This window comes from Lactuca serriola, chromosome 9 (genome assembly GCF_051521515.1).
Source record: "Lactuca serriola cultivar US96UC23 chromosome 9, Lser_US96UC23_V15, whole genome shotgun sequence".
NCBI lineage: Eukaryota > Viridiplantae > Streptophyta > Magnoliopsida > Asterales > Asteraceae > Lactuca > Lactuca serriola.
The window spans coordinates 66,348,900-66,420,988 of record NC_136416.1 but is presented as its reverse complement, the minus strand read 5'-3'; the positions used below and the strand labels follow the sequence as shown (position 1 = coordinate 66,420,988).

Sequence of the window (72,089 nt, the reverse complement as noted above, 5' to 3'; positions counted from 1 at the left end):
AATACACTACAATTCATAAATACATACAACAATTCACACATGAATACACTGCTATTCATAAATGAATACACTGCTATTCATAAATAAATACACATTCTATCATAAACAAGTATAATACCCTTATTTAACAGAACATGCAAAAACCTTCATAAATCTGAATTTGAAACCTTTCATCCAACAATCCCTGCACATCTTTAGAAAAACATTTCTCTATTTCTTCCTTATGAACCTCCCCGTCTTTTGAAATTAAAGGAAGCCTCAGTCTCAGAGCAACTTGAAATGTATTCTGATCGAAGGAAAAACAATTTCATATTCCTGTGTCATTTAAGATGGATGTCCGATTGCAATCTTAAGAGAAAGGTGGAAAAGAAAGGCAGAATGATTTCATCTTCAGAAATGATGAATCTGAGTTCTGGAAACAATAATATGTGTTTGAGATTATAACTTAAGAACTTTAGATTATTTTACAATAAATAAGTGAACAAAAGGTTAATAAAATCTTTATTTAATTGTCTTACAGAAGTACAGGATGTCCAAATTCATCCCTAAATCATCCAAAGGCAAGTTTCATTGGTTAAACCATCAAGCTAAACCAAACGACCAACAATTGATGCTACAATTGAAATGACATAAGTGAACAAAAGAAGGAAGGATTTCACATGTCTTCGACAATGATGAATCTGAGTCCCAAATCTGGAAACAATAGCTAGTTTGAAAGAGAAAGGCAGAATGATTTCATCTTCTTTTGTCTTTCAAGACGGATATCCGATTGTGATCTGAACCAGGTACACACCTCCCTCTTGGTTTTCCATGAATCGGGTTGTAAGAGACCGATTGAGATCGAGTTGCAGGAGGCTGATTGGAAATCTACTTGCATGTCCAATTAAGGCTATGAAAATTGAAGGTACAATGAAGGTAGGCTAAGAGATGAAGATATCATGGTGTGTAAATGATGGAGGTAGCCACCTGATTCAACCCTAGGTATAGAGAGAGAGAGAGAGGGGGGGGAGAGAAGGATACGACAATTGAAATAAGAGTGGGAATGAGAAATTATAGGATTAACCTAAAGTTTCAATTACTGTTATACTCTTATGCCATTTTTAAAGTTACACTTTACTACCAATAGTTTTAGAAATAACATAAATGACCCGTTTGATAATAGCCTTAGATTTGAATATTTAGATGTGCCAGATGTGTTCTCGCGTTCTCAACCTTTTACGTGTTCTCATTTGATCCTACTCATATATATATATATATATATATATATATATATATATATATAAAATTATATTGATGAAAGGCGTATGGATTATCATAGGTGTCCTCAACTAGCTAGTTTTGGCAAACCACATGGACCAATCGTGTACTTTTGCCTTGTTTTAATACACGGGAAGCCAAAAATACATCACGGTTTTAACCCTATGGAATACATAATAAAACTGTTGGGAAAAACATGCAATACTTGTCAAGACTTAGAACAAATCTAATGTCACTTGCTAAGATCTGATGACCCTTGTTAGGAAGTAATGCGAATAACAAACAAAACTAAAAGCACACAAAGACACAATATTTATGTGGTTTGGTCAAGGAGACCTACATCCACGGGCAGGAGGGGAGTATTCTTTATTTCATAGTTCTCAAACAGAGGTTACAAGTACAATTCACCAGAGATTCGTCATACTCACTAAGGATACAAGATACAAGACACTTCAAATTACTCTGCATGCATCTCTATTTATACTTGAGAGATCATACCTAAAACCTAGTGGGCCAAGCCCATTGGCCCATAGGCCCATGAATGGTGACAACCAATCATATTTTGCCTTGAAACATCTTCTAGAACATTCTTCCATGTCATACACCCCATGTGTAACGTCCGTAGATTCGGGCTAGTCAATTTAGAGACAATAAGCATTAAAATGACTTCTTGATAGAAAATTATTTAGAATAAATAATATTAACCAAAGTTATAGTATATGTCACAAGGATTACATACATATAAGGAACGCTGAAATCTGACTTATAACGAAGAAGTTATGGCACGTTGAACTTTTGCGATTAAACCGACAAGACACCGTGTATTGTAAAAAGTGGATTTTGACAAAATACTTTTTAGCCTTAGCGATCTAAACGAAATTCATAGTATACGTTCAACCGAGAGTGTGCATATAGCGAACGTCCAAATTTGACTTCGTTTGAGGAAGTTATGATTTTTCTAAGATTTAGCGTAGCAATACACAACTCGGAAATCGAATTTTAGATTGGTCGATTTTTAGTTGAAACAAACTAAACGAGAATTGAAGATCTCGTTAATAAGAGCTCAACGATGTAAAGACAGTTAAAAACGGACGTCGGATGACAAAATTATGAATTTTTAACGGACTTTAACTATCTAAGTGTGTTAAAATATAACTTTAAAAATTAAATTCAAAATTAGCCGGCATAGTTTAAACGAAAGTTGTAGATCACGTCGCAACCTACACTTAGATATAAAGAACGTCAAAAACGAAGCTCGTATGCGAAAGTTATGGAATTTAGAAGATAATTACTTTTTGGGTTAAGCTTTGGAAGTGACACGTGGCAAGATCTGTGCCACTACTTCCTCCCTACGGCTTTGCACGAGATCGCGGCATGTGGCATGAGTACGCCCAACATACCCTTGCGTACGCCCTGCATACGAAGGTGCTGGCACCCTATAAATAGGAGGCGTTTTTCACTCTTTTTCTCACATCTTCTCATCCATTTCTCTCTCAAACAACCCAAACCCTCTGAGCATTTCCCTAGCACCTCCTAGGTGTTAGTAGCAAGTCCCGAAGCGCCAGAAGGCCCCAATAAGAATAAATTTCGGCTCAGAAGTTCTGTCTGCGCAGAGCCAGGTTCCTCGCAAACCCCCCCTGTAAGTTGAGTTATGCTTACCATATTTTAGTTATAACTTATGTTTAAGTTCACTATCGTTATTATGAACCTATAAACAAGATTTATCAGTGATTCCAAGTCGTTATATCGATTGATCTACTTACGGGGATGATGTCTAGGCTGTGATTTAGTAAGGTGTTTAAAGTGGGATTTCCAAACAATATACTTCGTATACTAAACGGACCCTACCTCCGATATGATCCTACATGGTCGTTCCTTACTTGATAGATCATGAAAGTATACTTTGAGTTAATGATGAATCTAGACTAATAATTAGTCGCAATAAATATTAGACTAAAACTTAGCGATAATAATGCTAGGTTACATCAAAGGAAAAGACAGTTGCTAGAAGCGAAGCATTGTCCAAATTTCAAGTCATCACTTTAACAAGTGAGTGCATAGTCTTTTTCATGAACATGATTTTAATACAAGTATTAATCAAAGTATTAAATATATTTATGTGTGAAATATTTGATATTGCCTAAAATACGTGTTAAGAGCATCTCTGATAATATATTATGGTTTAGGACACAAAATAAATCTAAATTAATTAAGATGAATATCGGGTAGTGTCTTCTTATGAGTACGGGTGAGATATACACGTAAGGTAGAACTTTAAAATTCATCATTGATCCAAGAGTATGGATTAGACATAGTCATTTGTCCCTTGTCCGAGAGTATGGAGGGGGCATAGTCATTTTTCATTGATCCGAGAGCATGGATTAGACATAGTCATTCGTCCCTAGTCCGAGAGTATGGAGTGGGCATAGTCATTTGTCATTGATCCGAGAGCATGGATTAGACATAGTCATTCATCCCTAGTCTGAGAGTATGGAGCAGTCATAGTCATTTGTCATTGATACGAGAGCATGGATTAGACATACATGATCCGGGAGTATGGATTAGGTAAAGCTGTTAACTTTAGATCTGAGAGTATGGATCGTGTCGTTGTGAGGATCGAAGGGGTGGGGTAAAATTGCTTATATGAGGTGAAATTGTATATATTGTGAGTTTTAAAAAATATATATATATGTCATAACATTGTGGAATTGAAATCCATATGTACTCACCAGGTTTCCCAACCTGACCCACTTAGTTTATTGTATCACAGGTGGCTATAGGAAAGATACATTCTGCTGAGAGATTCAATGAGTATTGGGCCACTAGTTTAATTACTTTAAGGTTTGTAATATTTCGTTATGCTTATGTTTCTGTATTGACGATGACATCCTAATGTTTTAAATAAAAAAAATATATTTCTTCGGAAATGCTTTGATAACATCTTTATCATGTTTTCTGGGAACAAATTCCGCAATACTATTTTTCGAAAAGGGTACTCTAATTTTAAAATAAGCATAAATAAAATTTTTAAAATGACCGTGAATTTAGGGATGTCACACCATGAGCATCAGCAACACACATATGGATCACCTTGACCATAATGGAGCAACATGATGCACAAGTGGAGCATCATGATCACTTATGGTCCAACATCCATCATGGTGGCACAACATGGTGTATTTCTTGAGCACGATCATCTTCAAAGCAAATGTGGACCAATATGGCACAACAAAGGAATCAAGATGGTGCATCATGTACCAAGATGGTCCATGATGGCGCAACATCTCCTTCATGGTGCAACTTCCCTTCTTGATGGAACAACAACATCTTCTTGGAACAACTTCCCTTCTTGATGGAGCAACATCATCTTCATGGCTCAACATCTCCTTGGCTTAACATCTTCACTTGGCTCAACATCACCTTCGTGCAACTTCCTTCTGCATGACGCAACATGATATTCCATGTTGCTCTAAGTGCTCAAGGTTACTCTAAGTGCTCCAAGTTCTCCATGTTGCTCCAAGTGCTCAAAGTGCTCCATGTTACTCTAAGCCACTCCCAGTTGCTCCAAACCTCCTTTTGGAAGATCCGTTCCTTTGCCACCGTGTCTTCCGGATTCTCCTTGGCACCATACTTTTGAATGCATAACCTATCATAGAACATGATAGGTTTCTCCACCTTCAAAAGAAGACTTTGAACAAGACCAACCGCCAATGATTTTCTTATCTTCATACCACTTTCATGGTCCAAATCTATCAATCCAACCAAGTCCAGATGTCGTGCATTTGCACCATATACCATACAAACATCAAGCGATCCCTTCAAGTGTCGCATGGAGCCCTTCGACGACCTGCAACTTCGGCAAACCATTGCATGGAGCTGTCGTTGTGGTTACAAATCGACACAAGCCTCCACAACCTCCATTTCATCGTTCATCATTGTTCTCACCATTTTCATCACCTCCACAGCTTCCACCTGCATCGGAATGTCGATATGGGTTTCACACCCTCTGAAATGGCATCGTCTTCTCAAGTACATGGTGGTGGTGGCGGGATGCGCACCCTCTGAAATTGCAATGATGATAATGGTGGCGGCTAGGGTTTCTCCGATGGTGTGTAGTGATGAAGACGATGGTGAAGGTGGTCGGTGCATGTTAGGTTATATATACACATTTTTGACGAATTAAACATAATTAGTTCCTCAGTTGAGTTGGTTAGAGTGTTTGAATTGTGTGGGCGAGACCCAGGCTCGAGTCATAGCCTATCTTTTTTGGGTTCTTATTTTTTTGAGCAAACCAAACACACTCTAATCCTAGAACCAAACATCCCTTAATGCCATAGAAGGGTAAAATCGGAAAAGAGGGCAATTGTAACAATTTTTACCTGAATGTGCGTTTTTTTGTATATAAAAATGGACTTAGGATATAACCGAACATTTCTTGAAAATTTGAGGGTTTTTATGGCATTAGTGTTGGGTTTTGAGCACTATAACACTCCTATGGTGCACATGCAACCCTAAATGCTTTGGATCTATGTTTTTCTCTAATTATACATGCATTTTTGTTTTTCCAAGGCATTCATCCTAGCTAGCATACAATTGAAGCTATATAATAAAGAAACTCAGTTTGGATGCTTATCTCTTGAGTAGGGTAGAGTTCTTGACCTTTGAAAGCTTGAGCACCTCCAGTGTGATGCCTCTATTGGTTCACAAACACCAATATACAAGAGGAGGCTTAAGAGAATAAGTTACTTATCTCAAAAAATGGTGTAACCGATTTTGGCTCATGAGGGTTCTATTTATAGTGTGGAAAATGCTAGGGTTACACTTTGTAAACCCTAATGACCCATGACTTTCCACATTCTTATGCTCCATGGATTTAGCCTCCATGGACTATCCATGGAATAGTTTAGCCCTTCTTCATAATCATGGATCATTGGCCCACAGTACAAGAAATATTGATATACATAATCAACCCCTATATATTTAATTAGTCTCTTTTGACCACAAAATTAATTCCAAATTAACTCTTGATCAATACTAATTAAATAATATGATTTCATATTAATATATTTTACTTGTAATATATTAATAAACCATAAATAACCTTATTCTTAAAATCCATCCTATCAAATTGCACTGGTGAAGGCAACCCAAAAAGGTTCATGCTACAATCGGGTCAAGTACATCCCAATTATAGTTATGGGCTTAGACACCAAATCCAACAATTAGCCCTATTTTTTATTTTCCCAAATTATTTTTCCATTTTCATTTAAAAAAATGGCAACTATCAACTGGTAAAGAGGAATTTTCAAATGCTTTTTTGCAAATTTGTAAGACTTTAAGTACTTGTTATGCAGCTTCTTCATCTTGTTTAAGGTTGTAAAGAGTTACTGCCAGCTATAGTATCAAAAAGGTGATGGAGGGGTCATCGGAGCCCATGACTTTTTCATGATTCTTAATGAAACATCTGATTTTCATGAATGCTTTTAAGTATTAAATTGGAACTATTAAACTTTTAGGGGTTTTCCCTAGGTAGCGACACGAAGGATGGAGGGGCGTGGGGCAACCTATGTCGTGACGCGACCTGCCAACCTTTAATGAGGCTCTCGGTGCAACGAGCCTGATGTTCCAAACCCTAGAAGCCTCGAATTTTGGGCTTATTTAAGGGCATAATTCTCTAGGGTTTCGTCATTTGGCAACCTCCATCTCTAGAGAATCCATCTCAAACAAACCCTAGCCTCCAAAGTTAGTTTGAGCCTTATTTCCTTGATTTTATGAAAATAGGAGAAAAAGATGGTTATTCTTGGTGTATGGAAGCTTATTAAAAACTTAGAAGCAATAATCTCACCTTTTTTGTAGACCATTGTAAGTATAAATTTCCAAGCTTGTTACTTTATCTTTTAGATATAGATTTGTGAGACTTTTGGTGTAAATTGGTCCCTTTATAGTGTTCTTGGAGTTGGGAGAACTCCAAAACCTTAGGGATGTCGTGTTTGCTCCTGGACTTGTTAAGGGGTTAGAAAATGGGAATGCATGCACTTTCTTTTTGTCCCATGCATGAGCTATGGTCCTTATAGAGTTAGGTTTAGAGTTTTGAAGTGTTTGAGCCTTGGAAATAGATAAAGTTGCATTAAGACCTTTATAAGAATCAAATATGAAGTTTTGAGCTTATGGAATCAAGAGATCAAGTCATTAGTATAAACGTTGTTAAGCCAGATTAGCGACGTGACTAGGTTTAAGGCTCGCGGCACGAGCTTGAGGCAGATCGCGACTAGTTTGCCGTCTAATGGTCACAGCGCACCCAAGTGTTGGTCATGATCATAACCGTTGACCGTTGACTTTTGACCAGTTTGACTTTTGGTCAAACTTGTTGGGAGTTAACGTTTAGTACAAGGTTGGACCTCTTTTTGGTTATAGGCGGTTCATGATTGTTGTATATTATAGTGAGACTGTGAAACTGATAATTTTACCTTCACGTGAGTTTTTTTCACTATATTACTTATATGATATGTCATGATTGAATCTTTTGTGGATGCATGTGTAATAATGTTCATGTTAGTATGCTTAGCTAGACCAGTAGGGTGTTGATTATGGATTGTTGTTTGATGTTTGTTTATTATTATGTTATGTGCTTGTTGAGCTGATGAGAAGATTGGGATAGGTCGTGAGTCAAACAATGTTGGGTGGGTTGATGACAAGATCGGGACAGGTCGTGAGTCAAAGAAATACCTAATTGGGATGATAGCGAGATCAGAACAGGTTATGAGCTAAAGAGGCTCAATACTTGCATGTTTAGTTATTACTGTGATGTTTGCGATATTTTAGGGAACTCACTAAGTTTTGTGCTTACAATTGTGGATTAAATATTTTTCGGGTTGTGCTTCTGGCAGTGGGAAAGCTCCAGCTTGACCATGACACATGCACATTTCTATCTATTATGTTATTTGGTTTTCACATTTTCTAGTTACATTTTACTGGTTTACCATAATTCAAACTTTTTGGTACTCGTGATTTTTATGAAACATCTTTTTAGAATGTTAAATTTATATTTTAAAATTTGAAATTTTGGTTTGAAATTTGGGACGTTACACTTAAGGTTGATCTTAGAAGGCGCTTGGATTCTATGTAGTTTTTAGAACATGAATATGATGTTTCTAGATTTGTAAGGTGAGTGGCGTAACTTGAATCTTCTTCTCATTTGTACTTTTTGGCGATGGATATGCGTTCTTCTTGAAGTTTTCGGTCTTTCCTTGCTCTGATAACAAAGATAATATTTTTGGTCATTTATTATAAATTGTAGATTTTTCATATAAAAATGTTTTATTAGAAATACATATACAAAATAGATTATATTGCAATTATTTACATTAGACAAGTTGCCTAGGTTATTTTTTATGACGAAGATGAAAATGATCTTTATGTCTTTTACATTTACAAGAGATGCACATGGATTGTCCTTGTAAGACAAAATATTGCAACTTTTGTACCATTGACATCTTGTTCCATCGTTTATGAAATGGGACAGATATTTACAAATTTTGTCTGATTTTTTACATCAGTTTCATTCCAATATAGGTCAAAAGCAATATAAATCATCGTACCTTCCTACATCATGAAGCAACTTTTGTGTGTTTTCGTTTTTATATGTACAGATTATTTACATACAAAGTAAGTACAAGAGTTTAGATACATGCAAGTAGCTCCGTCTAACACTGAATATGTTACAAAAATCATATAATGATCAAATAGTAGTAGCACATAAACGTGTACAAAGAAATGAAACAATTTATTTTTCTGTCAACCATACTTGAGAAAACCCAAAACTAAGCAAAATACAATGCGACTTTTTATAATCCACCCTGTAAAAATCGTCTGAATTTAATTTTGTATATAAAAAATCAGTATATTAACATTTTACAACTCGTTTATAAAATAAAATGAGTTAAGTCACAAACAAGAAAACTAAAATAACAATGATGGAAACAAGATCATAAACCTTCGTCCATAACTGCATATACAAATATTAATATATCCATAGAACCATGTCGTGACTAGATTTCCTAACTTGGCAATTGTACAAAATTTTCGAATATATAACATGTATAAAAAACAACAAAATCCATTAATATTGAAGTTGTTGCTTAAATTTATTTCTAAGCAAAGATAATCTCCTTTGAAAAGGATACTTTTGATCCTTAATCTCCAATTTCTCCATATAAAACACAATCTTCTTCAAGGTTTCAACCACTTGTTCACTTTCATCACCAAATTCTCTCTCTTGTATCCTTAAATTCCTCTTCAACATCTCTAATATCTCACCATCATCTCTTCCAACTCTCTTTTGAATGCTTATCAAACACTCCAACGCTTCCCCTGAGTTTTTAAAAATTAATAATATTCAAATACATTATAAATTCAATAACTATTCAGAAAATCACAGAAATAGTTAAAAAAAAAAAAAAAAGAATTACCAACTGGTAAAGAGGAATTTCCAAATGCTTTTTCACGAATGTGCAAGACTTTAAGTGCAAGTCGTTCAGCTTCTTCATCTTGTTTAAGGTTGTAAAGAGTTACTGCCAGCTGTAACATAGGAAAGGTGGTGGAGGGGTCATTGGGGCCCACAGTTTTTTTCATGATGTTTAAGGTTGATCTAAGGAGGCGCTCTGATTCCACATAGTTTTTGGAACGTGAATATGATGTTGCTAGATTTGTAAGGTGAGTTATGTAACTTGGATCCTCTTCTCCTTTGTATTTTTTGGTGACGGATAAGCATTCTTCTAGAAGTTTCCTCCCTTCCTTTGCTCTAATAATAAAAATGTTAATAAATAATTACAACTTTTATTTTATTCACATCAGTTATAATACCTTCCTACAACATGAAGCAACTCTGCCAATTCTACCCTTGTCTTCTCCAATACAATATCATCTAAATTCATATTTTCTGAAAGCTCCATCACCCGAAGAGCATTTGTGTATAAGTCAATGGCTCCTTCTGCATCTCCTGTTATCAACACAATTTTTGAGGAAATTACATTTTTGGTCCCTGAGTTTTAATGAATCTACAAAAAACAAAATAACTTGCCTTTTGCACACTTTGCATTGGCTAAAGAACACATAGCCATTGCAACTCTATCATCGTCTTTTCCATATAAATTGGTATATATGCCTACAATTCTATGCTTTTAAGAGTAGAAATGAGTGATTTGAAAAGTTAAATTAAGGTACAAATTGAGTTTTATTATATAAGAAATAAAAAAATTACCTCATAAAAGTATTTTCGGCATCTTTGACTTTTCCTTCTTCGATTAAAAGATTGCCAAGGGCATTCAAGGGTACAACTAATTCCTTGCTTTCTGCTCCCATGTTAGACTCCAATATGGAAATTGTGCGATGATAAATGTCAATTGCCTTTATTGCCCTTCCAGCAGAACCAAGAGCCTTGCCCATTCCCAATAATGGCATAACAAGCGATTTACTATTAATTCCTGAAAAAAGTTAATACAAAACCCAAATTACAATATTAACCCCGGAAAAGGAAAACAAAAGAAAAACTTTGATCTACAAAGTTGTGGCAAGAGCAAAAGAATGAAGTCAATAAGCAGCAAGCCATCATGGGGTTTGATTATAAGATGAATATTATCAAGTACTTTATGCCAAAGGACAAAACGGTCATTGTCTACATGGACAATATTTGTGCCATTTGTCTTTCTCATGGATTAGCAGGTTTCAATTGTTAGTTACCTTAAATGGCAAAAAAATGGAATTATAATGATGCATACATAAAAAAAATTACATGACTATCAAAAGAACAAATTTGACTTTTTGAGACTTACCATGATTTTTCTCCAAAATTGTAAGGGCTCTCTTGTATAAAAGCATGGAATTCTCAAACCTTCCTAAAGCTGAGTTCATACTCCCCATGTGTGTCAGTATTGAATCAAGAAGAGGCTCATCATCACTCAAATCATGTACAATCTCATTTAACTAAAGTTTTAGAAGAAAAATATATAGTTAGATAGATAGATAGATAAAAGAAATGTTTTTTTGTTATAAAAAATAGTGTAGTACCTACCATATTCATGATAATGTCAACCATCTTGAAATCTTCAATAGCCATGTAACCCAAGGCTATGACATCCAGAATAGCAGCTTCTTCTATACTTTTCCTTCCTGCAACCATTTGTTCCTTCACAGCTTCATAATTTGCTTCAAGTAGATCAAGAGCATCACTTTTGTTCCCCAAACTTATCATGCTTTTGATTTCAGAGAACAGTTCTTCTAACATCATTTCAAAATCATCTCCCAAATGTTTGCTTCAGCCATTAAAGAACATATTAGCTGTGCTAGCATCTATGAATAGTAACCTAAAGGCTAAAACTAGAACCCTAATTGTGCAAAAGTATAAATGTCGAGTCTTTCAGCAAACTCATATATAAAATGAGCAAAAACAATGAAATGTAACATGGTTTGTCAAAATAAAAAGATGATGAGCTTGTACCTTTGAGATTTATCTGGATCAGTAACAATGGGAGAAACTTGATTTTCATTTGAGGTGATGCCTACATGCAATGATTCAGTAGTAGCATAACATCTAAACATCTTACTAGGAACCACATACAGCCTCATTCTCGTGTTACATTTTGCTTTTGGGGGATGAAGATAGAAACTAGGAATGTGTATCTGTAACAAGTCTGAGAAAATGCTTGGACAAAATCCACTCATCCTGAAAATTTCAAGAGTGCAATTCTCATATGTATCAAACACAACAGGACAACATATGATTCAGTAGTAGCATAACATCTAAATAACTCTTAACATGTTAAGAAGTATAACCTATAACTTCCAACTTAAAAATTGACATGGGATTCAGAACCGAAACAGCTCATTATCATTTTTGACGTTGAAAATCAGCACGTCTGGACTCAATGTTCCAAAGTATCTCTAGATTTCCATAGATATTTATTGCACTAAAATTTACACACGTTTTTCAAGTTCTATTTCTAAAATGAACACAAGTGTTGGTAATTGAGCTGTGAATTGATGAAGATAGTCGAAATCACAAAATCATCAAAATCAACAACACATTAACAAAAATGAATATCCTCAATTAGATAACTCCAATTCGAATAAAAATTACATACACTGATATGCCTAAATTACTTACCTTCGAAAAATTCAGGACAAAATTGGCAATAACTCCGACCACCGAGAAGACTAATGCAGATAAGTAGCAAAAGAAACAGAGTGTGAGCGCGCATATGAGCGTGGGAGACACGCCTACACTTATCTGTAACAGGTTCGACGAGAATACGAGAAGGAAAAGTGGTTTCGTGCTTTTAGACGGTGGCGTATGGCGGTTCTGTGGCGAACTGTTATCTCGTCCGGTGTCTCATGTCGTATAATGCTTCATTGGGCTTCATGGGCTTTTTGATATTTAATAAACTTCAATGTCGGCCAAACTATATCCAATGGGCTCATCAGATACATATCCAGTGGGCTGGTGCTTGGTCAACCGAAACATAGGTTCGGTCATTTGGATCCGATATTAAATTTTTATTTTTATTAATCTTGAAAATATTTTTGAGACATATCATATTCTCATTGATTTGGCCACATGTTAGTTGTGGTTATTTTCAATTAAATTTTTTTCACATGGCATTTTGTGGTTCTTTTTTTTATTTTATCATATTTCACATAATATTTAAATGTAATAATAAATTTATATTAATTTCATTAATTGATTTTCCTTTTAATTTTAAAATTTCTAAATTAAAACCTTATTAGTTTCCTTTGTTTATTTATCTAAATTATTTGTTTAAATTCAAAAAAAAAACAAACACGATAATTTTAATAATTCAATATTTTTCTTTCAAACTTTTAAAAGTTTAGAATTTCATATTTAAATTTTCTTTTAAATGAACTCATGTAATACATGAGTTTTACACCTAGTATTAAATATAACATCAAAAATTTCTAATCACCAAATTGTATTCCACTTACATGAGATTTCAGAATTACGCCCGATAAAGGTATTATCGAATTGCAAATTTTTCTAATGGATATTTTATTTTATTTATATTGTAATGTATTAAAATTATTGTTGGAAATTTGTTTTGCAGATAAAAACCAAGATGTCGAGTTAAAATAATAATAATAATAAACCACTGAAAGCACCTATAAAATTAAGAAAGAAATCAGAAAGATGTTAAAACTTAAACTAAAAGTAGATAGAACTTCGAAAAATGAGACTGGAACAAGTTTAAACAAACTTGTTATTATAGACTAGTTGCAGATTAATAATTTTTGTTATGCATACGTTCTAACAAGTTAGTTTTAATTTTGGATACGTTTATGCAAGTTGGTTTTTAATGCGTATTTTAATATATTTTATTTTCAGTCTCTAACATCTAGTAACTCGATCGATGATGATGAGTTGTCAATAGAATATGAAATACTACATCTTAAAGTCGAGCAATGACGTTTTGTTGATACGACTACGTTAAAAATGATTGGTGATTATAAACGTGCGAAACAACGAATGTTAATACTGGAAATCTCATTATCGCCTTCTACAACCGAGGAGCGGAGAAAACTAACATTGTGTAATATACAAATGTTCCTCATTACGATATCTGAAGATATACTGATATACGACAGTTTATGAATACAACGGACATCATCGAAGAAGCACATAGGACAACTACAACAATATAAGATCGAGTCCAAATGAAGGATAATGGGTTCAACCTAATTGAGACCTACATAAAATTGTTTAGTGATGAGCAACGGGCAAGACCCGGACCAAATCATCCTTAAGACCGAAACCCGAAGACCGGAAATCGTGATTTACCTTACCCGAAAACTGGATCGGTTTAGGTGTATTGGGTTCGGTTTCGGTCCCGTCCGATTTTAGGTACCAAACGGGGTTTCGGGTTTTGAACCAAATTAGACTTTGGCAATGTTGTTTACACAGTCAGATTCAATGTAGAGCCTAGGATGTCCCTCAAAAATTTTCTAGTAGTGTAAAACCTACGTGATGGTTTAGATCGAGTGTTACAACAATCTTCTTCTCAAGTCCTAGCTATGGAGGCTAAGAGAGGGAATCTCGACTGATCTCGGGATTTACAACAAAAAAGAAGGAAGTAATTGATATAATAGTCAAAGAGGAGGAAATTTGAGATATTAGGATAAATTACTTTCAGATATTTCACTATAGCAGGTGCTAAAACGGGAAAGAAACTAAGGACTACGTCGTTGCTTGCTGTTTAGAGAATAAAGAGAAAAAGCAGTTGTAGCAACTGGTTCCTGGTACGTAGGACCTATCTAAGTAATTTACATTTTTAGCCTTGGAATCGGCGAGTTGTAGGCCCGACTCGCCGAGTAGAGCCGGGATATTGAGCACGCTTAAGTTGGCGACTCGGTGAGTGCCCGCTGTCTGGATGAAACCCTAATTTCAAGGGTTTGCACCCTATTTAAAGCAACCTTATGCGCCCCAAGCCCGACTCCTTCACCCTCAGAGCTCCTTATATCGACCTAACCCCTCTTCTTGTGGGATTGAAGTGTTTTGGTGTGATTTCTTGAAGATTTTGAGAGAAGAAGGAGAGTAGATCAAGAGGAGAAGAAGTATGCCGAATATCTTGGTGATATTTCAGAGATTCATTGAGGTATAACTCAGTTTCCTTCTGTTTTTATGCTTAAAGTCCCTTAGGGCACCATTAAAGTCCTTCTTGAACCATTTCCAAGCTTGATTAGGGATTGGAGATTATAATAAGTTGATTAACCTTTAGATCTAGGCATGTTTGAGCTCCAGAAGCTCAGATCCATGGCCTTTATGGAAGTAAATTTCTTGAATGACCTAGATCTACCATTTTAGCCTTTATTAAGCCTTAAATCCCTATCCTATGCATGTGTACACGTTAAGTTGTGTAACATCCAGATTCCTAGGTATAATATTTTATTCTTTTATTTTTGGAAGTTGTGAGGAGACTCGGCGAGTTGGTGTTTAAACTCGCCGAGTATGGTCGCGGATTCGTACCCGGGTTCACAGCCGGACTTGGCGTGTAGCACCTGGTTCCTGGTACGTAAAATTTATCTTAGTGTTTTTCTTTTTAGCCTTGGACTCGGCGAGTCGTAGGTCCGACTCGCCGAGTAGGGACGGGATCCGGAACACGTTTAAGTTGGCGACTCGGCGAGTCCATATTCTGGACTCGACGAGTCACCGCTGTCTGATGAAACCCTAAATTTAAAGGGTTTGCACCCTATTTAAACCCCTTTTTCCGCCCCAAGCTCGCCCCCATTCACCCTCAGAGCTCTATACCTCGTTCAAGCCTTGTTCCTTGTGAGTTTGAAGCATTTGGTGTGTTTTCTTGAAGATTTGGAGTGGGTAGGAGAGTAGATCAAGAAGAAGAGGAGGAGGTCAGGCATCTTTGAGCTATCTCAGTGTTTTCCTTAAGGTATAACTCGATTTCCCCTCTGTTTTCATGCTTATAGTCCCTTTTAGCTCCATGGAAGTCCTTCTTGAGCCTTTCCCCAAGCTTGTTTGTGCTTTGTGGGTTGTAATAAGTGGTTAGCCTCTAGATATAGGTGAGATTGAGCTCCAGGAGCTTAGATCTACTATCTTTATGGAGCCATATTGCATGAAAGCCCTAGATCTACTCTTTTTGTGCATTTTGAGCCCTAAAACCTTTATTGGTGATTATTTACATGTAAATTTGGAAACTTTACGTGTTATGCATGCCCTAGAAACCCAGATCTATGAATGGCATGAGTTGGATCCAAGCAGAATCGCGTGTATAGTTTTTGCATGTGGCCGACTTGGCGAGTCGTTCATCTGACTCGGCGAGTCGAGTCGCGAGTCCCCGAGTTTCCCCCTTTTCGCATTTGCGGGTTGGGAGTAGTGAGTCATTAGGTGTGACTCAGTGGGTCGGAAGCCAAACTCACTCATAAAGTCACTCGGCGAGTCAATGCCATGACTCAGCGAGTTCAAGGCAATCTTCTTGTCTCAAGAACAACTCGGCGAGTTGTTCATACAACTCGGCGAGTTACAGCTTAGAGTGTTCTTCGGATGAAGATGAACTCGGCAAGTTGTTCATACAACTCGGCGAGTAAGATGAAGGACTATTGGCCTTTGGTTAGAAGGGAAAACCCGTCGAGTCAATGCCTAACTCGACGAGTAGAAACGGGCTCATGGTCAGACAAAGGGATGAGGACTCGGCGAGTCTGGTCAACTGGCAGTTTGACTGTGACTTGACTCTTGATTTGTTAAGGGTAAATGGTCAATTTACTTTGAAGTCAGTTAGCAATATTTGACTGAGTATTTTGTGGGAATTATAGCCGGAGGATTTCTGGAGAGGCAGCAGCAGCGGACAGTCAATTCCCACACAGATCAGCAGCTATTTCGAGGCGAGTTACATTCCAGTAGAGGTGGGTCTATGGCCACAATGACGGCCCACCAGTAGGAGTTGTATGTTGGATGATTGTCTTTGTGATATCATCTAGGTTATATGCTGGCATGATATGTTATATGTGATAGTAGTAGAGTTCGGTTGTTAGGACCGAAGGGTAGGTCAGACACCCCAGATATGTCTGACAGTATGTGATGATATGATATATGCTGGTATGATATGTTATATGTGATAGTGGTAGTAGGAGGGGAATAGTCCCCGAGGGTCGGTTGTTAGGACCGACAAGTAGGTCAGCACCCCAGAATGGCTTGACATGGGTAGGTCAACGCCCCAGAATGGCTTGACACGGGTAGGTCAGCACCCCAGAACGGCTTGACACGGGTAGGTCGGCACCCCAGAATGGCCGTACCGGGTAGGTCGGGCACCCCAGAATTGCCCGGCAGTATGTATGATATGTGATTGTATGGTATGTGGTATATTGGGGGAACTCACTAAGCTTCGTGCTTACAGTTTTCAGTTTTGGTTTCAGGTACCTCTTCTTTGAAGGGGAAGGAGCTGGCGCGGTAGCGGTACATCACACACCTGCTTGTATTCCGCATTCTGATATTTTCCTGGGAAATTGTACTCTGACACTTTTATGATTATGACAATGTTTTCCGTCGTGCAACATCTTTTGTGAAATGAAATGATCATTGAATGATTTATTCATAAATGTTTTGCTAAGTACATGTTTTAAAAACGAAATTTTTGGCTCGTATTTTTGGGATGTTACAAGTTGGTATCAGAGCCCCGGTTTGAGGGATTCGAACACACCTTCGGGGGTGTCTGAACTCAAATCGAGGGATTAAAAGATTTTGGAAAAAAATGTTTTCTAAAAAGCTAGTAAAGGGTTCTAAGAAAGAACGAAGTGTGTGATGTGCGCGACCGGCCAAGCTTAAGTAAGTATTCCCCAAAGTACCCATACAAGCTTATGTTATGCTTATCAGTTTCAGTAGAACAGCATGCTAGAATAGGACTAAGGATCTAGGAGTGATGCCTTATGTGCCTGTTTTATGTGCTTCAGTGTGTGAAAAGTTGCATGCTAGAATTGAGTAGACAGCAGTAGGATGGCCTGTTTAGGTTATGCCTGATAGTGCGAGTTTAGCATTGTATGCTAGTTCAGTTTTTTCCTACGAGGATAGAGTTGCTTGAGATTGTTTTCTTTATGTCCAAATGTTGTTGCTTTGTGCTATGTGGGCTTTGAAGTGATGGGAGTTAGCTGTTAGGTGAATACGTTAAAGTCACATGTGATCAGGGTTGAATAATCTCAGAGTGTTGGATTTGACCCTATTGTGTAGCTCTTGTTTGAGTCCTAACCGTGGTAGGGATGAGTCCCTTACTCGAAGGATTATCCGAGCCTCGTCACATGTGATTGTATTCAGGTAATAGCTAATTGGCATCACCAAGTGGCCTTCAGCAGCTGAGGACTGGGTTGGGTGGAGTCAGAGGTTTCCTAGGGTAAGCCTAGGATAAGAGTAGCAGAGATCAGCGGTAGTGAAAGGGACCTGGTAGAGTCAAGGCAGTCCTTGGAGAAGGTACGGATAGATGTGGAAGGTAGTATGGGCCCGTACTACTAAAAGCAGAGGATCCGTACCCGAATCGAGGAATGCCAAGATAAGACCGAGGAACTTATAGTAGGTGTGATCCCTCCAGAGGTATCAGTATCGCTAATAGTTGTTATTTCTTTTGTATTTCAGAATGGTGGTACTACGATCAAGGCCAGCAGTAGGCAGTACAGGAGAGGGATCGGGTTCAGGATCAGGTTCCGAGCCAGTAGATGAGGGGCTACGCGAGTTCATCGCGTCTGAGATCACCAGAGGCATCCTTGAGTCGACCCCCATCATCTTCGGGTCGATCAAGGAAGGGATATTGGAGTTGATGGAGGATCGCCTCCGGGCATTCAGGAGCAACATGGCATCTGGCCAGTCGGGATCTCGCACGATGTCCTTCAAGGACTTTCAGGGCAGTGGTGCGCCGGATTTTCATGGGGCGAAGGACCCCATAGCTGCCAGACGATGGATTGCAGACATTGAGTCTGCACAGTTGACTAGCTTCTGCCCTGAGGGGTCGAAGGTGAGGTATGCAGCAGGATGTTTGAGAGATCGAGCTAGGGATTGGTGGGAGTCCGTCGGTGACTCGTTGGGAGCCTCGGTTGTCGAGGTTATGACCTGGTCGGACTTCGTGACCAGGTTCAGGGCAGAGTTTGCGCCGGCTGTCGAGCTTCAGCAGCTGGCCAGGGAGTTCCTAGATATGAGACAGACGACGGAGACTGTGGCGGAGATCACCGCCAAGTTCTGGGAGAGGGCGTTGCTGGTGCCCCAGTACGCGGGTGACGAGGATATGAGGAGGACCCGCTATCATGATATGCTACGAGCTGATATTCGGGAGCATGTCAGTTTTTCATCTTGCCCTACCCTGGACTCTATGATTGCCAAGGCGAGGGAGAGGGAGATAGACCTGGAGCACATCAGGAAGAGGAAGTCAGAGGAGGGACAGACAGGAGGGGCTTCGAGGAAGAAGCCCAAGGGATCCGATGGTAGGCCGAAAGGCCAGTCAGGACCGAGCCGCTGCAGGAAATGCGGCTAGCCTCATGAGGGGGCATGTAGACTGGGATCGTCAGGCTGCTTCAGGTGCGGCAAGTTGGGGCATATCAGCAGGGATTGTTCCGCCCCTACACTTGTGATTCAGACGTCGGAGTTGTTGTGTTTTCACTGAAACCAGAGGGGCCACAAGAAGGCCAATTGCCCCCAGTTGACAGCATCAACGCCGGTTAAGGCACCGGCTCCAGCTACCCTGCGGATTACTGATGGCCGGCAGGGCAAAGCAGAGGCTCCAGCGGTGAGGAGCCAGGCGTTTCAGCTGACGGTAGAGGAGGCACGCGCCGCACCCGATGTGGTGACGGGTATGATTCTTTCCCTCTACTTTATTTTTTTTATGATGTTATGTTATTGATATGTGCTCTGTGTATATGCATTAGGATCGTTCCATGTGAACGGTATTCCTGTTCAGGTGTTGTTCGACTCGGGTGCCACCCGATCATTTGTTTCCCTTGCGCTTAGCAAGAGGTTTATTGAGTCTTCGGGTATGTTGGATTGCCCTTTAGAGGTAGAGATTGCCGATGATCGGTCGGTGCGAGCATCAGCAATGTTCAGGGATTGTGTTCTGAGGTTATTTGAGGAGCGCTATTTGGTGGATTTGGTTCTCATCCTGTTACGGGGGAACAAGGTGATTATAGGCATGGATTGGTTGAGCCCTAATGGGACGGTGATAGATTGCGCACAGCAGCTAGTGCGGATCAGGACCCCGAGTGGGGGAGAGTTGGTGATTCACGGTGAGAGGCCACAGCGCGGGCCTGTAGTATGTTCAGCAGCGAGAGCTAGGCGCTACCTTCAGCAGGGATGCACGGGGTATGTCGCGTATGTTATGGATACCCGGGAGACAGGTAAGGCGATGGTGAGCGAGGTTCCAGTGGTGCGAGACTACGCTGATGTGTTCCCGGAGGAGCTTCCTAGAATACCTCCGGAGCGCTAGGTGGAGTTCAGGATCAATCTAGTTCCTGGTGCGGCTCCAATAGCCAAGGCACCCTATCGGTTGGATCCTCTTGAGATGCAGGAGTTGTCTACGCAGCTGCAGGAGCTGCTAGACAAGGGGTTTATTTGACCGAGCAGTTCACCCTGGGGAGCCCCGATCCTATTTGTAAAGAAGAAGGACGGGTCGCATCGGATGTGTATAGATTACCGGGAGCTGAATAAGGTAACGGTGAAGAAGCGTTACCCACTCCCGAGGATTGATGACCTCTTTGATCAGTTGCAGGGAGCATCTTGGTTCTCCAAGATAGATTTGCGTTCAGGTTATCATCAGATGAGGGTCAGAGAGGAGGATGTGCAGAAGACCGCGTTTCGGACGCGTTACGACCATTATGAGTTCGTGGTGATGCCGTTCGGGCTCACCAATGCTCCTGTCGCGTTCATGGACCTCATGAACCGCGTGTGTAGACCGATGTTGGATCGGTCTGTGATAGTTTTCATTGATGACATCTTGGTTTATTCCAAGACACGGGAGGAACATGAGGAGCATCTGAGAGAGGTTTTGGAGACCCTAAGGAGGGAGAGCTTTTACGCCAAGTTCTCCAAATGTGAGTTTTGGTTGCGCGGGGTGCTGTTTATTGGGCACCTCATCAATGAGAACGGGATTTCAGTAGACCCGGCCAAGGTGGAGGCCGTGATGAGGTGGGAGGTTCCGAAGTCTCCATCTGAGATTCGGAGTTTCCTAGGATTAGCAGGCTACTATCGGAGGTTCATTCAGGATTTCTCCAAGATAGTTGTACCCCTGACACGGTTGACTAGGAAAGCCGTGGTCTTTCGTTGGGGGCCTGAGCAGCAGACAGCGTTCGAGATTCTGAGGCAGAGATTGTGCGAGGCGCCGATCTTAGCCTTGCCCGAGGGTGTAGAGGATTTTGTGGTATATTGTGATGCGTCGATCTCAGGCCTAGGCGCAATATTGATGCAGAGGGGGCATGTCATTGCTTATGCCTCGAGGCAGCTGAAGCCTCACGAGGCGAACTACCCGACGCATGATTTGGAGTTGGGGGCGGTGGTTTTCGCCCTCAAGATTTGGCGGCATTACCTCTACGGGGTTCGATGTACCATTTACACGGACCACAAGAGTTTGAGGTACCTCATGGATCAGCCGAATCTGAACATGAGGCAGCGTCGGTGGTTGGACGTGGTGAAGGATTATGATTGCGAGATCCTTTACCACCCAGGGAAGGCTAATGTGGTGGCCGATGCGCTTAGCCGCAAGGCGGCGCCGATCAGGGATATTTGCATGAGGATGACTGTGATGACTCCCCTGTTGGAGCAGATTCGGGAGGCTCAACAGGAGGCTATGAAGGAGGAAGATCGGAAGAGTGAGCGAATAGTGGGTCAAGTCACCTCCTTCGATTATGATAGTCGGGGGTTATTGACACTACACCGTAGGGTGTGGGTGCCGTATCATGGAGGCGTGCGCCAGATCTTGATGGAGGAAGCGCACAAATCCCGATTCTCTATTCATCCAGGGGCAACAAAGATGTATAGGGATCTTCGCCTAGAATATTGGTGGCCCTACATGAAGTGGGATGTGGCGTGGTACGTCGAGCAGTGTTTGACCTGCAGGAAGGTCAAGGCCGAACATCAGATACTGCACGGCAAGATGCAGCCGTTGGATATCCCGTTGTGGAAATGGGAGGATATTACGATGGATTTTATCACAGTAGATTCGATTTGGGTCATCGTGGATCGATTGACCAAAAGCGCCCATTTTATTCCGATTCAGGAAAGCATCTCGGCCGAAAAGTTGGCCGATATTTACATCAGGGAGATAGTGGCACGGCATGGGGTGTCAGTGTCAGTGATATCGGATCGATATGTGCGGTTCACTTCCAGGTTTTAGAAGAAGTTTCATGATGAGTTGGGCACTCGTATGCACTTTTGCACCGCCTTTCACCCGCAGACGAATGGTCAGAGTGAGCGGACCATCCAGACTTTGGAGGATATGTTGCGGGCATGCATGCTAGACTTCGGTGGTAGCTGGGATACCTATCTTCCCTTGGCTGAGTTCTCGTACAACAACAGCTACCACGCGAGTATTGACCGCCCTCCATTCGAGATGTTGTACGGACGGAGGTGCAGGATCCCGATATGTTGGGGTGAAGTTGGCCAGAGGGTCATGGGGAGCACCGAGGTGGTGCTCAAAACGACCGAGAAAATCCAGCAGGTTCGGAGCAGGCTTCAGACTGCGTAGAGTCGGCAGAAAAGTTATGCTGACAGGCGTCGATCAGACTTAGAGTTCCAGGTCGGGGATATGGTTCTCCTGAAAGTGTCGCCTTGGAAATGTGTCATTCGATTCAGGAAGCGAGGCAAGTTGGGCCCAAGATACATTGGTCTGTTCAGGGTTGTAGCCCGGGTGGGCAAGGTGGCTTATAGGCTGGATCTGCTAGCCGAGCTCAGCCAGATCCACAACACCTTCCATGTCTCCCAACTGCGGAAGTGTCTCGTGGATGATTCAGCGGTGGTGCCGTTAGAAGATATACAGGTTGATGACAGCCTGAATTACCTTGAGCGCCCAGTCGTGATCCTCGACCAGAAGTCGAAGGATCTAAGGAACAAGAGGGTGGAGTTAGTGAAGGTGCAGTGGCAGCACCGAAAGGGGTCCGAGTGGACTTGGGAGCCGGTGGAAGAAATGATGGAGCATTACCCCGAGCTGTTTCAGGATCAAGCAGCAGACTTCGAGGACGAAGTCTAAAATAAGTGGGGGAGATTTGTAGCACCTGGTTCCTGGTATGTAAAATTTATCTTAGTGTTTTTCTTTTTAGCCTTGGACTCGGCGAGTCGTAGGTCCGACTCGCCGAGTAGGGACGGGATCCGGAACACGTTTAAGTTGGCGACTCGGCGAGTCCATATTCTGGACTCGACGAGTCACCGCTGTCTGATGAAACCCTAAATTTCAAGGGTTTGCACCCTATTTAAACCCCTTTTTCCGCCCCAAGCTCGCCCCCATTCACCCTCAGAGCTCTATACCTCGTTCAAGCCTTGTTCCTTGTGAGTTTGAAGCATTTGGTGTGTTTTCTTGAAGATTTGGAGTGGGTAGGAGAGTAGATCAAGAAGAAGAGGAGGAGGTCAGGCATCTTTGAGCTATCTCAGTGTTTTCCTTAAGGTATAACTCGATTTCCCCTCTGTTTTCATGCTTATAGTCCCTTTTAGCTCCATGGAAGTCCTTCTTGAGCCTTTCCCCAAGCTTGTTTGTGCTTTGTGGGTTGTAATAAGTGGTTAGCCTCTAGATATAGGTGAGATTGAGCTCCAGGAGCTTAGATCTACTATCTTTATGGATCCATATTGCATGAAAGCCCTAGATATACTTTTTTGGTGCATTTTGAGCCTGATGGCGTGCCTAGGGCAGCACAGCAGAGTTGCATCCAAGCCCTAGAACCGGGCACACCAGCCAGATCCAGCCCGGCAGGCTCAGCGCTTGCTGGCGGCCCCGGGAGCAGAACGCCCAGGCGAAAGGCTCGCGCCCGCCAAGTGACGCTCTTCGCTCCAAGACAAAAGTACGGCCAGGAGACAAACAGTGGGATTAGAGCATTACCGTCAAAGCTAATGAGAGCGCTCTGACAGTGGAAGGCGCATGACCCTCTAATCAGCTCCTCTGATCCTGTCTCCCCAAAAAGCGATCCTGTCTGGTACGGACCAGGCAGGAGCGCTAGGTATAAAAGGACGCATTCTCATACTAGCGAGGTAAGCTCCCCAACTGATCTAGAAAGAGCAAACACAAACCCTAAAACCATCCTAACTTGACCGTCGGAGCGTTCTCCCGGGAACTCCTCCCGGGAAGCGGCTGACGGTCCTTGTTCTTTGTGATCTTGCAGATACATCCAGGCAACCAAGAAGGTCCCATCCCAGAGTCAGAAGCGAGGTCTCGTCAAGGGCAAGGTTCCATCATTTGGCGTCATTTGTTTGTGAGACGAAGAACACAAAAAAAAGCACGAAATCAAGAATCAATGGCGTCCAATAGTAGCGAAGGACAACCAGTTAGTCCCATACGTCCCATGGCGACGTTGGACGAAACGCCACCGCCTACAGCGACAAATAGGCCAGTTTTGGGCGAAGGAAGTTCTACAGCAACCGCCGGAAATATTTCGCAACCGTTGTCTTCTCAGCAAAGAGCAACTCCGGTGGAGCTACTTTCGCCCACACAGCTTCAGACGCCACCATTTTTTGCGCCGCCGCTACAACAAACGTGGACAGTCCACGCAACTGCACCTCCATCGAGCCACATTTTCAACCTTTCACCGTCGTTTGTAACACCTACATCGTTCCAGACGACTGGTGGACAGAATTCCGCAACGCTATTACCACCATTGGCGCAAATCATGATGAACAACTCACCATCCGTATACCCAACGGCCGGAGCATGGACTGAACCAACTATTCCCCCGAACAACAGCTTACAACAATCGATAATGATCAACCCTGTTACGTCCATGCACCCTTTCTGCACTAGCCATCCCCTCCAGTTACCATTCCAACCATACCCCTTTTATGGACCAAGCCCAACCTACCTTACGCCCCTACAGCATGGAATGAGTTCGCAGTACCAGCAAGGGACGTCAACTGCTCCAAACCAGGATGGTTTTTCCCGGAGTGTAACATCTCTGGTGGTTAAAGAGCTGCTGGATTACGAAATACCAAACACCGCGAAGCTCCCGACGCTTAAAACGTACAATGGAACCACCGACCCAGATAGCCACATTTAGGGATGATAATTTGGCCCGAAAACCCGAACCGAACCGAAAACCGAATCGAACCGAACCGAATTAGACCCGAATAAGCAATTCGATTCGGTTTTCGGTAAATAAGTCTTATTCGGTTTTCGGGTTATTCGGTCCAGGTTACCCGAATAATGGCTTATTCGGTCCAAATGGACCGAATCGAATATGAAAAGTCACATTTTTTTTTCCACTTGCACGATTGCTTATTCGGTCTTGTGTTCTATCAATCGTTACCCAAAATACCCACGTAATGTTTAAAGTTTAACTTATATACTTATAGATAGTTTTTTAGGTGTTTTAGATGTTTAATGTTTAGTGTTTAATATATTGCTTAATAACTATATCTTAAGATTGTGGTGGTTGGATTTTACATTTTATATATCAAGAATAGTTAATCCGTGTTATTCGTGTTTATCATAAGCTACAAAATTCATACAAAATACAATATTTATAATCACATTGTAAATGTTATTTGGGTTATTCGGGTTATTTGGCTCCTTAATCATCTTGTACATGTTATTTGGGTTATTCGGGTCGGAACCGAACCGAACCGAACCGAATAATACCCGAACCAAACCGAACCCGTATTGCTTATTTGGTTCGGTTTTCGGTTCATACAATTACCCTTATTCGGTTTTCGGTTTATTCGGGTTCGGTTCGGTTCGGTTCCGACCCGAATAACATCCCTAGCCACATTGATACGTATGAATGGACGATGACGTCGTTAAAACTTAACGAGAAGTTTTGGTGCACATACTTCCCGACGACGCTCGATGGCAACGCCGACACATGGTTCAAAACGCTACAACCGGGCAGCATTTCAAACTTCGCTCAGCTCAAATACCTCTTCTTCACCAACTTCATGCAGCTACGTAAATACAAAGGCGATTCTCATTCAATTATAGGCTGCAAACAAAGGGAGGGGGAGACTGTTCGAGAATACTTTACAAGGTTCATAAACGTTACGTTGGATGTACCGGGGCATGACGAAGGGCTCATCCCTGGTGCTTTCACATGGGGACTCCTGCCTGGGCCCCTCTCGTAAAAACTCATGGGAAAGAAGCCTCTAACACGAGCTGAGTTGAAAGAAAAAGTGGAGCGGTACCTACGGCAGGAAGAGGGTGAGGCAGCCAAGCAGGCCTACTTGAAGGCTATGGCGACTAGACATCACCACCCGACCCACACAGACTTCCGAGGGGGAGGAAGACATTATGGCCAAGCAAGAAGACCATCACCACATTTCCGACCATTTATTAAAGACGACAGACAGGGTTGCCACCCAGAAGTATATGCAGTGTCTGAGAAACAGCAGCCAACCAATTCGTCTAAGAGTCGGTACTGTGAGTACCACAAAAGCAAAACGCATGATACAGCTAGTTGTTCGGTGCTAAAGAAGGAGATGGAGGAGAAACAACTTAAGGGAGACCTGGTGGAGGTGGCGCAAAGCCTACGCGCCAAATTCGATGTTGCGCCAAGGGTCCATCCCGCGAAGGAGTTCAGTCCAAGGAGACATTCATGATACGCAGCAAAAGAAGTAGGGAGGAACAGCGAGGAGAGCAAATCATTGTTAAACTGCCAGCACGCGCGCTCACGTTCTCCATACAGGATCCTCGTCCAGACGGTTGGAAGGGCGACAACCCTCTAATAATACAGGCATCCATCAAAGACGTGACTATCCATAGGGTCTATGTCGACACCGGGATCTCAGCAGACATCATATATGAGCATTGCTTACGGCTTCTCCCGGATCACTGGAAAGACAATTTGCGACCTACGACGGGTAGGCTGGTGGGATTCACCGGCCACAGCCTGTGGCCGTTGGGCACGATCCACCTCCCCTTAACAGTCACTAGCCACGACAAGCAGCGGAAGAAGACCGCCCTGATAGACTTTGTGGTCATTCGACACTCGGCGGAACACAACATCATCTTGGGAAGGACGCCCTCTTGAAGCTAGGGGCCGTACCTTCAACCATGCATGGGATCATGAAATTCGACACACCAAAGGGAGAAGCCACGATTTTGGCCACTCCGCCTAGAGAATTGCAGTGTTATACGATTATGAAGCCATCAGAAATAACCAAAGGGCCCAAGAGGCCTAGGGGTAGTCCGGCAAAAGGGAAGGAGGTAATCAATGAGGGATATCCCGATCAGCCGATCGATGTTGGAAGCGACCTCCCAAGCCACACAAGAAGAGCACTGGTTGACCTGCTCAAACGCTACAAACATGTATTTGCTTGGACCCCCACGGATATGGTGGGGGTAGAAAGGAAGGTCATCGAACATAAGCTGATGATCAAAACGGGGTAAAAGAGGTTAAGCAGAAGAAAAGGGTACAAGGAGGAGACCGTAACAGGGCAATCAATGCAGAAGTGTCTAAGCTGACGGAGGCCGGAATAGTAAGGGAGGCGACGTTCCCAACATGGATCGCAAACCCAGTTATGGTCCGTAAGCAGGATGGGTCGTGGCGCATGTGCATCGACTTTTCTGATCTAAACAAGGCATGCCCTAAAGACTGCTACCCACTCCCGGAAATCGATCAGAAGGTAGAGTCGCTACAGGGATACAAGCTAAAATGCTTCTTGGATGCATACAAAGGGTATCACCAGATATTGATGAGCAAAGAAGACGAAGAGAAAACAGCCTTCAATACAGACCATGGCACGTTCTGCTACACCAAGATGCCTTTCGGGTTAAAGAATGCAAGGGCGACATACCAGCGGCTAGTCGACTCGATATTCGCCAAGCAAATTGGAAGGAATATTGAGGTATATGTAGATGATATGGTGATCAAGAGCCCAAATGAAGAAAAGATGCTGCAAGACATCGAAGAGACTTTCAAAACATTAGAGGTAACCAAGATGAAACTAAACCCAGCCAAATGCACGTTTGGAGTGGAAGAGGGGCAATTCTTGGGTTACTATGTTACTAGACAAGGTGTCCAGCCCAGCCCGACCAAGGTCGACGAGTTCATCGAGACGCAAACCCCAAACTCTCTTAGAGATGCACAAGGTCTAAACGGGAAGCTCACGGCTCTAAGTAGGTTCATTTCAAAATCTGCCGACAAGGCTATGCCACTGTTCCACACCTTAAAGGGATGCATCGAGAAAAACAATTTCCAATGGACGAATGAAGCTGAGAAGGCGCTCTAGAGAATCAAGGAGGCACTGCACAAGCTGCCGACCCTGGCAACCCCCATCCCGGGAGAAACATTACAAGTGTATCTATCGACGTCAGGTGAAGCGATATCATCGGTATTTGGCTGTGGAAAGGGAAGGAGAGCAAAGACCGATATACTTTGTTAGTAGAGCGCTGCAAGGACCAGAACTCAATTATCCCACGCTGGAAAAATTGGTGCTGGCACTCATCTATGCTGCGAGACGATTAAGGAGATACTTCCAGGCACATCAAATCGAGGTACTCACAAGCTACCCCATTAAACAGATCTTGCTTAAGCCGGAGACGTTGGGTCGGCTGGCCAAGTGGGCAATTGAACTGGGAGAGCACGACATAAACTACCGCCCAAGAACAAGTATCAAAGGGCAGGCGTTGGCTGATTTCTTACTAGAAATTCCTGACGGAGGGAATTCGGCGAAAGAAAAGGTGTGGGTAGTTGAAGAGGCCCCTACCGGCGATGGTTCATGGACTGTACACGGACGGAGCGTCCAGCAGGGAAGGATCAGGGGCGGGGCTGATCCTGACTAGTCCAGAAGGAGAAGAGGTAACCTACGCCCTCCGTTTCAACTTCCATACATTGAACAACGAGGCAAAGTATGAGGCACTGCTCGCAGGATTGCGACTCGCCAAACAGATGGGTGCGAAAGCTGTAACAGCGCTAACCGACTCAAGGTTAGCAGCGAACCAAGTAAATGGGAGTTTTGAGGTAAGAGACCAAAGAATGGGAAGGTATGTAAAGATGGTAAAGCAACTGGTAGGATCATTCGGCCAATTTACAATCAAGCAGATACCCAGAAGTGAGAATAAGAGGGCAGCCGCTTTGAGCAAGCTTGCGTCCACTTGTTTCGACCACCTGTCAAAGAAAGTTTTAGTGGAGGTGCTCCGGGAGAGAAGCATTGATGAACAGCAGGTGAACATCCTGACCCCCGCAGGACCCACATGGATGACGCCGTTCCGAGAATACCTCAGAGAGGGGTGTTGTCGGACGACCATGACGAAGCCAGAAAAATACGTATAAAGGCGCCCTCATACGAAATGGTGAACGGGGAGTTGTACAAGAAGGGGTTCACGTCTTCGTGGCTAAAATGTTTAGATCAAGCCAAGGGGAGAGAGATATTGCAAGAAGCACACTCAGGGCAAGTAGGCGCACACGAAGGAGCGAGGGCTTTGACAGGAAAGGTGCTACGAATGGGGGTATACTGGCCAACGATACATCAAGACGCAGTAGAAATAACCAAGAAATGTGGGGAGTGTCAATCTTACGCCCCAGTCCAGGCGGAAACCCCGGCGCCGCTAAGCAACATATCCAGCCCGTGGCCTTTCTACCAATGGGGCATAGACATAATGGGTCCATTCCCAGAAGCACCAGGGAAGCTGAAGTATATGGTGGTAGCCGTGGATTACTTCACAAAGTGGATTGAAGCTGAACCATTGGCATGCATATCTGGGAGGCACATGATAAAATTTGTGTGGAAAAACATCATGACAAGATTTGGAACACCTAAGGTTCTTATCAGTGACAATGGTTTGCAATTCGCTGAGAACCCGTTCAGAGAATGGTGCACTGCCAAAGGGATAAGCCAACGCTTCACATCGGTGGCACACCCCCAAGCGAACGGTCAAACGGAGGTGTCCAACCGAACCATTGTCAATGGGATCAAAAAAAGATTGGGCAAAGCAAAAGGGAATTGGGCAGAGGAGATACCAATGATGCTATGGTCATACAGGACTACACCACGGAAAAGCACAAGGGAAACCCCTTTCAGCTTGACATATGGGACTGAAGCCATGCTCCCCATGGAAGTGGCAGTGAATACGCTAAGGGTGGCCAACCAAGATGAGGAAAGCAACGTACAAGGCCTGAGGATAAACTTAGATATCCTAGAGGAAAAGCGCGAAGAGTCGGAGTACGCCAAGCTGCGTATAAACATGCAACAGAAAGGTATTACAACCAAAGGGTAAAGGAGAAGGCCTTCAAAGTGGGCGAGTATGTTTTGAGGAAAAATGAGGCCAGTCGGGCACAGCCCCAGGGAAAGCTAGGCCCAACGTGGGAAGGCCCATACAGGGTCACAGAGGCAAACAGGAACGAGGCATATGTGTTAGAGACGATGGAAGGAAGACCCATTCCAAGAACATGGAATGCTAGGAACCTAAAGAAATATTTTTTCTAAGGAAGAGAAAAGATGTAACTCTAGTTGGTTGATATCCCATTGAGCATATTGCACCTTAGAGGTACTTAGAGTACATTTATCCATGCTAAGTGACATGAGAATTGATACTCAGTGTATTCCTATATTTAAAAGCATGAGTTTAATACTCGACATATATAAAATTTCATGCATAAGCGACATGAGCTTAATACTCAGTGTATTTAAAAAACCCGCGGTTAAATAGTAATGCAATTGTTGATTTCTCATACTTAGTGTAATAATCTCCAATGATTGAATGATGAGTGCTAGGCGCACTCAATGTGAACACTTAGCGTGTCAATAATAACAAACAAGGCAAAATATTTGGCACATCTTGAGCAATAGGAAATAAACAAATAAGCCAAGCACAAAACACAAAAGGAGATAATAGATAATGCTTAGTGTATATCAAACACATACATATAAAAGAAAAAACATTGTCCTGGGCAATTCAACCATTGCAAAACAAAGCACATAGACTAAAATAAAACAAGGAAATATTACGGCTTCGAACCATCACCAACAGACTTATCACCAACCACAGCCTCCTCCACAACATCATCCGCACTCACTTTCCCAGCCAACCCATCAGAAACTTCCCTATCATCTGCCACCTCATCAACATCTCCATCTCCAACACCTGCTCGACCATCACCACCAGCACCACAATCTTTACCATTCCCTCCCACACCAATGTCATTCACAAGCACCATTTCACAACTCGCAGCATCCTCAGGAGTGCCCTCTGAACCAAAAGAACACAGCTCTCGCAAACCATCAATACCCATCTCTCCCAGACCCAATAGACCTGCGTGATCCATACTAGCAAAGGATAAGAGAGCATCACTTACACTAACCACAGGCCCGACAGACAGCGAACTAGCACCCGCCTCCCCACTTTCACCACCACTTAAAGTTTTCTGGACAGATTCAACCCCGGCCACATATGCAGCATGGCGGATAAGACTGATAGCATTGGTAAAGTCAGGATGCTCTATCAGCTTATCAACGATACGCACAACACCAATTTGCAGCAGCCAATCCAAATCTCGATGAACAGCGCACACCTCTGCTTGCAGTGACGACACAAGCTTGTCACGGTCAACGACATCACGCTCGAGACTTTCAACCTGGATCATTAAGCCTTCATTCATTTGAGTGAGAGAATCAACCTTGGCCTCTAATACAGCCCTAGCCTCATCAAGAACATTCTTCTCAGACGCCAGCAATTCACATTTCTTTTCGGAGGAGCAAAGATCATCGCCAAGCTCACCCAGATAGTGCTCTAGGCTTGCCACACGCGATCCGCAGGTGGAATGAGCGGCCTCCATCTCACCAAGGCTATGGATGCGCCGGGAACCTACAACAAGATAGAACATTGCTTGCGCCGCAGCATAAGCCATGTTGTGAGAAAGGGCAGGGCTACCCATCGCATCCATATCCCCCACCGCAGCCGGAGGGAAGGCATGGCGCGAGAACTCCAGGGCATTGGCACGAACAGAAAGACGAGAATCGTTGCGAAGATCCCAAGATGGCACAAAAACCGTCGATCCAAAAGCACCATCACCGGGGCCACCATCTGTGGAAACTGTAACTGGCCCGGGGGGGTTGAAACCTTTTGGGGAAGAAAGCTTGGAGGGGACAAACGGAGCACTTGGAGAAGGGATTGAAGAAAAATCTGAAAGACCGGGCTGTTCAGTCGCCCTATTAACCCCTTCAGACTGTTGCACGTCATCATCGGGAATCACAACCATGCTAGCAGAGGTGGAGTTTACTGGCATGGAACTCATCGAGCTCAGCAGGCGAGAAAAGTTGCGCCTAGTATGCACTCTCTTGGGGGCGGGAGGAGCGCCAGTCACCGGCTCACCCATCGCCTGCATAGCCTTCCGTTTCGCCTGCATCCGCCGAACATCAGCAATAATACCCTCTTTGCTATCCTCACAGTCCTCCGGGGAATAGGAAGAAACACCTCCAGTTGGCATAACAGAGGAAATTGGGCGGGCAAACAACGGATCTCCCCCAGGCGCCGACGAGCCTGCTGGAGGGACTGGAGGAGTAGTGGTGTTGAGACGATCTGCCCGACGAGGAGGGGGAAGATGCTCGAACAGATCCACCTCACGAAACTCCAATTTGCCTCGATAGCGTTTACGCAATACCTCATCCATGGATAAGGAAGACTCAACACCTAAAGAAAAGTAGAATGAAATCCAAGTCACATGGAGGCGGTTAAAAGAAACACCAAAAGTAAAATAAAGAGAGCGAATGCGACACTCACCATTAAAAACGGAGTAGAACACCGTCATCATGCCACGCCGCCTCCAGGAGGGGCTCATCCCTACCCCATACAGGATTGCTTCGGAGTAATCTTCAGCGGTTACTTGCACACTTTTCAGGTAATCGACGACTTCTTGATTGTGAGGAAAGAGCTTGGGGACGGTATCGGCGAAAGTATTGGCACGGTAACGACCACTCCCAACCAGTTCCTGATTCACCCACAACCACTTGTCTTGCCAATTCTTGGGGGTACACCCATCAAGAACTAAGGCATGCCCCCCTCGCCGGGCCGAAAAAGTACACTTGTCACCGGTAAGGCAAAACCGGAAAAAGAACTTGAAAACGAAATAGTCGGGAACATACCCATTGGCTCTACAGATCATCTCGAAGGCAACCACTTTGTTAACAGTGTTAGGGGTCAACATCTGAAGGCTACAACCATCCTTCTGAAGAACCTCCTCTTGGAAATCTGTCAGAGGCAATCGTATGCCAGCATCTAGGGTTTTTAGGAAAAACCCCAATTTTTCCAGGGGGGGGGGAGAAGAGATACTAGAGCCAGCAGAGGGAAATTCCACACCTTCTAAGGAGGATAAGCCATACATGACCTCCAACTTTCGGTACTCGGCAGAAGAAGGGACGATCCCAGGAAGATTAGCCATGAGAGGGAAAGAAGAATGAACACGAAGAGAAAAGAAGAACAGAGGAAGCAAAAGAAACTGTGCAAAGACCCTCTTAAAGAAGAAGAAGAGGCGGGACATTTAAATGACTGATGTGATGATGTAACTGTCAACAGTCATGTCACCATTAAAAACGGAGCGACAGATAAAGAAAAACGAGCACGCATCATTCAGTTAAGTCCAGAACGCCGTAACTAGCGCTGCAACGCTACGACTACTAGACTGGGGGACTTGATGGCGTGCCTAAGGCAACACAGCAGAGTTGCATCCAAGCCCTAGAACCGGGCACACCAGCCAGATCCAGCCCAGCAGGCTCAGCGCCCGCTGGCGGCCCTGGGAGCGGAACGCCCAGGCGAAAGGCTCGCGCCCGCCAAGTGACGCTCTTCGCTCCAAGACAAAAGTACGGTCAAGAGACAAACAGTGGGATCAGAGCATTACCGTCAAAGCCAATGAGAGCGCTCTGACAGTGGAAGGCGCATGACCCTCCAATCAGCTCCTCTAATCCTGTCTCCCCAAAAAAGCGATCATGTCTGGTACGGACCAGGAAGGAGCGCTAGGTATAAAAGGACGCATTCTCATACTAGCGAGGTAAGCTCCCCAACTGATCTAGAAAGAGCAAACACAAACCCTAAAGCCATCCTAACTTGACCGTCAGAGCATACTCCCAGGAACTCCTCCCGGGAAGCGGCTGACGGCCCTTGTTCTTTGTGATCTTGCAGATACATCCAGGCAACCAAGAAGGTCCCATCCCAGAGTCAGAAGCGAGGTCTCATCAAGGGCAAGGTTCCATCAGAGCCCTAAAACCTTTATTGGTGATTATTTACATGTAAAGTTGGAAACTTTACGTGTTATGCATGCCCTAGAAACCCAGATCTATGAATGGCATGAGTTGGATCCAAGCGGAATCGCGTGTATAGTTTTTGCATGTGGCCGACTCAGCGAGTCGTTCATCTGACTCGGCGAGTCGAGTCGCGAGTCTCCGAGTTTCCCCCTTTTCGCATTTGCGGGTTGGGAGTAGTGAGTCATTAGGTGTGACTCGGTGGGTTGGAAGCCAGACTCACTCATGAAGTCACTCGGCCAGTCAATGCCATGACTCGGCGAGTTCAAGGCAATCTTCTTGTCTCAAGAACAACTCGGCGAGTTGTTCATACAACTCGGCGAGTCATAGCTTAGAGTGTTCTTCGGATGAAGATGAACTCGACGAGTTGTTCATACAACTCGGCGAGTATGATGAAGGACTATTGGCCTTTGGTTAGAAGGAAAAACCCGTCGAGTCAATGCCTAACTCGAAGAGTAGAGACGGGCTCATGGTCAGACAAAGGGATAGGGACTCGGCGAGTCTGGTCAACTGGCAGTTGACTGTGACTTGACTCTTGATTTGTTAAGGGTAAATGGTCAATTTACCCTGAAGTCAGTTAGCAGTATTTGACTGAGTATTTTGTGGGAATTATAGCCGAAGGATTTCCGGAGAGGCAGCAGCAGCGCACAGTCAATTCCCACACAGATCAGCAGCTATTTCGAGGCGAGTTACCTTCCAGTAGAGGTGGGTCTATGGCCACAATGCCGGCCCACCAGTAGGAGTTGTATGTTGGATGATTGTCTTTGTGATATCATCTAGGTTTGCTACTACCTGATACGTTATATGCTGGCATGATATGTTATATGTGATAGTAGTAGAGTTTGGTTGTTAGGACCGAAGGGTAGGTCAGACACCCCAGATATGTCTGACAGTATGTGATGATATGATATATGCTGGTATGATATGTTATATGTGATAGTGGTAGTAGGAGGGGAATAGTCCCCGAGGGTCGGTTGTTAGGACCGACGGGTAGGTCAACACCCCAGAATGGCTTGACATGGGTAGGTCAACGCCCCAGAATGGCTTGACACGGGTAGGTCAGCACCCCAGAACGGCTTGACACGGGTAGGTCGGCACCCCAGAATGGCCGTACCGGGTAGGTCGGGCACCCCAGAATTGCCCGGCAGTATGTATGATATGTGATTGTATGGTATGTGGTATATTGGGGGAACTCACTAAGCTTCGTGCTTACAGTTTTCAGTTTTGGTTTCAGGTACCTCTTCTTTGAAGGGGAAGGAGCTGGCGCGGTAGCGGTACATCACACACCTGCTTGTATTCCGCATTCTGATATTTTCCTGGATAATTGTACTCTGACACTTTTATGATTATGACAATGTTTTCCATCGTGCAACATCTTTTGTGAAATGAAATGATCATTGAATGATTTATTCCTAAATGTTTTGCTAAGTACATGTTTTAAAAACGAAATTTTTGGCTCGTATTTTTGGGATGTTACACGGCGAGTTCATGGGTGGACTCGACAAGTCCATGCTGTTTAATGAAAACCTAATTTCCTGGGTTTAGGACCTATTTAAAGGCCCTTAACGCTGTCATTTGCGGCTACCAAACCCCAGAGAGAAACCCTAAGAGATCTAGAGCGTTTGTGAGGGAGGAGAGGCCATTCTTGATCCTTTTTGTTGGTGGATTTGCAAGAAGGAAGTGACCAAGGCAAGAGGAGGCTGAAGGAGGTGCGATTTTGGTGACTTCTAAGTTCATAGAGCTCATATTGAGGTATTTGTCCGGACCCTTTTCAGTTTTGGTGTTGAATCTTAGTGTTAGGATTTTCTAACCCCTTTAGAGGATGGATAAGTGGAGCATTTGGTCCCTTCTCGAGTCTATGCCATGGATCTGGACCCAAAGAGCTCCATAGACCTTTCCCCTTGGAGCTTTATGGGTCATTTTGGGAGCCATGAGCTTAGGATGTCATTTTTGGGGCTAAATCACCAAGTTAGACCATTTAGATGATATGTGAGTGTCAAGGTCTGAAATTTACGTGATTATCATGCTTGGGAAGGCCAGATCTATGAATTAAAGGAACAGATCTGACCTCAGGAGGTCTATGGAGTTTGTGCATGACACGAACTCGCCGAGTCCGAAGATCAGACTCGGCGAGTAGGATGAAGGTTTCCCGTATATCACTCAGCGAGTAGACTTGCCGAGTTGGGGAAGTAACTCGATGAGTCAAGGAGAGTTAGGGGGATTGGAGTTCAAGGCAGAACTTGCCGAGTTGTTCTTGAGACTCAGCGAGTTGAGTCGGGGTGGCCCCGCGATTCATGCCAGGTGTGACTCGTCGAGTAAGGGGAAGGACTCGACGTGCCAAGAGAGGGACTAAGAGAGTCATTGGACACGTGTAGACTCGCCGAGTCGTCTTAGTGCACTCGACGAGTCGGGTCAATGTTTGACCGTTGACTTTTGTTGACTTTTAGGGTTTGGTCAACAGTGAGGCCTTTAAGCCAAGAGAGGGGTAAAATGGTCTTTTACCCTTCTGAGGGTGTTAAGAAAGGTTTGAGTATAGTTATATTTATGAGAGTACTTACGTTATGTGATTAGGCGGAGACTAGATCACATTTCTACCGAGTCAGAGACTTACCAAGACACATGAGGTGAGTCTTCTCACTATACGTTACCTAGAGTGGTATTATGTGTTGACTAGAGGGTCTTATGTGTTACGTATGAGATTATGTGCTATGTGATATATGTTGTATGATGTTATAGACCGGACCGGAGGGTCCAACGAGCTATGACCGGACCAGAGGGTCCAACGAGCTACGGGACTGGAGGGTCCCGCTGAGACACATCGATCGGAGTGTCGTGTTATAGCCTCGAGTGGCATATGTGTTGTAGGCGGTATTTTGGGGAACTCACTAAACATTTATGCTTACAGTTGTTGTGTTATGTGTTTCAGGTACTAGCGAGGGCCGTGGGAAGGCACCGGCGTGACTCGTACACACCGGAGAGAGAGTTGATTTTATGATCTTGGGATATGTTGTGTTTCAAAAAACTAAATATTGGAAATATTTGAAAATGTTTTTATGTGAACTTGGTTGATGAAAAATGAAAATTTTGTTTTGAAATTTACGTTGTTACAAGTTGGAAACTTTACGTGTAAAACCTACCCTAAGATCCTAGATCTATGTATGGCATGAGCTGGATTCAAGCAAAATCAAGTATATAGTAATTGCATGAGAACGACTCGGCGAGTCTTTCATCGGACTCGACGAGTCGAGTCGCGTGTCCCCGAGTTTTCCCCTTTTTCGTGTTTGACTGGGTGAAGTTGTGAGTCATGGGTGGACTCAATGAGACGGAAGTCCAAGGCAATCTTCCTACCTCAAGAACAGACTCGGCGAGTTGTTCATACAACTCGGCGAGTCGAAGCATAGAGTGTTCGTCGGATGAAGATGAACTCGACGAGTTGTTCATACAACTCGGCGAGTAGGATGAAGGACTTTTGACATCAGTTAGAAGGAGAACTCGTCGAGTCAATGCCTAACTCGACGAGTAGAGACGGGATTAAGGACAATCGAATGGGTAGGGACTCGACGAGTTGGCAAACCAACTCGGCGAGTCGGGTCAACTGGAAGTTGACTTTGACTTGGACTTTGACCTATCAAGGGTAAAATGGTCATTTTAACCTAAGTACGGTTAGCAGTGTTTGATTGAACATTTTGTGGGAATTATAGCCGGAGGACCCCCCCCCCCCCCGGAACAGCAGCAGCAGCAGTAGACAGTCAATTCCCGCTCAAATCAACAACTACTTCGAGGTGAGTTACCTTCCAGTAGCGGTGGGTTTACGACCACAATGCCGGCCCACCAGTAGGAGTTGTATATTAGATGATTGTCTCTGTGATATTCATCTAGGGTTGCTACTACCTGTGAGATGTTTATGTGCTAGTGACAGTAGGGGAGATAGTCCCCAGATTACCGGTCGATAGGGTCGAAGGGGCGGTCATGCCCAGCCATGCTAGATAGTGATGGGTTTTGGTCATAAGACATCCTATGTGCTCATACAAACCCTAATGCTTGGATCTAGGTTTCTCTATTGTACATGATTTGAATCCAAGACTATAAACCCTAATTCTAGCATATGGAAATCAATATTAACATATAATTAGGTTTAAGATATTACCTTGATTGTTATGTAGCAATAACAATCCCAATTCCTCCTTTGAATTGACTTTGGAAGGCTTGGAATCACAAGTGTCACTCCTCTAATGGTTCACAAACACCATAAGGAAGAGGATGAAGAGGAGAGAGGATGGAGGCTGCCAAAACCATGTGAAAACCCTAGAAGGTTGCTTGTCCACGTTTTTGAGCCTTAAGGGTTCTATATATAGTGAGGCAATTAGGGTTATCTAACAAGGAAACCCTAATTTGGTTGCTTAAGCCCTAAGCAACCCATGGAGCCCTTTCTTAAAGCCTTGGACGACTTCATATGGGCTTCCCCATAGAATTCGTCCACCTTATAATAAAAGGCAGTCCATGGCCCAAATTGCAATTATCTTATAATTACAATTCCAGTCCCTTAAGTTTAATTAATCTCTTTTAGTCACAAAACTAATTTCCAATTAATTATTGACTAATATTAATTAAACAATATGATTTCTCCTTTAATATATTATTCCCATAATATATTAATAAATCATATTTAATCCTTTCTCTCCATAATTCATCCTATCAAGTTGCTTTGGTGAAGGCAACCCAAAAGGACCATGCACCATCGGGTCAAGTACATACCAAAATAGTTATGGACTTAGACACTAATCCAACAGATAGATTATGTGATATGTGTTATGTGGTAGTAGTAGGGGTGAAATAGTCCCCAACATCCGGTCGAGAGGACCGAAGGGGAGACCAGCACCCAGATATGCTAGTCGGTATCCGGTCGAGAGGACCGAATGGGAGGCAAGCACCCAGATATGCTAGTCAGTATCCGGTCGAGATGACCGAAGGGGTAGGCCGGGCACCCAGATATGCCTGACAATATATGTATGTTATGTGGTTATATGGTATGTGGTATGGTGGGGGAACTCACTAAGCTTCGTGCTTACAGTTTTCAGCTGTTGTTTCAGGTACCTCTTCAGCCAAGGGGAAAGAGCTGGCGCGGTAGCGGCATATCACACACACGCTTTTGTTTTCCGCACTAAGAGACATGCTGGGATTTGTACTATGACATTAATAATGTTATTATTATTATTATTATTATTATTATTATTATTATTATTATTATTATTATTATTAACTATAAAAATAATAACAAGGACATATCAGAAATTAAAAGAGGCATTACACATCTTCTTTGACTTTTAAAGCCACCATCGATACCGTATTTACCAACAACAACTTGAGTATGGTTCATGTGAGATTTTATGAATGATTCTTTGATTTGTGGTGTAGAAAATAAAGCAAGCAAGAATATTAAGACTAGAAATATAATTAATCGCTTTCATAAAATGAATGAACGAAGATGTGAACTTTAAAATGTACATTTGTTATGAAAGTTGAACTTTAAGTCTAATGAAATTGCGGTTTTTATCTTTTTTTTTTATTGTATATTACATAATTTTATCTTTAGGATATCCATTTACTTTGACTCCGACTCTATCACTGGTTGTTTACGATTTCGGTCCACATCCGGGTACCAAACCATAAGGACCAATGGCAAGAATTTAAAAACACATATACACCATCTTTACCAACAAAAAAGATATTAGAGACTAAATATATTACTTTTTAAAAAAAACGTGAATACTCTTTATCTAGTTTAATTTTATAAAAAATAAATTTAGTGTATCTAGTTTAATTTTATAAAAAATAAATTTAGTGTAAATTACAAGTTTGGTAGGAGTGTTTTTTTGAAAATTGCATATGTTTAGTTTTAAAAAATATTTTATCACAAAAATGTCAAGGTGGTTTTAATATTTTGTCACAAAAATGTCAACATTCAATGTGCGTCGCTCAAAAAAACTAATAAACTTTAGTTTCCGGTCCGGTTTGGTTTAAAAACCTTATTTCGGGTCAAATCCGGTCCAAACCCGAAACCCGGTTATTAAAAACACAAAACCCGAAAATCGGCCTACTTATAAGAATGTTTCTAGTTCGATCTGGGTCCGATCCCGGTTTTTTCCGGTCCAACGGGTCGTATGCTCATCCCTAAAATTGTTTGAAATCATGTAGACACAACTAGTTTGCACCTTATGAAACTTCCAGGTTATCTTGGAAATGTACTTTAATTTTAAATATTGTAATGTTTTTTGTAACTTAATTTTGTAAAATGAATGGTAGGGTTATCTAAAATGACAACGTTTTTTATTAATATTAGTACAATAATTGTTACAAATCTTAATACATACTTATATTGGTTTCCACAAATTAGAAAATTATAACAAAATTTACTATGTCCAGAAATGGGTATCCAAAATGTTGTGTCTAGAATGTGTGTCCGGAATATGTGTTCATGAGTCCGTGAGTCAGGAATCTATGACATGTATGATTGATTTAACTAAACTTGAATGATTGATATGACGTTTGAAATGTCAGTCCAAATGGAATTTCGGAATGACATGTAATCTAGAATGCATCAATATAAATAAGAGAATGAAATTTCGAAATGACATGTAATTAGTCTCCGCATCAGCCTTCCTTCATCGTCACAACCCTCGTGAATCATCAACATGTCATTTTCTTTTTACATAGCCTGAAATTGTTTTTTGTATACTGAGTTCTGAAATTGATTTTTGATTTATGATTTACAGAAATGACTTTTCTGATTTGCTGAAATATATAGACTTTCTCAAAATCGATTTTCTGATTTGATGAATGTCAAGGAAAAGTCTGATTTTTGTTATGCTGATTTGATTCCACCCTTATATATGTTTCTTTTCTTTGTTGAATTGGATGTTTAAAGATTGGAATGGATCTGTATACGTCTAGTAGTGGTAATTTAATATGGAAACAAGTTGTGCACTACAGATGCTTGATGAAATGCTTGAGAGAATATTGAAGTTTAATTTAACTGCATTTTGTTTGGTCTTACACATGTCTAGTAACAAATGCAAATGGTCAAATGGTCTTTGATTATGCCTGTTACAAAGCTATTGATACATCTCCGGTAATTTCTTTATAAAAATGTGAAAATATGATGTATTTATTCTTGTAATAAGAAGTATGCCGGTAAAAATGTGATGTATTTATGCTCCTTGAAATCACACTTGTATTTGTGGAGCAGGTGAAGCAAAGGCAAAAAAGAGCCAAGATAATGTTACTCCAAGTGTTGAATCAAAGTTTTTGTGAATGAACTCCAAATCAAGAGCAATTTGAAGCAATTCACAAGGACCAAAAGAATGTTTCTCCAAGTGTTGAATCAAAGTTTTTGTGAAGGAATTCCAAATCAAGAGCAATTTGAAGCAATTCACAAGGACGTTTTTTTAGCTAAAACAATGTAATTTTAATGTTAAGTCATTTAATTTGATAGTATTTAATGGTATTTGAATGTTTTTATCAAAAAAATGTAATTAATTTTATTTCAATGTTGTAAGACTTGAAATTTTAAATTTTTTGTGTTGAAATTTTTTTTATAATCAGTTTATTACAGCAGTCTGCAAACATTAAAAACAAACAAGTTTTTTATCATATGTTGCAGCCGTTTGATCTACCTCTCATGTTGCAGAGGGTTGCAAATATGATCCGCACACTTCATAAATTTTTACTTCGAAAAAACAAATAACACATGAGAGATGAGTGTCCAAAATGGGTAAAGTAAAATTAACAAGCAAAAACATCCAACCCCACCAAGAACCCAAACCCCCAACCAAAGGTATCAGCTTCGTTAAAGGAAAATTGATACATCTCGACACATACAAGGCCACATCACCACCACACTTACCAATAACCATCGTATAGGGATCCATATATTTAACTTACACCTTACAATTTAGTGATTGTGTGGTTTTTAATCATTCCACCCAAAAATGCATTAAACTTCCTACTTCTACTCTTGACCTTTAGGAATTTCAAGAAAAAACGACTTTGCAACTATCAGTCAAATATAGTCACGCTTCGGTTTTCCATCACTACACACAAAAATAATAATAGTAGTAATAAAAAACAATAACCCTCAACATTCTAAGAATGACCACCCAACAAAAGTCAAAACTCAACACCTTTGAACCCTTAAAGAAAATCAACACAAACTACCAAACTTGGTTGTCTACATGTGCCAACTAATTGGTCATAACTTCTAATCTAACTTTTTTTTACTACTTTCCATTGTTTTAAATTGCATTCATTTACATGTTATATAAAAACAATTAACAACTTTACAGTTTACACGTGAAACTTTTGACACTTCCATAAACTTCTACAATCTTTTAAAACTAACCAAAATTCTGCCCAAAAAACTCAGTATGAACCCAATCACACATCAATCACAATCTTTTTTAACCATAAATACAAACATACACAACAATCATTCAGAAACATTAATAAAAAAAAAAAACTTGAAAATTACTACTATGGTGCTCATTTCGTATCTTAATCCTATAATATAACTAACTCATCTACAAGGGACACAAGTACCTTCACGTACCTACTTTCATCCCTCCTTGTTTTATAGGTCTTCTTGGGCTGCATTTTTCAAACAATAAACAATAATCAAAAATCAAAACCACTGAATACATACATACAAATATATAATATATTCTCAAGTTATTATATTAAATAAAAACTACATACTGCTCAAAATAAATCCTTGTAGCAAACTTTGGGCTCTTTCAGCTTGCTCAGGGGTACCAGATATTTGGATAATATGTTCTGTTGCTTCTGGACTTGTATCAATCAGTTTCACATTGGCTCCCGAAAGCTTGTTTCACATGCAAATAGTCAACATAAAAAGTCAAAAACACTTTTAACCATTTTTAACAATATAAATAATCAATATAAAAACTTCACTTACTTCACTAATCTGAGCAAGCTTATTTCTTGACTTTGTTATGAGCTTGGGAACTGCATATTCTGGTATCACAACTTCCAGAATACTCCTTGTAACTAGTGGTACAGCAATTCTAAAAAAAGAAAGAAACCAAACTCATATGTAAAAAAGGGTAAATTGGGAAGAAATTAGAAAAGTGAAACATGAACACTACCTGTTTACTGTAGATGGTGTATCTTCACGGTTTCCACTTTCGGTTTGATTTACAGTTTCATTGTTAGATCCACCAGTACTCTGCTTTTTTACCCATCAAGTCATGTATGGATAAAATGTCTGAATGAGTAATGAAAAAGAAACAGGGCCCAATTTTGGTTACCTTTAGTGTTAGAGTTTGCAGATTTTGGTTGGATGCAGTGGTAGGGTCATTTCCGGAATAATTTTCACGAGGAGTTGTGTTATTGCTAGAAGCTGCTTCCAAGTTTGAAGCACTACCCCCAGGGCTAGGTGCAAGAAAGGGAGGAACTTGTGATGCATCCTTTTGAAAAAACCCTTGAAATATATAACTCCTTAGTCTCAATGTCACCTCCACAAGAGCTTCTCTAGCAGCCTTGATCTCTCCAACAATCTGAGAAAAAAAAAACAAGGGCATTGTCGTCATTTCTCCTCTCTCAAATTCAAATAGTTTACATTATACTAAAGGTAACCAACAAACCTGTACAAGTTCATCATTAACTGATACAAATTGTGGGAGATTTTCCCTGGGTAGAATCTGAATGTCTGCACCAGTCATTTTCTTTGTCTCAGATAAAAATCCATCTCTTCCATCTAAACATCCAATTTCACCAGATGAAAGTAGAAGACGCGTTGTGATAATGTTGTCTTTTTCAGGAACAAGATCAAGAATTCGTGTCTGAATGTGCAAAAGAGCTTCTTGAGCAGGAAATAGCTCATCATCAGGGCCCTGATAATGCATATATACAATAAAGTAAGCATCTTTATTGATTCAGTTACTTCTTATTTATCATATAAAGATGCAGAATACATAAACAAGTACCTCTTCTGAAGAGATGATGATGATTTGTTCATCTGATCCGACCACAAGATCAGCAACTTTGACATCAACACCAATTTCATTCTGGAGTAATTCCATAAATCCATCTGATTGGCCTACAACACTATCAACTTTATTGTTGGGACAAAGTATACGAAATACAAGATCTTCTGCATAAAGGGATTGAGCATTGTCAGATAGAGGACTAGCTCCAGTATCATTAACATAGCTAGATGGACGTGACGCATGATTAAAGTTTCTGCCATTGTTGGGCAAACGTGATCCATAGTTATTAGGTCCTTCCATTGGTGGCCTACGTGGCATGTTATTTGGATGATGCATAAAATCATCTTCAGGAAAGAATCTGTCAGGTGATTGTAGCCGGCCATGAAAATGGCTTCGATCACGATGCTGACTCTCCCTCAATCGTGAAGAAATAATTTCTACTGCATTCTTCACTGAGCTCATCTCACCAACAACCTGTGGACAAAAGAGAAGAGAACATACTTGTTATTCTTGAGTCGTTAAAAGATGATTTTTCATGTTGCAAAAGCTGAAGGGTTTATAACCTGAACAATTTCTTCAGACATTTCAACACATCGTGGAATTGTGTGGTCTCTAGGTAGAACCCTAATGTGAGTTTTGGTTTCCATCCTCATTTGTTCGATAATCTTCCCTCCTTTCCCAAGCAAACAACCTACATGCATCCTGGAGACAACCAGTCTTGTTACCAGCCTGTTGACACCCAGCCGAGAGCTATACATATCCTCATCGTCATCACCTCCGCCGTACCCTAAACTGTACCCACCTCCATCACTCTCCAAAATCCTCTCATGTATCAAAAGCAGAGCTTCCTGAGCAGGGGAAAACGAAGGCATTCTCCCATCAGGATCCCTCCTCCGCGTATCAGAGATCTCGATGATTCTCTCCTCATCTCCCGGCATCAGCTCGTGGACGTTAATCCAAGCCCCGGTATGTTGCCTTATGGCCTTGATTATGCTCCCGGACTTCCCGATCACACTTCCAGCTTTAGCATCATGACACAAGATCCGGTAGCTCGTAGTGACCATAAGAGATGAAGGATCTTGGGGTTTCCGGCCTCCACCACTACCACCACCACCACCTCCACCACCACCGCCACCACCGATGTTCCGTCGCTGGTGATGGTTGTTAGGACCGTAATGATGGCCGCCGCTGTAGTTGTTATTGTACCGCTGCTTTGTTCTGGGTAGAGTCTCCATGTGGTCATAGTCCTGATCGTAATAGTACCTCTTAGATCTTGATCTATCCATCATTCTTCACAATCGAAAATCAAATTTTTAGGGCATTGTTAAGAAAAGTTCGTAATCTTCATAAATCTGAGTTAAAAAGTTGTGGCGTGAAATGTAGGTAGTCTATCTAAACTGAGAGGAGTCGATTGAAAATTGAAACCCTAAAGAAAGGGAGAAAGAGAGTTCACTTGAGCTTGATGTGATCTGAAAATCCAATTGGGGCTTTAAGATGTTTGGTAACTGTGAGATTTTCTCTCTCTATATATACATATCTCTATTTTTTTGTGTGATCAATCAACGACTATTAATTGTATTTGATTTTTGACCTATCGTTTCTAATCTGTTTCGTAAAATTTCTTAGGAAATGGAAATCAAATATGGTAAACTAAGCACTAAAATAATCATACATGGAAACTATTTATAGATTTTATAGATAATCCAATTTTTTTTTTCTATAAAAAGACCATTATTTAACATGTTTTTTTAGAAAAATTGAGTAATCTAACAATTAAGTTAATAAAAATAATCAATTTTACTCAAATTTGAAAATATGATCATTTTCTTTGGAATTAGATCATTCCGGAGTAGTAATGTTCATTACAAAGTTAGCAGGGTTGGTAGAGTTTGGATTTCGGGATGCATAGTTGTACATTTTGGACCGACGTAGTCAATTGCGGACTAACATAGTCAAAATCGTACATGTTTAACTAACATTCTAGATTATACATCAGGAATATAGATTGTTATTGTACTTTTCGGACACGTATTTCGGGCGACAAAAAGAAAGATTTTCCTCCCCACCTACAACCAAATATTTGTAATTTTTTTTATAACTATTTCAAAATGAGTTTTTCAGATAGTAAAAACAAAGAAATTTTTGCAAACTTGTTTGCTTACTTTCACAGCCTTGAATAAACAAACTTCATAATTACACACATATATATATGCTATGAATCATTTTCAACTCTGTTTTGCAAGGTTTTGAAAACCGGACTGGAGACAGAATCGGTCGTCTTACTAGTTCGATGATTCAAGTGGTCCAACGGTCGGACCGGTCTCAAAAACCGGAAAAACCGAATGATGTCATAATTATATTTAATTATATAAAAAATACAAAAACTGAAAAATATAAATATTTCTAAAAATTTCGGTTTTGGATGGTTTTACCGATTCAACCGGACAGGTTTTTTACCAGTTTTCACCGGTTCACACGAATACTGGTTTTTTGGCTTTTAAGAATCGAATCCGGGACCGGTTCCCGATCGAACCGGCCAGTCCGGTCCGGTTTTCAAAACATGGTTGTTTTGTGGCTTTTAGATTTGTGGTAAGATAATTTTGCTTCAAATTTTAATTGGTTATTTAAAAATTTTGATGTTTTTACAATTAATTGTTTTATTATACCAAAAAAAATGTAGCTTCATACATTCATTACGTGCATGCTACATGTCATCATCTTTATAGGTAGTGTCCCGCTGAGAGGGGATTAACTATAGACAATGCTCATAGCGGTTGCTATGGACGGAGACAACCAGAACCTATCTATAGCGTTTTGTCTGGGCGTGACAAATAGCGCCGACTCTTGTACCTAGTTACTAATGAGGTTGAAGGAAGCTCTCAGGGATGTTGGGGTTCATAACCAATATGGAAGATGTGATAACTTTTCCCTAAATCAAGTATTCCCTTATTTATATCATGGGTATTATTGTAAAAATGTGGCAATGATGGTTATGTGCTTACGAGTTGGTCGAAACAACACATTTGATCCTTTGTTCTGACAGACATGCAAATCATATATAATGTCTGATTTTCTATAAAACTTTCGTCAACTACGCCCTAGCGCATGTGAGTGGCTTGCCAATATTATTCAGGCTAAATGGGAAAGATCCCTTTTTCCTTAACATCCATTAGAATGTACTCAATACTGATATTCTAGAATCCATCCACATGTTATCGGTTCATGAATGCAATTTACCGATAACAACGCTCTTTGAATTCGTCCATAAGTACACTCAATGAATTTATATTCAACGCAATGACCGGAGAGATAAAATACTATAAAAATAACAAAATATTATTTAGTTGTAAAATGAAAAAAAATCATAATGTTTCCTTTTTAGAGGATTCACTAATGCACTCACCCCGTATGCAGATATGGTGTTTCACAGTAGGATGTACAAGTCTGTTCAGTTACAGGCAAGAAAGATGTCATCCAGGATTTTTCAAGCCAAAAACGAGTCTTAGCCTCCATGTTTGGGTGTTTGAGCCTTTGGTGAGAATTTGGTGTTCATTTTGTGGATCTAGAAGAAGACGGAGAAGCTTGAAGACTCATTCTTTGAAGGAAAGCTTTGAGATCCAACAGTTGCATCTCCTTTTGGTAGCTTGAGAGGTATAAAGTCCAAACCTTGCCTTTTCATTTCATGGATCTTCTTCTTGGTTCATTTTTGGTCATTTTGCCCCTTTTGGTTAATGATTGGGAGTTAAAGTAGTTTTTGAAGCTTGTAATTGTAGATCTGGATATGTCATGGGTTCTTTGGGCATAAAGGTGCAAACTTTATAGTGGTTTTGGTTCCATGCATGTATCAGGTCAAGTATTAAGCTCCTTTGAGCTATAGGGTCCCATTTAGCCATGCATGCACATAAAGTTGGCAACTTTATGTGATTAACCACCTTGGAGAAGTCAGATCTGAGTTTGGACCCAAGTCTTAATGGTATAAGTGCTAAATTGGAAAGATGGCTATGGCTAGTGAGTACTCTAGGCGTACAAGTATGTACGCTGCAGGTACAAGCCTTCCATATTGTACATTGAGCGTACAAGCTGAGTACGCCCCACATACTAGGAAAATTTGGGCCCTTTCTTTTTGGGGTTCAGTTTTGGGCTTGGTTGTGTTGAGCCATCTGGATTTTTATGTTTGGGCTGTTGTGACTTGTTGGACCTTCTTGGGAAAAAGCCCACAAAAGTAATTGGGCCCAATTTGGAAAATTGGACCATATTTGGGCTTTTGGACTAGGGTCGGTCCAAACGTATATGGGGTCTGGGGCAGAAAGAAAAAAATGCCCCTCAAAGACAAATACAATAAAGATTCAAAAAAAATATCATTTATTCTTCACTATAGACATGTTCAATTAGCAAATAACAAACAAGCCAAATTATTTATCTTTTGAGCTAATTTGAGTTTGAACCAACTTTAGGACTTACAAATCAACTAGGTAATAATTATATATATATATATATATATATATATATAAACTACATAGCCTAGAAATTTTGGGTCCTCTGGAGACGTGGGCCCTGGGCGGTCACCCGGGTTGCCCACCATATGGAGCGGACCTGTGTTGGACATCTAGTTGGGCCATGGCTTTAGGCCAGGCTTGAGGAAGGGTAAAAAGATCGTTTACCCTAATTAGGACTCATAGTGTGAGTCAGGGGCTAGATGTTGATGGGTTATCATTGTGGTATTTGATAGCGTGTGGATTTTAGCAGATTTGAAGTCAAAGATTATTCGTGGGATCAGTTGTTGATGGGGTGTTGTCTTGATATTGGCGGTTCGAGGATCTGTCAGCCAGCAGCCAGCGAGCGTTTGTATGATTCACAGTGTGAGGTGATTTTTCCTCACTGTATTTTCAGTTCGAAGGCACCAAGGTCGGCCCATTGGTTTGATAACCTGATATTGTTGATATATTGATTATGGAATAGATATGAATGCTACTCTTGATATGCTAGTTTGGTAGATCAGTAGGACTACCAATGATTTTTTCTACATGATTACATGTATATGTTTGTTAGTTGTCAGCATATGGGGTTGGGTTGAGGTTGTATTGCTTCGTGCTGTAGCCAACAAATCCTGGAGCATTCCAAATATGAGCTGAGGGTCGGGTAGGGCATGCCAGACCATACTTAGGGCTCAAGTTCATTCCAGTTATGAGTTGAGGACTTGCTTGGTATACCAGACTCGTACTGAGGGTTGAGGGTGTTGGAGCAATTGAGATATGAGTTGAGGGCCGGGTAGGGCATGTTAGACTCATACTGAGGGCTCAATAGCATTCCAGATACGAGTTGAGGACCTGTTTGGTATACCAGACTCGCAATGAGGGCTGAACATTGGTATTCCAGTCCGATGACTGATTGGGTTGGGAGCAAGCTAGACATAAGTTATGGTCCCCCGGGGAAAGCCAAACTTATGTTGTGGGCTCAAGAGCAGGCCAGATATGAGTTGTGGACCCGATAGGCAAGCCAGACTCATATTGTGGGCTCATGGGTAATCCAGTCTTTTAGTTGTGGACCCAGTACATGTTGTTGTTGTTATGTGCTATTTGTTTGTGTGTTGGTACTTTGGGGGAACTCACTAAGCTTTGTACTTTAGGGAAATCACTAAGTTCTTGTCATGGACCTTGGAGTCAAGGTTTTTGAGTTGGTCAGCCAAAGTTTTAATATTAGAGAAGTACTCTGAAGCTGACATGTTACCATGGTGATGGTATGTAATTCAACATCCAATCTCATTGCCCGAGATTCTTTTTTGGAATGGAAAATGTTCTTAAGTCGCACCCAGATCTCCCTTGCTGACTGTCCATCCTTCAGCACCATATTGAGAACATTCTGAGACAAGCAACCATAGAGCCATAGTTGAATCATGGAGTCAATCTTTTACCATTCAGATTTTTGGGGGTGGAATCATCAATATGATCAAAAGCTTTGTAGTGGGTATTTAACAGAGCACGTCGGGCATCATAGTTGAACAACTCAAGATCGAGAACAAGAAAGATGTAGGTGTTGATGTTGGTTATGTCATATATCTTTTTTGAGCTCTGATACCATGAAAATGTATCATTCTCATTATGAAAATATAGAGTTGTACATGGATATAAATACACAAATAAAGGGCCGAGAATACAAGAGCCCAACTAACACAATTATGGGCTATACAAGAGAGGATATACACATACAATAATAACATGTCCGCTTACATGTACAACCCGTGCATGTTCTTCGAATTAATATTAAGGAAGATAAGTGATAATATAGTCTTTTATTTTTATTATGTCCGGTCCATATAAATATGTCACATCATTACAAATATTTAAGGACAATGATACAACTTTACAAATATTTTCCAACCTCTATGGTTTTGATAATATGATAAAATTTGTAAATTGGTTAAAGATAAGATGACGCCATCTACATTTAATTTTCAAAAAATCGTACCAAGGATGGTAAAAAAAACATCATAGTTGAACAACTCAAGATCGATAACAACAGGGATGTAGGTTTTAATGCTGGTTATGTCATATATCTTGTTTGGAGGAGGGGTAGAGTTATAGTGCTCACCTGCCATGGTGAAGAGAGTTATGAAGAAGAAGAGAGACAGCGAAGGTAGGGTTTGTTTGGGGAAAGGAGAGGGATGCGTGACTGTAGAGGGAAAATCATGAAGGTACAGAAGGAAGGTTTGAGAAATTTAGGCAAGAGAGTTATGAGGGAAATCATAGATTTAGGCTATGTTTGGCGGACTAGCTGAAAAGCTAGTTGTTAGCTGACAAGCTAGCTGATGGCTGAAAAGCTAGCTGATAAAAAATAACGTTTGGTAAAACTAGCTGAAAAGCTAGCTGAAATATATAAAATTACATAAAAGGACATGTAAGAATATGTGTTTCTATAATTAATTAAGGGGTGTATTTGGAAAATTTAAAAAAAACTCCTAAAAAGCTAGTCTAAGTGGCATTTCAAAAAGCTAGCTTATCAGCTACTTTTTGGCTTACCAAACACGACAACATAAAAAGCTCGAAAAATAAGCTAACTTTTCAGCTAGCTGTGGCGCGCCAAACACAGCCTTCGAAAAGAAAAAGAGAGCGTATTACTGAGCTTTGTTGCCATGAAAATTTATCATTCTCATTATGAAAATAGAGAGTTGTACATGGATATAAATACACAAATAGAGGGTCGAGAATACAAGAGCCCAACTAACACAATTAAGGGCTATAAGGGCTAGTATAAATTTCCATTAAGAGTTTACCCACTACTATAGTATGCTAAAATGATCAAATAACATTAAATCATCCACTTTATACAATGCAAAGTAAGCAAATAAACCGTATAGAATATTTAACTGCTAACACTTAAAGAGGAGATTTCTTTTCTTTAAATTTCTCTATTATGTTATTTTGGGCATTAAGTGAATAAAGAAACACCCATATATACCTTATATATATGGACTCTATCCACTTTTAAGTGTACTAATTCAAAGAGTAGACATCACCTAACAAGAGGTAATATGATACCTGAACATTGCTTCTTATCGATTGTATTTGTACTTTCCTAGTACGTGGTGTATGCTTCGATTAACGTTGATGTACATGTTTTCATCACGAATTTGCCTCTTTCTTCAGCCTGGGAAAAGTTTTATTTAATTATTTCTATAGTTGTAGCCAGAGTACAGTGATCAGGAACCATTTAGATATACCCTTTTAACTCGTTAATATTATTGTGCCCACAAAGGCATCTAAACTACTAAATAACTTGATCAAGAGTAGCAACATAAACAAATACGTGTATATAATAGCCTTGGACCCACAACCAGAACTCTCTCTGTTGAGCTAAATAACTCCTGTCATGGATTCCTTCCACCACCACCGCCCCTCCCCCTCCGTGGATCATGCCTGGGATTGGCTCCTGCATCGTCATAGTCTAACACCGCATCAAGTAATGAAAGCTTCCTTGCGTGTATCCTGAAGCCATTCTACAAGAACAAAACTAACATCATTAGCGGATCCATGATAACATCTTCTTTTCACAATAACACTTAATTTTTATGGTTTTATAACACTAAAAAACACTAAAACCGTTTATGTTGGCATCCATCTAGGTCTGCACAATACTCCTTTTAGAGAGAGGCACATTGGATTACTAGCTAGTGAAACTTCTTGCATATGTCAATATTGGGTTTGATTTGACTGGAAGTGATCGACTCATATATGTCAGTGGAACAAAATTGCAATTTTTTTTTCCTATCCGAAAATTAGAACAAGGACAGAAGGACCCGTACTCATCTCTCTCGTATGTGTAAAAGACGTGAATACCCTCCTATTTATTCCTCATCATCGAAAATAGTGTACTAAAAGACTTGTCTAGTTCTCATTCAATTGAGTCCAGTCTTGCCCCATGTAAAGAATGGCTACATGAAACTAATACCTTGTGGTGAGAATAGACTGTGTCTGCGCCACCAGCACTGCTGCCACCCACTATACATAGAATAAACGGCAAGATTAGTTAAAGATAACTGTTGATATATTGATATAAAACACTACAAAAAGCGAAGAATTTAGTAGGTAATGACCTGAGCATATGTAAATAAGCAATAGAAATGAAATCAGAAGAGTAGATTTGGTAGAAAGAGCCATGAATACTGGTTTCTGGTGTGCAAGATGGAGCAAAAAGAAGAAATGAGGAGCTGCTTATATATTGTAACCCAATGAGGAAAAGATAGTGGCTTTCATGAGATGATACCAACCCAATAGGCAATATAGGTATAGAAGGATGATGATGAGTGCATGTAGCAATACAAAAGAGGCCACAAATGTGAAGTCAACTTCATTAATTTATGTTACATCAATGTAGAAGAACCAACAATACACTATACATAATGCATATGGACATGTTGATAATATCCCTTTGCATGGCTCTCATATTTTCCCTTTTCCAAGTCAAAACTCCTTTCTGCTCATGCTTATGTTCATCCCCATGGTCATGTAGGGAGGCCCCACATTGAATATAGGCGTTTGTTCACAAATCAAATGATCAGTAGTAGTACTTTACCGAAATATTTTTCATGTGATTATTGTAATTTGACCGAAAAAAAAAAAAAGATGAATATATATAACTTTATTTTTGTCAATAACAACAGATAGACCGTATAAGTTTATATATTGAAATTAAGATTAACATTTTTAAGTTTTTTTCATTATTGTAATTTGTTGATCCCACGTGTATATATATATAGAAAAATGATTTAAGTCGTTCTTCTAAAAAAATAGAAAATTGGTTATTCAAATGTAGGGTTATTTTATGAGACTCCCGCATTCAAGAATGGTGTGTGTCTGTGTGTATATGAGGGTATTCGTCAACAGTGTGAGAGTTGTAGGGTGTCCATTCTTTTAATTCTGAAATTGTTAGTGAATTTCTCTTTCATGGAGTAGGCTTAATTAAGGTGCCAAACCACACATTATGGAAGTGTCGTTTTAATTCTTTATTTGGTTATTGTTGTGTTGATTTCAACTAAGGTATCTGATTCTAACGGTAATGCACATCAATTTTTGACTTGTGGCCCTTTTAATTTTGTGTTTTGATGGTGAGAGGGAAGTTGTCTTTTGTGTGAGTGTTGCTTACTGTTTGGTAGCTATATATTGCATCATCTAACTGTTTTGTATGCCACAAAAAAACAAGTGTTTTTCTTTTCTTTTCTGTGTTTTCTTGATCATTGTTTTCTTTTCTGTGTTTTCTTGATCATTGTGATCCCACCATGACCATGCATGATAAAGCGACCAGAACGAAAACAAAAACACTGTATGTATAAGACATGTTATCAGAGAAATTCGCAATATTGTTTTATGATCGATCTTCATAGTTGTAAACTTATATGTCAATTGCTCAATCTCCTTCGCATCATATATAGATTAAGAGGAATTTGATATTACTATCATATAGTAACTTTAGCAAATTTGAAATTTACTCATCTAATGAGGGAATTTGTTACTGAAATTGTAAAAGAAATATTGATGAAATCGATTTTTTTGTTATATAAAGAATATAATTTTGTATCTTTGGTAATTGATGGAGAAAAGAGCAAGTAGTGGACGCAGTAGCACTAGGGAAAAGGCTGACAGCACAACACAAGCACTTCTCTTTCAATAAAATGAAAATTAAACCCTAATTTTACTAAATTAATGTTAATCCTATTTAATCTCCCAAAAGGGAGACAATTGTTTGACAAAAGTTAATGGGAAAAAATTGATTTTTAAGTTTAGGTTTAAATTAAATATGGATTATATTTATATGTTTTGTCGTATAAAACTTGATCCTAATACATGTAAGGTAAAAATAAATGACGCCCATTTTGTCTTTTTTTTTTTTACATGTCATATCAACGTCATCTTATCACGGTATTTTTTCTATTTCTTTGTCACCCATGATTTGTCTATGTTACATTTCTTTTATTATTATTATTATTTAAGCAGTTTAATTTATATTGATAAAATCTAAAATTTTCATTAATTTAAAATAAAATTATATAACATAATATTTAAAGCTAACAAACATAACAATAAAAATAAGAAAGATAAAAGACCATGTGTTATATATTTTTTCTTGATTTCGGTGAAGTGAATCTGTCCTCCCTAGTAGAAAGTACTTACATCTTGCATAAAATATGTCATGCCATGAGCTTTTTCATTCTTACATTCATTTTATTGTGCGAACTCCAAGTATTTGTTCAAATTTATATTTAGGTTTGTGATCTCTAACATCATTTATTGTGGTATATCAAAATGATTTGCCTCTAAAGTTGACGATTCACATTTCCCTTTTTGTTTGGCTTTATCCCTTCCCATTGGGCAGGTATGTGGAATCTCAAATGTGTCATCATCGTTGAGGTCGATCTCAATGCAAGCATCCGACGACATAGTGTAGCCGGAGTCGGATGGTTTTGATCTTTTAGAATCACCCAATTGTGATTCGCCCTTTCATAAATCACTCCATCTTGGGCTATCTTTGACAACATTCCAAAACTCCAAATTTTTGAAGGATTTCAACCAGAAAACTTCGAACGTCTTTTTTTAAATTGGTGGCATCACTTTGACCAATTTGCAATTGGTTTCCAAGCCTCAATAAACCATTAATATTGCTACCTCTCTATTTGTTTTCACTCATTTCATGTAGATTTGGTCTTTTTTGGTACTTTCATTTTTTCATTTTAATAAGGAAACATACAAGAACTCGATTCTAAAAAGTTGGGCCTTTCTAGTTATTGCTGACCTTTAGGTCCTCTAAAATATCGATCGATGATTGGGCCCATACCTTCTCTTCTTTCGGATCCCAAGATCTATTGGTGGCCTTCCTTTATAGGGGCTTGTGTTTCAGGTTGGGATTTGGATTCAGGTTTGGGTTGGCTTTCTAGAACATATTCATGGGGACAACTCTAGTTTGCATTGGAGATTTACCATAATACGGCTCCATGCCGACTTAATGGAATACGGGTGGTGAAAATACAGGTCGTTCCATTCATATGCGGTAGAAAGATGAAGGGTTTGGGTTTTTTTTATAGTTGTCTATAGAGTATAATGTAAATTGGTTAATGTGTTGTGTTGTGCATATATATATATATATATATATATATATATATATATATATATATATATATATATATATACACCCAGAATCAGGAAGACCAAGAAAAGAAAGGTTAAGCTCTAAGTCAAGAGTCAACTCGTCGAGTCCAGGGAGGAACTCAACGAGTCGGAGCGGGATCCGGGTCATTGAGTAAGTGACCGACTCGGCGAGTCAGCGAGTGGACTCGACGAGTCTGGTCTGGGCGAGAAAAACCCTAATCCCAGAGGTTGTGCCCTATATAAAGCACATTATAACCCAACCTCAGCCTCTTTACTCCCCTTTTGAGTTCCAGAAACCCTAGAATTGAGTGAGCCTTCATTTTGAGAGAATAGAGCCATGGAGGAGAGAATCTTGGAGAGGGGCTTGAAGATCAAGGGCTTTGCTGCAAAGGAGTGGTGTAGATCCGGGATTTACTTTAGTTGGAGCTTTCATTTGAGGTAATAGTTTGTTGCTTGGGCTTTTGTGTATCTAGATCTATCTTATGTTTGAGATTTGGGCATTTTGAGTATGGATGAGACCTATTTCGAGTTTGGAGTAGATCTGAGGTTGCTACCTCAGATCTAGGTTGGTAATAATCTAGAAAGTCATAAAGTTTAGGCCAACAAATTATTGGTGAAGCCCCTTTGTTACAAACCCTAACCCTAGAGTGTTCTAAGCCTATAACTCCTTGGTTACACGTAAAGTTTGCCACTTTACGTGGGGGTTAGGCTCTAGAGGAATGGATCTATGGATTTGAGCCCCTACATGGCTCGAAAAGCCACTGTATGGATTAAGAACTGAAGAGACTCGGCGAGTCACATGGGTGTACTCGGCGAGTTGTTTGAACATGAGCATGGACTCAGCGAGTTGGAAGAATAACTCGACGAGTCTGTTGAAGATTGCCTTGGACTCGGCGAGTCTGTTCTTGGACTCGACGATTCTGGTCGCAGAACCTCAAACCTTTTCTGTTTAAGCCTCGAAGCAGTGAGTCAGGAGGTGACTCTGTGAGTTGAGTAGGATAGGACTCGGAGATCGTTAGACTCGGCGAGTCTTGGGGTGACTCGGCGAGTTGAGTCGTGTTCTAAGAATTTTCAGAGTGCAAGGACTCGACGAGTCAGCGGGCTGACTCGGCGAGTAGAGTCAGTCTGGAGGATTGACTTTGACCAGGACTTTGACTTTGACCAGAGTTGACTTAGTTTGACTATTTGAGGGCAGTTTGGGACTAAGTGTTATATTGGTATTAGTAGATCGGGGAGTTATTGGAGTAGCAGTTTGGGAATTGTCAGATAGCAGTAAGAAGGGTATCAGCAAGAACTTCAGCAGTGCAAGTGAGTTTCCTTCCAGTAGGAACGGGTCTAAGGCCACAATGCCGGCTCGTTTAAGTTAGCAGTAGTTTCCGGACTTTGGTCCAATGCAGTAATTAGTATGTTTGATGCCTTCGTGGCTCAAACAGGATTTATGTGTTATATGTTCCGGGCTACGGCCCGATGCAGTATGCAGTATATGTGTTCATGCTAGTTGATATGTTATGCTATGCTATGTTCAGTCAGTTTTGGACTTCGGTCCGATGCAGTTAGTCCGGACTTCGGTCCGATGCAGGGGACAAGGTCCCAGTTAGTTCCGGACTTCGGTCCGATGCAATTAGTCGAGACTTCGGTTCGATGCAGGGGACAAGGTCCCAGTTAGTTTCGGACTTCGGTCCGATGCAGGGAGCAAGGCCCCAGTTAGTCCGGACTTCGGTCCGATGCAGGGGATAAGGTCCTAGTCAATTTCGGACTTCGGTCCGATGTAGGGGCAAGGCCCCAGTTAGTTCGGACCTCGATCCGATGCAGTGGGCAAGGCCCAGTATGTGTTTTATATGTTATTGTATGGTATGTGGTAGTTTGGGGAAGCTCACTAAGCTTCGTGCTTATGGTTTCAATTTTTGGTTTCAGGTACTCAGTTTTCGAAAGAGGAGCTCGGAGAGATTGCAGTGCACACACCATAGTCAGTTAGTCTGGGATTGTTATGACCGGTGATATGTTTTTATAAATATGATTTTAGTAATGTTTCAAAAGAAAATTTTTAGTCATGATTTTTGGGTCGTTACAATATATATATATATATATATATATATATATATATATATATATATATATGCTTAGGTTATTCTATTCTAACTAATTATTGTGCGGATATCGTATGCTATGAGAATTACTAACAGAATAAGTTGTTTAGCAATGCGAATACGTTCAATCTTACATAACTATTGTCATTAACACACATTCTCACTAATTAAATCGTCTATAAGGTTATTATACACTTATTATTATTATTCTTATTTCTGTCAGAATGTTTGTCATAATGTTTATTGGGTCGTATTCTGTCATAATGAAAATGAGTGAAAAACGATGTGTGACAACAAAAATAAATAATAATTAGCGAGAATGCATGAAAATGACGATATTTTTGTAATGTTGAACGTATTCGCATTGCTAAACAACTTATTCTCTTAGTAATTTTCATAGCATACGATATTCACATAATAATTAGTTAGAATACTTGAACCTAGTTCTCTCTCTCTCTCTCTATATATATATATATATATATATATTATATATATATATATATGTGTGTGTGTGTGTGTGTGTGTGTGTGTGAAAAAAGCTATTTTTTCAAATTAAAGTCGGTCAAATTGAGTATTGCGGTGGTCGTTTTTTTGGGTTTGAAGAAGAGAGAGAATCGGGAGGGATCGCTAAGGTCGACACAATTCTTAGCATGTCGAGCCCTTGTGTGGTGTTTGTTGCGTAACATTAGCAATGTCAAGTTTTTTTTTCTACTCACACTCTTTTTAGCCTAAGTGGAAAATGAAACCCGGGTCATAGTGTATCATTTGGTATTGTTCTTTGTTCTAGTTTTTTCTTTAAACCAATTGGTTTTTTTCAGTTTGAGTTTCATTGAAAAAATCAATTAGTCATTTGGTACGATTCTAAATTATTTAACAATGTTGCAATAGATATGTACTTTTAATTATTATTAGTCTCTTTTTGTATTGGACCTTTGTTTACAAATTTAGCTAGGTTAACCCTATATAGCTTTCTTATTTATAATCTTATTTGTTTTTCTTTGTAATTTAGTTTTTTTGCCAATAATAAAACGATACTCAATTTTTATCTATTGTTATTAATTATCATTGATAACATAGATATATTCCATCAATGTTTAGTGATTTGATGATTGTAGAGGACTTTGAAGCAGATACTAGTTTTACGGATCGAATGGGTAACGTTTGTTTTCATTGGGTACGTATTTCGCTTTTTTTGGTATTTTATTGTGTAATGTCCCGATTTTCATAGAAAATTTTTCATTTTTATTTATTCAATTAAATCATATTATAATTACATTATTCAGAAAACATGATGCAATTGTGTGTGTACAGTCAAGCTTTGACCTTATCACGATCAGAAGAAGTACCTGAAAACATTTATAATCAATTAGGTAAGCACGATGCTTAGTGAGTTCCCCAAAATACCATATATCTCAATACATATACATGCATACAAACAACGACTCACTACCTTTCACCGATCCACCAATTGACTCCCGACCTTTCTCCGGTCCACCAATGATATATAAACGACTCATGACTTTTCGTGGATCACGACCTTCGTTGATCCACCAATAATAAGTGTATTTAGACTTACGAGTTATCTGTCATTTCTCCGTTAACACACGGGTCTATAGGCTCCCAACATGTCATCATTCCGCCGTCAAACCATAATCTAACCATAACGAATAATTCAAGTACAATAACATTTAAGCAAATAAAGGCTATACTTTTGGCTATACTAGTATAGATACATAAGGACTATAGTTTCTACACTACTAGCTTTAAGTACACTAACTTTAAGCACAAAGAGACTAAACTTTCTACTCCATTAGCTCTAATATCCTAACATACATGGACATATATTGTAATACATAATATAGTGAGATAACTCACCTGATTAAGGTGGAAGATCCTCAGGAAGCTAGCTCCTAGGGTAATGTTTTGCTTATTCCTTTTAAACAACCTAAGCACGAATATCATTGTGCCTCAACATTCATTTGTATTTATACTATTTCCTAGATTCCTCAAAAATCTCAATGAATACATCGAGATCTATAAAATAAGGAACAACCATGTAATATTGTGACATCCCCAAAATCACGGCCAGAAAAGACCGATTTTGTTTATGCTTTATAAAAATCAGAGTACTTCATTTTATAAAAAGGTTGCGGAATTTGTTCCCAGAAAAACATGGTAAATACGTTATTAAAACATTTTCGAAGAAACGTATTTATTTCATTTTAAAATGTTTGGGATGTCATCGTTAATACCGAAACATAAGCATAAACAGACTTACAATGATTTACACTAGTGATCTACATCTCTTTTAAATCTCTCAGTGTAATGTCACTTCACTTCGTCACCTGTGATATACATAAACTGAGTGGGTCAAGTTGGGAAACCTGGTGAGTACATAGGGTTTTCAACCCACAATAATATAATTATTATGTTCAATCAAACAATCAACCCAATTACCCATCCCCATTATCTTCTTTACTCTTTAAGGATTTAACCTAAGAGTCATCTATCCTGCATTCATTTATTCCGAAGTCCCTTACTTCCAGGGTTATGGGACTGGCACTAAATCCATAGCTGCCAATGTTCGTTCATAAAGCACTAATTCCATAGCTGCTATAGTCTATTCATCGGGTACTAAATCCATAGCTACCAGTCTTTATCTAATAGGTACTAAGTCCATAGCTACCAATGTTCAACAGGTACTAAGTCCATAGCTACCAATTCCTACACGTACTAAATCCATAGCTACCAACGTCTAAAAGGTACTAAGTCCATAGCTACCGGTGTTTGTCCCATAGGCACTAAGTCTGTAGCTGCCAATGTATACTTACGTCATCTTCTATCTCTCATCATTCATCTACCCATCTCATACCCAACATTTTCGTATATATAAAATACGTATACAGTTTAAGTCCTTTAAAACATGTATAAAACGTTCAACCAGCATAGACAGCAAGTATTCAGATAATGTGCACACATAGCACGTAGTTTATATAAAATACTTCATATCTATGTGTAAGATGAAAGTAACTATGCACTCACAACACGTAATATATATTAAATACTTCATATCTATGTGTAAGATGAAAGTAACTATGCACTCACTTGAGAAGGTGGTGACTCGGTACTCGGACAGCACTTCGTTTACTTTAAAATAATTTCCTTCGACGAAACCTAGTATTATTACCACTAGATTTTAGTCTAATATTTACCGTGACTAATTATTAGTCTTATTATTATTATATAAGCGTTTAAACAATACTTTCCAACCACTATGTACAGACAGGGGCCAGACATAAAACACCGGAGGGCAGGACCATTTTGGCATATAGCACTTCTGAAATCCAACAACCCTATGCGGCCCTTTAAACCAGATTCCCCGTACCGTGAGTAGTTAAAAAGATATTATAACGACACTTATATAAGTCATAATAATAGCTCAAATATTTATTATAAATTTATAATAACAATACTAATTTTAAATATAAACTATATTTAAAATAGGGTAAGCATAACTTACTTACAAGGGGATTTTAGCTAGGAGTCGGGCTCTGTAGGGGCAAAACTTCGTCGCTGAATCTTTCTAAAAAAGATTTGTGCAGCGCTTCAGCGCTCACCTTACTATACTAAAACTACAGAAAAAGAAGTCGAATCACGAGGGACCGAAATGCTCGGGGGATAAGCAGAGAAAGACTCTTGAATCAAGAGAATGGTGCAAGAAATATGAGAGCCCAAGCCTCTTATTTATAGTAATTGAATTTACAAAAACTACCCCCCATAATTACTTAATGACCTTATAGTTATATAAACAACTAAACACCCCTTTATAATACTATTTTAAATAGATTTAAAGATATTTGTACTAAACTAATGTCGAAAGAACTCAACATTAGTCTTATAATGACCGCATCGTCGATACCTTTCTAATGATATATACATATGTATATATATGTGTACGTATATATGATTTATACTTTATTTTAATACGTAAATATGCTATTATAATTTGTAACTCGTTCATACGAACTCCGTTTTTGACGTTCTTTATATCCATGCGTAGGTGGAGACGCACTCTACAACTTTCGTTTAGACTCCTTCGGCTAATTTTGAATTTATTTTTAAAGTTATATTTTTAACAGGCCGGGACAGGATTGGTCCGTTATAATCTCATAACTTCTTCATTCGATGTCCATTTTCGTCTGTCTTTTTATTGTTACGCTACTAATAATGAGATCTTTAATTCTCGTTTAGGTTGTGTCGGCTAAAAATCGCTCGATCTAATATTCGAATTTCGGACTGTACATTGCTAATCCGAAACTTCCAAAAATCGTAACTTCTTCATACGAAGTCAGATTTGGGTGTTCTTTTTATCGAAGTTCTTAGTTTAACATATTCTACGACTTTCGTTTAGAGCGCTAAATCTAAATCTCGCTCTATCATAAATTTACTATTTACGCTTCCCGGCGCCGTGCCGGTTCCGACGCGAAACTTCGACGGGTCATAACTTCTTCGTTATAACTCGGATTTCGGCGTTCTTTATATGTACGGAAACCCTGTGATATATTCTACAACTTGGTTAAGATTATTTATTCTAAATAATCTTTTTGTCGAAAAGTCGTTTTCGACCCCTATTGCCTCTAAATTGACTAGCCCGGATCTGCGGGCGTTACAAATATCATATCAGAGGTAGGGTATGTTTGGTATATAGAGTATATTGTTTGGAAATCCCACTTTAAACGTCTTACTAAATCTAGCCTAGACATCATTTTCGTAAGTAGACCAATCAGTATTATGACTGTAATCACTAATAAATCTTATTTATACATTCATAATAACGACTATGAATATAAATATAAGTTACACTAAAAGCGTAGTAAGTGCAGCTTAACTTGCATAATTTCTAGCGAAAACCGGAATCTGCGCGGGCAGAATCTCGACCCAAAAGCTCCATTTTGTAGGACTCCTAGATACCTTAGAGCCTCACTAAAGTACTCCAAAAACTTAGGGAAATTGGACTCAAAGGGTGGGAGAGGTAAGAGAGAAAGGAGATGGAATATGTAAGAAAAAGAGATGAATTTCGGCTTCTATTTATAAGGAAATACAGTGAGGCGTCGCGCCATATAATGAAGCATGTTGCATTTTCAGTTGATGTGTCCAGTCTTGGTTGGTGCCACATGTCAGCATTTTACTGGTCCACGTCACTTGGTTAATGTCGCCTCCGGCCAAGCCATGTGTCATCATATCGTGGTCCAACGTCGACGTGTCGGTTGGAAGACCCGGCTCTCACTCGACCATGTGGTGCACTTCGATGCTACCATGTCATCACAAGCAAGTAATTTCTCAAATCTTCGAAAGGTCATAACTTTCGCATACGAGCTCCGTTTTCAACGTTCTTTATATCCGCGTGTAATTAATTCTGAGTACTATAGCTTTCATTTAGACCTCAACAACTAATTCTCACTCTATTTTAAATTTATATTTTTATACAGATTAGACTATTAAATTCCATGTAACATCCATAAAATTCATGAAAAATTTAAACTTTTAAAACAAACCATAAATCATCATTGTTTACAAAAATACCGTAAAATAGATTTTCGACGGAATGAAAAAGACATATATGGTAGAATCATAACCATAGAATACGAGACTGAGAATGGACCAATTATTAAATCTTGGATGTAAATTTCTTTTACATATTTCTCTAGGTAATCTATTATTAACAATGTGTTCCTAACTTATTTCACTGTAAAAAGATACTTATATATTCATATTCACGACTTGTCTCAAACAAGAGAAAGAAACAAGTATCCTATTTTTTTAAAGATAATCACGATATGTTCCCTATGGTAACCGAGTTCATGAATTATGGCCAACAAACAATACGAGCCGCAAGGTATATTGGTCAAGGTTTCATGATTACCTTATTTTCAAAACATGTTTAATATCAGAGTTTTCCCCAAGATCATAAAACAAAACACGGGGAGGTGCACAATCACGCCTTCGCCTGACTTTTTGAAGATATGAGTGTTGTTGTTTCTCAGTCGACCCCCTTACATTATGACAAGAACATTGTGATGTAGATTGCAAAAAAATTTGTTTTCCAAGAGCAGACAACACATTAAGATTGACTTTCATTTCACACACCAGCTTGGAACCATCTACCAACCATATGTGTCATGAGCCTTGCAGATTGTTGATATTTTCATGAAGGCTCAACCGATATCTCGATTTCGCTTCTTGATTGACAAACTCTTAATGTTTATTGTTATCTCATTATGAATTTGATGAGAGATGTTAGCGTAATAGAGTATTTTAGGCTAATCCTAAATAGATTTCCTATTTTTTATTATTTATTTTTTTGTAATCGATTTTTCTTAACAACTTTTTGTAATCATTGCTTCCTTTGAATAATAAACCCTAACCGTTTTTTTGTCTTTGATTATCTATTTACTTTTTGTAATCATTGCTTCCTTTGAATAATAAACCCTAACCGTTTTTTTGTCTTTGATTATCTATTTACAATTACATGTCTACTAAACTTTATTCTTATCACATATAACCTTATTTGGGGTCTTGAATTGGTTTTCAAATGCTAAATATCGTTACAAAATGTATTTCTCATATTCATATTTGTAAGAAGTTAAAATTAGATCAAAATATCAAAATATATATTATATCTATTGTATAGCCATAGTTCTAAATATATATTTTTCCGTTCATACACATCTTACAACTTATTCGGTCATCAAAACCATTATAACTTGACCATTGGAGCTTATTTTGGCATTGCTTACAAGTTGCCCTATTTTTAAAATACTATGATGTTGTGCTTGTAAAGTTATCAAATGCTTAGATTTTCAACACTTATTCTTGCATCAATGTCAATCCTATCATTAAAATATTCTTTTATTCATTCTAAACAATATTATGTAACATAAGTCATAAATATCACCATACACAAGTGTCATGCTTGATTTGTCTATATTGCCTCTTTTGTATCGTGACATCTTAAGATTTAAAATTTTAGGATGTTAGAAAGGAGATACCCCCAGCTCAATGGAACTACTTGGTTCCAATAAGTTAATTTGTTGGCTTGGAGAATACGTTTGAACAAATTACATGCTAAAGTTAATTTTGACAAACAAGATTCACTTATATGTGTGTTTTGTGATACACATATAAATTTTGGTAACATTTTATTCTCTTGTCCAATTGCAACATCTATTTGGTGTTAGATTTCTCTACGATGAAATATTGATATATCGATTGTTTTTTATTTTATGGAGTTCGTTGATGGAAAATTCATATTAGTATTCGTGTGATCTAAAAAATGTATTGATGCTGTGATTCTCATGGCCATTTGGACCATTTGGAAATTTCGGAACGAGACGGTTTTTTAAGCGGTTAAACCAAGAAAAGCTATTATTTTCAATAACATTGTCCCACAATCTTTCTTTTGGATTTTCAATAGAAGTGTTATAAACTATAAATTAATTTGGTTGGTTGGCTTCACAACCGGATTAATGTTATTTTTCTTTCTAATATTTCTTATTATTTTAGCCACTTGCTAATTTTATTTGTTGTGTAAAGTTAATAGTGACTCTTCATTGGCTACTAGTTTATAACTTGTAGAACCATAGTTACAAAATTAATTAAACTTTTATAATAAAAGCTCAAAATTATTAATCATTTATTTTAAATAAATTATTAATTAAGAAATATTTTTTTAGTTATATAAAGTTATAATCATTGATTTAAATAAATACGTGAAATTATCACATTATAATCTGTATTAATTTTATTTTAATTTTTATTCTAATGTTATTTTAATTTAATATAATTAAAGTGGAAAATTTAAATTTTGAAATTTGAAATAAAAAATCAATTGGTTGACAAGTAGCATGTCATTAATTATGAGGCCTAATAGGATAACACATGGTAAAAAAAATACTTTTATTACAATAGTCAATAGGGATTACACTAGTTGCAATGTTTGACTACCTATTCCTCTCAACTCCCAAAAATAAAAAGCATGGTGCATGAGTGGTATATGCCAGAGTAATTGACCTTACATGGAAATGCTTAGTATTTGGTCATCCGCATAAAAAGTTTTAGCACTTACACGTAAGTGTTAATGACTAAAAACTTGTGATTATCATTGTTATTTGACCATGACAACTAAACAAAAATTGTGCTATGATATCTAATATTTCAGCAATGCGGAGTTGTCCCTTTTTGTAGGAAAAAGACCTCCAATACATTATTATTTCTTTTAACGGCAAAATATAAATCGAAAAACCTAGCAACACACTAAGTAAAAGGAGTTTAAAAGGAATTTACAAAATTACAACATTACAAGGATTATGAAGGCATCCTACCCAATTGATTATAAGTTTTTGGGATTTTCTAATATGTAAGGGCACATATAAGAAGTATTAATTATCAAATATATTATCATAATTAAATGTGAAATGTATTAATTATGGAGATTATTAATGAATTTTATATTTAATTATGGTAATGTTTTTTATAATTAATGTGTTTAACATTTAATTATGGTAATAATTATGATTAATTAATACTTTTTATATGTGTCCTTAGGGCACATATTAGAAAATCCCTAAGTTTTTTACTTCTATCTTTTGACCAGAAAAAAACATGTGTGTCAATGAAATCAAGAATAGTTGTCATTTTCCGTTTCAAAAAGTGTTATTACAAAACCTCCTTATCGCCCATGATATTGTAAGTGTAACAACTTGAAAATTTCATTTGCAAAGATGTAAATCTAAACTGCATCCTCATAATTGGTCACAATTGCTGTAAATATTAGTTGCGCTTCCCAAATTTGAAAATCTTGAAAGAGCTCCAAAACATATTTGAAAATCAAGAATACCCAATTCAGCAAGGCCGAGCTAATCCAAACAGAGATAGACGCAAAATCCGTCTCGGCAAAATCCCTGATGGCAGCATGCATTGCATCAATAGATTGTGTGCATCATTCGGATCAAAATAGCCAGGACTATTTCCAGCCGACCACGCTCGTGCCACCTACTTTTCCTTTTCTATACCAGCAGCTACACATGTGGCCTTCATATGACGAATCCCGAGCGTGAACTCGCTACTCTCAACAACACGTTCCACCACACGGGCAACTCCATTCTGGAGAACCCACACTAAATCAGCCTCCAAGATTTTCCTCCTTGAGACCTCAGTGGTGAACTGATCGTCTCGCAGTGTTAGACGCTCTGCCAATGCTTCTTTCTCCGATACCAAGTTTTGGACCTGTTGGGATAAGAGATTAACCTCCTCATCTAGAGTCACCACCTGAGCTTCCACAACAGTCTTCTCCCCAGACAGCACGAGGTAGCGCTCATCAAACTTGCATCACCCCTCTTCGAGAAGCCAAACCTTCTCCATGAGCTCGTCACGCTCGGATTTAACAGTAGCCAACTCTGCTAAATCAGCCCCAATGTAACGAAGACGGCCAGCAGCCTCCACCAAGTAGGGGCAACCTGAGCAGTGGCATACTTAAGATCGTTCGCTGTGTGAGAATAAGAGAATCGAGAGCCTCCAGGGTAGCCGGAGGAAACGCATGTCGAAACCACTCACAGACAGGTCCTTATTCCGACAAAAGGTAACCGAGTGCGAGATTCTACCCAGGAAGATACACACCGGTAGCACCCAAAGACGAATGACCCGCCACCAACGGGGCATCTCCTGGAACAGAGGGAGGGACGGAGTAAGTGCGTACAACGCCTAGCTCCCCCGACCGACCCAAATTCGCTGCCTCCACCACTTGCGTGTCGTCAGTATCAGCAATCTCAATAACAACAAGGGAATTAGAAAACAGAGGATCAATGTTACATTTCCGACTCAAATGTCGGCCAATAGAACCGCCACCGACATCTTCCTTAAGGGCAGAATTTACAGCAGCTGACCAACGTCGGGAGACGACTTTACCGCTAACCACGCCTAATCCTCTGACCCCCGCCTCAATAGGAAGGAGATCGCCCTAAAAAACAGGGCCAACTCTGGCTAGAGTCGGTAGCGTCTCCACTTGAGGGACTCGTGATACTGTAGATCCCCTGCAAAAACCCCCTGTAGCACTTGCTCAAGAGACATAAATCTCTCGCTACCTGCAAATAGCAACAACGCAAAACCCCTTTCTTCTCAGTAACAAAAACTAAATACCAAACAAAGAAAGGTAAAAAAAAGTGGAGAAGGTAACACTTACCATCATTGTCCACAAAAAACAGAGGCATCTTTCCACGTGACCGCCAAGAAGCACTCATTCCAGCTGCTGCCAATACACAGTCCGGCCAGTCTTCGCCATTGAAATAAATTCCTCTTAACGTGCAAGCCACCAACAAACCCACCCCCCCGAAAGTTAGGTGGCCCGATCCAAAGCCATGGGCACGCGAGGATAGTTGGCTCCAACCAAATCATTGTTAACCCACAGCCACTGATCCTGCCAATTCTTCTGAGGCGCTTTCTGGTTAAGTATAAAGAAATGTGTGTTATGGCGTTGAGAGAAAGTGTGAACGCCCGAATGGGTAGACGAATTGAAGAAAGATCGGATTGTTTGAAGATGGGGAAGCACCCCCAACGCTCGACACCTTAACTCAAATCCAACTATCTTGTTCACAGCGTTCGGGGTCAAGTCGTGAATAGAGAGATTGTATTCTCGCATAACCTCGTCAAAGAAACAAGAAACGGGAAGTCGAAACCCGACCTCGAAGATCGCCATCGGAATACCCACTTTCCCCGCTAGTGGTTGATATATTGTAGACCCTTCCGACGGGAATTGACCTTCATGCTCGGGCATGAACTCAAATCAAAATTGAAGGGACTTGAACTCCTTGGGTGTAGGAACGACTCCAGATCTAGCAGAGGCCATCAAGAATCGGAGTGAAAAAATATGGGTGAAAGAAGAAAAGAAAAAAGAGGATGAGACGATGGATTATGGAAAGAGAAAGGGTATAACCATTCCTAAAGATAGAGAACCCTTAAATAAAAAGAAAAAGGAAGAAAGAGAAGAAGAAAAAACGGAACGAAACGACGTTGTCTCTCCAGAACGACTCTATTACACATCAAGGACCGTTCCCACCAAACTCGTGCCCAGATCTAAGCTAGAACTACTCGGCTACCCTAAGCAAACGTTGACGTCTACTAGCCTAGGGGACTTGTTAACGTATCCCACCAAGAATACGTCAAAAATAACGGAACCGTCAAACAGTTTAAGCAAAGACCGGCGTATGCCCAACGTCGGATCCTCGCTCTCGCCCTCGTTCTCGTTATCCCAAACTCATTCATTGGAGCCCAAGCATTAAAACCAGTGTCGAGACTAAATAGTAATAGCTGCCTTCCAGAGCGACAGGTGTACCTCTTAGAACGTCGCTCCTGGCAGCCCTGCACCAATGGTAAGCAACTATGCGTGGAGCACGATCTACCAATCAAGGACTGTTTTCCTCTGTCACTCCTAAAAAAGGTAAAAGATTATGTCGGGGATTTGTTCCCCTGATCACTGGTATAAAAAGGTCCCTTCTCCTCGAAGAGAAGGAACCGTGGAAAAATCTCGTAACTCTACCTTTATATCTTCACCTTCTCTAAGAATCCAATTAACTTGATCGTCGGAGCTTCGTTCCAGGACTACCACTCGGGCAAAGACTGACGAGCTTGTTTCCTTTGTTGTGATTCTCAGGCCCTCCATCCCATTCTTCAAAGAGACGGAGTTGAGTCGGAGACTTATCACAACAGGAACGCGTAGCCACTCTCGAGAGAGTGAAGATAGGATGTATGTGTATCCTACTTGTTATATTTGTGTTGGGCGGTTGTGATGATCTTTGAGACAAATACAAGTAGGTGTGAAAGGTAGTATGGGCCTGTACTACTAAAATCACAGGACTCGTACGCGTAGCAAGGAAGTCACAAACCCCAAGGCTTTAGTCTCATCTCATTATTGTAGCTATGTGTATTGTGGAATTTATGATATATTCTAGTTTATTTTTCAGTATAGTGTTTATGAGAGGATCGGGTTTCGCGTTTGGATCGAGTGGTTAGGATAGGACAAGATTGTTTGATGATCAGATTCATGAGATCATCGCCACTGAGGTAGTCGTTGTTGTCCGGAAGTCTATGTCGAAGATATTTGGGACTATTAAAACCGTTACGATTGAGTTGTTTGACGATCGTTGCGCTACCCTTATTGAGGCTGTTGTTGCTAGCTACAGCTACCACAACATTACAAGGACTATGAAGTCATTACAAGGACTATGAAGTCATTCTACCCAATTGATTGCAAGTTTTTTACTTCTATCTTTTAACCAAGAAAAAAAGCATGTGTGTCAATGAAATCAAGAATAGTTGTCCTTTTCCGTTTCAAAAAGTGTTATTACAAAACCTCCTTATCGCCCATGATATTGTAAGTGTAACAACTTGAAAATTTCATTTGCAAAGATGTAAATCTAAACTGCATCCTCATAATTGGTCACAATTGCTGTAAATATTAGTTGCGCTTCCCAAATTTGAAAATCTTGAAAGAGCTCCAAAACATATTTAAAAAATTACAAGGGCCAAACTGATAATGGGCAGAGTCATATTCCTTTTAGACAGCTTATATTTTTATACAAAAATAACAATTACACATAAACTTTTTCTCAATTTTAACTCGTGACATGTTCAAACAATTGATTTTACCAACAAATGGTAATACAAAATACAAGAATCACAATAAGTGAACAAAAATATGAAACGTTTTGCTATTTTGCTTTTAATTTCTGTATTTAAGGTCATATTCAAACAACTGACATGACCAACAAATGGTAATTCGAAATACAATAACCAAAAACATTGAACACAAATATGAATCGCTTTGCTATCTTGCCTTGTACACACATCTAAGGCTGTCTTCATTCCACTCGGATCTCGAAATTTTGATCAATTGTAATATTAACCTTTACAACCTATTAAAAGTGAGAAAGTTTGAAAAAAAATTCATTCTACTTTTTATCATATTATACGCTTTTTCAGAGTACAAATACGAAAAGTTGTTTTTTGGTGAGTTGGCCACAAACAGTGTGAAGTGACTCGCATACTCTTGTAGACGCCACGTTTGTTGTTTTTGTTTGTGCAACACTTTTTCACAGGAAACATGATACATTGCACTCACTATACGAGTCGCCATCAACCTTTTCACACCATAACATTAGGCTTTTTTTTTCTTTCTAAAATCTCTAATCAAACCAACAAAAGGGTTGACACTTGAAAAGGTTTATACATGAAAACAAACAAAAAAGCAGTACAAATATTTGATTCCAAATAAAACCCGAACCAAAATTACAAAAAACAATCAATCTCTCTCTCCTTACCAACAGTTTGAAAGAAATCTATTCCCACAACTCTCTTTCATCATCACAAGCAGTGACATTCTGTATAAAATGCCATTTTCTCTCTCTCTCTCTCTACAAATCGGGAACCAAAATAGGATTTACACATGATTTTTAAAGAAGAAAACTATATGCTTGGAGTTTTTAGACCAGAGAAAAAAAAACAAACATGATTTCATGAATGCATTGTATTTTCAAATAAATTCAAAAACACCTACCGACGACTGACAAAAACAAAACAAAAAACTAGCTTCCTAAATGTAATGCGGCCAACCCCCTACCTGGCTTTAAATAATGCACATGTGATGTGACCCAGACTCAAAATGAGAAAGATAAAAAAAATATAACGAAATAATAAAAAAAATGTATGATGTGATGCAAATGTAAAAGGTAATATACCCCCCCCCCCCCCGACAGACAACCAAAACCACTGTGTGGACCCCACCCAGACGACACATGACACGGGCTAATTCATTCATTCATGTACTCTTTCTGAGGATTGAATCGAGATACACGATGTGAATTTGAAAAAGAATCAGCCCTTAGCTTGATATTACTATTTCGCCCCTGTCAGCTTGACATGAATGGTGTGTGTGATATGACCCAACCCGACCTGACCCGACCATATGCATGAAAAGCAAAAAATAATATTATGTACTGCCAGGCAGAGGGGCTTAAACGGAAATTGCACGAGAGATTGCGAGCTTGGCCCATTCAGCAGACTCCTTAATCATATGATCATCTGAAGACAAACATTCATTCAGAAAATCTTTGCTTGAAAGAGACTGTTGAATCAATGATCCTGCGTTGCTTCC

General features: G+C 39.9%; 4 protein-coding genes across 4 annotated transcripts in view; all 4 read right to left on the bottom strand.

Annotated features, from left to right (window-relative positions):
- Nucleotides 1-9,228: 9,228 nt before the first annotated feature.
- On the bottom strand, nt 9,229-12,638 carry LOC145074634 (Tetratricopeptide repeat (TPR)-like superfamily protein). Its single transcript, XM_079020979.1, has 9 exons — nt 12,419-12,638; nt 11,753-11,977; nt 11,327-11,567; nt 11,088-11,238; nt 10,517-10,739; nt 10,337-10,428; nt 10,120-10,255; nt 9,726-10,057; nt 9,229-9,627 (listed from the first exon to the last, which is right to left on the bottom strand). Exons 2-9 carry the CDS (start codon nt 11,974-11,976, stop codon nt 9,377-9,379), a joined length of 1,650 nt encoding a protein of 549 aa, XP_078877105.1. The 5' UTR covers nt 11,977; nt 12,419-12,638; the 3' UTR covers nt 9,229-9,376.
- Nucleotides 12,639-42,583: 29,945 nt separating this feature from the next.
- On the bottom strand, nt 42,584-45,677 carry RCF3 (RNA-binding KH domain-containing protein). Its single transcript, XM_079019070.1, has 8 exons — nt 44,727-45,677; nt 44,161-44,637; nt 43,819-44,067; nt 43,483-43,731; nt 43,321-43,400; nt 43,131-43,239; nt 42,911-43,037; nt 42,584-42,802 (listed from the first exon to the last, which is right to left on the bottom strand). Exons 1-8 carry the CDS (start codon nt 45,450-45,452, stop codon nt 42,786-42,788), a joined length of 2,034 nt encoding a protein of 677 aa, XP_078875196.1. The 5' UTR covers nt 45,453-45,677; the 3' UTR covers nt 42,584-42,785.
- Nucleotides 45,678-51,776: 6,099 nt separating this feature from the next.
- LOC145076960 (uncharacterized) lies at nt 51,777-52,913 on the bottom strand. Its single transcript, XM_079022749.1, has 3 exons — nt 52,754-52,913; nt 52,609-52,658; nt 51,777-52,156 (listed from the first exon to the last, which is right to left on the bottom strand). Exons 1-3 carry the CDS (start codon nt 52,815-52,817, stop codon nt 52,028-52,030), a joined length of 243 nt encoding a protein of 80 aa, XP_078878875.1. The 5' UTR covers nt 52,818-52,913; the 3' UTR covers nt 51,777-52,027.
- Nucleotides 52,914-71,803: 18,890 nt separating this feature from the next.
- LOC145074049 (importin subunit beta-1) overlaps nt 71,804-72,089 on the bottom strand; it is a 3,832-nt gene continuing 3,546 nt past the window's right edge. Inside the window, exon 3 of the mRNA XM_079020492.1 lies at nt 71,804-72,089. This exon is cut by the window's right edge and continues 58 nt beyond it. Within this exon, the coding sequence (XP_078876618.1) occupies nt 71,949-72,089 (141 nt within the window). The 3' untranslated portion in view covers nt 71,804-71,948.

Coding starts and splice junctions, on each gene's coding strand:
- LOC145074634 (XM_079020979.1), bottom strand. CDS start 11,976: ATGAGTGGATTTTGTCCAAGCATTTTCTCAGACTTGTTACAGATACAC. Junction 11,568..11,752: donor GATCCAGATAAATCTCAAAG/GTACAAGCTCAT, acceptor TAATGGCTGAAG/CAAACATTTGGGAGATGATT. Junction 11,239..11,326: donor TTGACATTATCATGAATATG/GTAGGTACTACA, acceptor CTAAAACTTTAG/TTAAATGAGATTGTACATGA.
- RCF3 (XM_079019070.1), bottom strand. CDS start 45,452: ATGATGGATAGATCAAGATCTAAGAGGTACTATTACGATCAGGACTAT. Junction 43,732..43,818: donor TTAATGATGAACTTGTACAG/GTTTGTTGGTTA, acceptor TTTTTTTCTCAG/ATTGTTGGAGAGATCAAGGC. Junction 43,401..43,482: donor TGCAAACTCTAACACTAAAG/GTAACCAAAATT, acceptor GTAAAAAAGCAG/AGTACTGGTGGATCTAACAA.
- LOC145076960 (XM_079022749.1), bottom strand. CDS start 52,817: ATGGCTCTTTCTACCAAATCTACTCTTCTGATTTCATTTCTATTGCTT. Junction 52,659..52,753: donor GCTTATTTACATATGCTCAG/GTCATTACCTAC, acceptor TTCTATGTATAG/TGGGTGGCAGCAGTGCTGGT. Junction 52,157..52,608: donor CAGTCTATTCTCACCACAAG/GTATTAGTTTCA, acceptor TTGTTCTTGTAG/AATGGCTTCAGGATACACGC.